This window comes from Amblyomma maculatum, chromosome 11 (assembly GCF_055883805.1).
Source record: "Amblyomma maculatum isolate TAMU_Amacu chromosome 11, ASM5588380v1, whole genome shotgun sequence".
In the NCBI taxonomy this organism is placed as follows: Eukaryota; Metazoa; Arthropoda; class Arachnida; order Ixodida; family Ixodidae; genus Amblyomma; species Amblyomma maculatum.
In genome coordinates this window covers 52,253,904-52,325,992 of record NC_139354.1, presented here as the reverse complement: position 1 = coordinate 52,325,992, position 72,089 = coordinate 52,253,904, and the positions used below count along the sequence as shown (strand labels likewise).

The following is a 72,089-nucleotide window of genomic DNA, read 5'->3' as shown; positions in this document are numbered from 1 at the left end:
GTAAAAGGCATGTGAGTTAGCAAAGAGTCGCGCTCCTTCTTGCTTAAAGAACATTCCGAACGCGGTCTTTGTCGGAACAAACGCACCACGTTCTTGCAAATGTGGCGTAAAGGCGGTTAGCCGTCGTTATAATTACATTTAGCAGTACTATTTTACATTCATCTTTTCAAATAAACATGATTGTTTCGGTGAATTTAAAACCTAATGCGTCGGATGCTAATGTTTCATTCAAATCAAAGCCGCTAAATCAAAATTTCAAAAGCTATCTCATTATAGAACCCTAAGTAATTTTTTCGTGCAGAACACAATTTTACGCGGCTAGTTTTGGTGCCCTAAGAGTTAGCTGGTTTTTGAAGAAATAAGAATAATACTGCATACGCCAATGCCCATGTGCTGCTAGAATTCTTTTAATCTGCTCAGTGCCTAGAAATGCAGTTTTAAGGCGCTGGCGAAATTTTGTAATTCTGAAGAAGATAGGCCGAATGTAAAATATTATCAAAAGCAAGCAACGCTTTAAAATACTAGAATGTTGGCTGTACGTGGTTATTGTAAAAATAAGAATTTGTTACAAAGCACAGCTGCTACAAAGGCCTGTTGATGAGCTTTTCTTTAGCACAATCTTTGCAGTATTGTTTCTCAAGAAGTTTCTAAAAGCAAAATTATTTATGGCAAAGAAAACTTTTGACTTGGCTTATTATAGTGCTTAATGTCGCAAATCGGTTCATGCTATAAGGAACGCTGTAGTGGAGGGTATTGTACATTTTCACTGCAGGGGCCTCTACCATGTACGTGCATCGCACAGTACACGGCCGCCTTGCGTTTAGCCTCCAACAAGACACACCCACCACGCGCTGGATTAGATGGGAGCATCCTCAGGTTCAGCAGCCAATCTCCATAACCACTAAGTCACCGTGACGGCCAGAAAAGAAATTGTGCACTGAAAATCACGCACATCGTGCATAACGGCTCCTACTTTTCTTGGGCTGCTATGGCCAAATTTATTTGATGAAGTTAAAAATTCGCTTTTCATAACAAGAGTGTGGGTGTGTCACTGAGGCAAATCCTACGTGTCTCTGCTTGAAATTAAACTTATGAATAGGCCCACCTTTTCGAAACCTTAATTTGCTTTCATTTATCTGGCCGCATTGTGGTTAAACGACAGACTCCACTTCTGCACGTGAATTTCAATTGGGGCTTAAATTCTCAATCCACAAGCCGAGGGTAAGGAAATCGACTGAGTGGTAATGCTATTATGATATTGTGAGGGCCGTCGAGCTGGCAAAAATACTTTTCAAAGCTAGAAGTAAGAGCCTTGTTGTGCTGAAAAGATAAAAAATTAACCTCGGAAGAAAAACAGAACACACGTCACAAAAAATAGTGATTGCTTTAGACTGCACTAACTTCAGAAGATCTTGAACTTTTCAGACAGCATTCATCATGCACGAAGAGAGGCCTAGATAATTGTAGAAAATTCGGTCTGAGCTACCATCGGTGTTGAAGGACCTCTCAGTTTACATAACAAAAAAGACAGTAGTGGTTACAACGGAACACAAGAAACCAGGACAAGCACAGGGCTACAGAGAAAGCTTAATTATTCTAGATTTGCACTCCTTTTCACGATTCACCTTGTCCACACTCTTGTCTTTATATTCTCTAAATATTTCTATCCTCATTTCTCCACTTCATCTGCCCGCAGTTGATATTTCTCCAGTTGAAAATGTAGGAATTTTTTACCCCAAAATAAAAAAAAAAGTTCTTATATTGAACTTGTCACAGGGCTTACCTGCATTGCACATAACGTCCGAGAACACGTCGACAGGCTATCAATAACTATTCATAGTTAACACTTTTTCTGCGGCCTGAGAGTTCGCTCTATGCTTTGCTGTAAGACACGAAGAAAACCGTTTTTATGGTCTGTGATACTTCGATACGCCTAGCCATATGATTTTTTTTGGCATGAAACGTTCGTATTTCAGCTTTAGCTTGGACATAAAAACAATGCCATTTTCAACCTACAATTACAATCACCATAACGCCATCCAGTACTAGCTGCACAGCAAGTATGCCATAATTACTGTCGGCATATAAACAGCACGCACTACAAAATGTTCACCTCCTTGAATCCTGCATTTTATGTCCCAAGTGTCTAGAAAACACGAGTACCACAGTCCAGAAGCAATGGACTGCGACTTAGATATTCTGCTTATGTCGAGGTATTTCGCCAGGACAGGTCTAAATAACGCTTGTCTAATTAAAGATCTGCGCGTTTCATCACCTTCCTTTATATTTTATTATACTATGATGCCAGTGTTCAGAAGCCTGCAAAACGGCCGCGACGTGTTTATTGATAGCTTAAACTCCTATGTGTACATATGCAGATCGTTTAGTTGATGTTCGGAAAGCTTATTGGCGTTTGGCAACTGCACTCTATCCGTAGCTAGATGTGAATCACGCATAGACCAAAAATAGAAACCTTCAAAGGTTGAGGTTTGCACTCCAAAGCAGCGTAAACAATCCCCATCATCACAGAGTGCGTCATTGCAAAGAAACATAAATAGTGTTTGCTCCAAAGTTCGCCTCACGACCATATAATTCTCAGCAGATGTGCCGGGGTATGTTGACCTGTCTTGTTTTTGTGTTAGCAAAGAACAGCAGTATTGGCTAAAATCAAAAAGAACATTCTCTGAAACCATCCGTTCCTCGCACAGGGATTAGAGACGCGATAAGGCGTCCAACGCAATGCATGAAATCTATTTCTAACAATGCACTTGATGTGCTACTGTCGGCTAATGCAATCTGTGAAACTGATGCGATTGTAATAAGCAAACCAGAGACTACGCTTACAGAGTGTAGCAGCACATGAAGGCGATAGCAGCCTCTTTTTGAAGACTAGTGCGCTCTGAAACTGCAGAAGCGGTCCCAGTGATCACAGGGGCCTGGAAGAGGCGCTTCGATGGCTTGCCACTTCGATGCAATGCGTGGTGGATTCGGATGCAATGACGGTTTGAAGACAGCGACTACGTTCATACTAAGAGTGAACCAGCATGTTTGTAAATTTTTGGAGACTGACACATCAATTTATAAGCCACTTCCTGTATGGTGTTTGCACAAAAGGCGCGGCGAATTTCATAAATGACCGACAATGTTTCCTCCTTCCCTGAACAATGGGTAAGATTTGGCGATTGCAGCAGAAGGTCCGATACATGGGTTTCATTATGATGCTTCCAAGCACATTATCCGCTCTTTGAAAATTCGACAAATACTGTGAGTGCCAAGCATGGCTCCATTGAGAAGACATTTAAACTTTAGTGAACGTCTCGTTCAAAACTTTGAAAACAGAACATGTCAAATAGCGCAGTAGAAAAAATATTTGATATCACTGCGGAACCTGCTCTGTAATGCAAACGCGCGGGAGGTATTGAGTTGCTGTTTCTACTCGGGACGTGTGATATTTTTTTTTCTTGTTTGTATTTTTGTTATTTATTCTCTCCTTTTATATGCTGATTTTATTTTATAATATTTTTATTTCTGTGTCTACATTTCGCTTCCTTCCAGCGTCCTACTTTAGACGAGAAGAATGATACACGTTCGTAGGAAGTCACATGGTGTAGGGGTTAGGGTGATTTGGTAGGACACAGACGGATGATGGCACGAGTATTGGCATGGGTACCATTTTTTGTGTGTATTAAGTGTTTGCTCATAAAAAAAAACAGTTTGGTAGGATACTTTGGGGGCATGTTCTGAGGACGTCTTTCATGAACCATGAAATGTTTCGCATTAAAAGCTATCTCCTATCGTAGCCGCGCTCCTTTGTGTTCGTGAGTTCTGGTGCTTTTGAATGAAAGATGTTTTATGGAACTCGTAGACAGTCTCAGAGCAATAATTCGTGCCGAAAGTGTGCAGGACGTTCATGTAATGGTGTATACAGGAAAGCAGAAACGTCAATAGAAAATATGGTCTTCCAAATAAGAATTTGGAGAATGCTACTCAGAAAAGAATCAGGTGGAATGCAACTTTAGCACGGTGTTCTGTGAAAAGAAACAATCTACGTAAAAGCAATATTAAGACCGATGCCGAAAGAATTATTGCTCTCTCGTTTAGCGGACATCAATCAAATTAAAATGTAATTTTTTAATTTGCTAACCTGACAAACAAAATTAAGATTGTTCATTTTAACGTTCTATTTTTGAAGTGTCTTTTTGCGTTGTTCATCTTTACATGTTTTGCTAAGGGTCACTGTATTACAACAGCTAAGCTCCTGTAGTATTGAAATCCTTTAACCATTAAATGCTTTCGGTTCTGTTGTCGGTGGCCGCGAGGTGATGTCGAAGCAAAACCGACGGCCAACATTCGGGCACCAATTTCTCGTTATTTGTGCAACGCTTTCCCCCTTATCTGCAACCTGAAGCGGCATCATTCGGCCACCAAACATGGCTTAGCGAGACGCTTTTCATCAGTTGGGTGTCAGGAACATTTATTACAATTCCACTCAAGAGTAAGAAGGGGGTCCCAGGGCGCTCCATGAGTATGGCTTTGGCGCCATGCCTCGGTGGCGGCAAGGTCCATAATAATCACGCAGGCCGCCGCGAGCAGGCAGCAGGGGCCGTAGAAATTTGAAGCCCGTTAGGTCATTGAAATCAAGCCAGTCACTGCGCAGCAGCTTCAGGTCACATCGTTGCCCCTTTTTGAAAGGCGAAAAATAATTGCCATGCTCCAAATAATGCCGGAGAAAGCTTAGAAGGTAGACCTGAATAAACTGCCCATGCATAAACTTAAGGAAATAAAATGCTTCCATAAGAGTTGGTGCGCAGTATAGTATAATGTGCTGTGCAATACACACTTTTTAAGATTTTTGCTAGAACCAGTTACAAGGAACTTACTGTGTTCGTAACGATTTCATCCCTGCCTCTCCTGCTCGTAACGAGGATGTAGTAATTAGTTGTTACTTATTACTATGCCGGGTAGCAGCGGTATCCAGATATAGCCGCGCACGAAGTGGAGTTCGTTAGAGTCGCCTAAATACTCAACTGAAGTTTATTGTCGACCAATGGAGAATAAAGCGCATATCTTTTAAAATGTCACGCGCCTTCTAAGAGGTCATTTCAGATAACCATCTGCGGCGAAATGACTGCTTCCAAATAACCAAAACACGCGGCTTCTTTTTCAACCGACGCATGCATGCATGACAGGGCGCAGAGGTTTCGTAATGTTTTCTCTGTCGTAGCGTTTGCATTTAGTTTACGCTGCTAACAAGAAGCCGAAGATAAATACGTAGCGCCCAAGTTGACTGCCGCTCGTGCACATGTAGCGAGCATGAAAGATTAATGTATGAATTTCAGCTAGATGCATTTCTTTTGAGAGGCCAGATAAAATACTTAGCAACAGCAAGAAACTAAGTTACGCCAAACACAGCCACAATCCAAGGTTCATGCACATCACAGTAGTACATCAAGGTTGGGGTGTATAAAAACACACAAGAATTATCAAGATGAAAGCCCTATTTCATAGCACATAGAGGCAAACGTAATAAAGCCATAGAGAGCATTTCATGCTGAAATCAAAGAGCATAGAGTATGCTACTAATGTTTTTCCGTTTCTTTCCAATGAAAAGCACTCACTGCAGACCAAGAGAACAATATTGCGCTATATTTCTAGAGGAAATAAATTGCAGAAAACGGAATGACCCTAATAAGGATATCAACAAAATAATAAGTCAGTCATTTTGAACTTGGCAATAAACGGATATAATTCTTCAGGCAAATCAACATTTAACTATATTCTGCTAAAGAGTTGAACACTGGAAAACCTAACATTTATTCCACTCAGATCTGATATAAAGTATCCTAAACGCCGCATGTCGGATATATCAAGGTAGATTACGTGAAAGCGTGTTGTGAATTGTATGTTTCTAAGTATGTATACAGAAGCCTTGCAAATAGGTGTGCTTAGTCCTAGCTGAGAAATGTTAAGGAATAGAAATTAAGGAATGGAATATAAGTTTTATGTGACATTATGCATATATATGCAATGTTACATGCGTTTTTCAACAGATTCTTGATTTCAACATTAAGATGCAATTGCAAAACAGGTAAAGAACTCGTGGGCTATAAGCCACTAACATAGGAACTGATATTCATTGCTTGTTTCACCGAACACTTCGAAGAGATGTCTCCATACCCTATTGAGACTTCGTATATGTTAGAAATTCTGTGGGAGACAGTTTACAAGAAATTTTCATTCATGGGCTTGGCTACCGGAAAGTATATTGGCAATTTGTACGAGCTTCTTGGCTGAATAGATCGGACAATTACATCAAAATGAAGATGACAGTCCCAGTGCACAATAAGAAATGAAAAACGGTTTAGCGCTTTGCTCCTAATCTTAAAGTGGTTATCACCATAAGAAAACACAATCATTGCGAGGACAGGCACTGGAGACTTGAGTTCAGCGCTTCGTCTCTGTATTACTCGTGTCCTGTTATCCTGCGTGCTTTTTTGCAAAGAATATAGGCTAACCAAACTGTTTTCAAACTGTAGACATATGCAATTAGGTTTGCGCAATGAACTGGTGAATGTTTAGATATTTATTTATACAACTGCTTAGCTCTAAACAATTTGTCTGCATGATTTTGAATGATACCGTTAACCGCATTTCCTACATCTATGTGGCTGGTTCTTAAAACTGACCATTGCATCGGTTTTTATTGCCTACTGTCATAATGAGCTCACAACATAGGTCAGCCAGGAAGCTTTCACTACAGGTAATCATAAAGTGCACTGACATCGCAGTGCGCAAGCCTGGCTTCCCTTTAGTAACTTTCGGAAAGCTTATACACCGGGCATGTTTGACACCACCTCGTTGAATTCCGCGATTGAGCGCCTCAAACACAAAGCCACCGCAGCGGCGAATAAGATTCTATTATTAGAAATATTACATCAATAAAATGATGCAATATCAGCATATTCCTAATGTAGATGAGGAATATACGAATTCTAAGATATATGCTTAGAGGAGACAATGTAAAACTGTTATTATGAATAATATCACTCAATTGACGGCTAAACTCTGGGAATGGATAAAAATTATGTATCTTTGAGATTGTCTGCCCAGAATCTTCTATTCCATGTGGCTATAGCGTATCCACAATTATGACATAATACTACAGATAATGTTTATTTTTCTTATCTTTTAAGAGCATCAAATGTTAAATAGGTTATTTTTATACTTACAAACGCTTTCTTTTACATCAATAAGTGCCTCTTCCGGGCGATCTGCTTCTTCAAAATAATGCCGATGCTTATTATGCAATTTTCGCATAAATAGCTTTCCAGTGTGAAATATATGATGTGTTCGAGCATCGTTGCAGACAGACGCCAGGCATAAAACAGCCTGTACTTAATACTACCAGTTTCTCTACCTCCCGTATGTAGAGAAGTGACCTAAGCAGTCGTTAGATATACTAGGTTGTTTACACTCTTTATCATATCCGTAAAATTTTCCGGACTATTAGCAGACGATTACAAGATTTGGTGGGCTGAATAATTCTTGGCGGTTGAGTAATCATCATATGTGAATTTCTAATTCAATATTGGAGCTTACAGACCACCTAATAAGGCAGATTTAGATAAGGAGAAGATCTATTGACGATTTTTGACCGTTGCTGCGTTGTGTTAGGTCTTTTCTACTGTTTTTCTCAAGTGCTTTTATAAGAAATTGCTGAAACCTTACATTTACGGCTTGAAAATGCCAACTAACCACTAAAGGGTACTGGATATGGCAAAATACAATGTGTTTGATCATATTTCGTTCACTTCGACTGCGAAATGTGTTTTTATATGTAACCTTTACAAACGCGATAAAAAAAAAAGCAGAAGACGCCAGTTTGTTTATTGGATACTCCTCCTGAACCTTTTTTTTAAACTACTGCTTATTTTTTCAGACTGTTCTCATTTAATGATATAGTAATATTTACCGACGACGAAACATACAATCTTTTGAGCATCCCTTATGAAAATGATGGCATGGATAAGGGAACCAGAAGAGTGGCATAAATAGGTGGACGCCTGGGGGCTTGAAACATAAATGGTAGATGAACAGTGACGCCAAATGTCTAAGTGACAACAAAAGCTACAATGCTGCTGAGAGTTTTTAGTCTGGTACATTGTTATTCCCATTTATATCTTGAACCTGTCAGCAACGAGGCACAGTTAAGCTTGCATGCGGACTTTATTATGATGGTGAAGTTTATGATTACTTTTTGCTTTGTAAAGTACGTTTCCCGACTACATGTATTGCCCGTAATGTAAACGGGGTAACCGCTTGAAAACTACGCCAAACATACATTCGTAACATAGATCGAAAAACAAAATGCTGGTAAACTATAACTTGTGTATTTAAAAGGCCTTACAACATTACATTTCCCGAGCGCTGAAATATTTGATCACTGTACGTTTAGCAGCAGACCTCTGAAATGTGTATTAATGAAGCCAATCTAGAGAGAAGTAAGGTAAACTAGCAATGCTTCTATCTGCCGATGCGCATTGGAAACTAAGATCTTAAGAGGTATTTATGTTTTATATAATTAACCAAACATTATATTTCAAGCTGGGATCCCCGAGATCGTTTATCCTTTCGTTTAATGGAAAAGAAGTAAATTAGCAGCCCACAATATTTCAGTGGTCGAAATTTACATAATCTTTAAGGTCTTCCATTATCGCCGCATAGAAAGTGCCACAAAGTTAATTGCAGATTCTAGCAGCCTACGTTTCACTCTACGTGCTTTATGCTTTCAACGGCATTAGGCTACAATATTTTATTAGGCGCTGATATACTTGCTGTTCATAGTGAAAATTAAAACATTGACCCTCTGAAACGACTAGATGTGCTATATAGTTTCTCTACGTCTTGTATTGTGTTATGATCTGCAATATATTTTATGCATGGATCGCCATGTGTTACCCGTTAAAAATTATTATTTTCGTTCTCTAATTCAGCATTGATCTCGGTATTAAAAGTTGAAAGCTACTTGAGCTTTTTAAGTGCGAAGCCAAGAGAGTGGACGAGCGGCGATTAGCGTTATAACTGCTGACTCTGGATTCTCAGTCATTTCGTGTCTTGAGGCAGACAGGCATATACTGTCTAAAGTTGTCGTGAGTGCGTGATTGAACTGATAATTAATAGAGCTGGCATGACGTCCTTTTCAAAGAAGGTGAGTAGTAAGGTCAGCGAAGTGTCAATGCAGCAAAAATACGCCAGTTATATTTTTTGCTTGACCTATCCTGAACATTGGCGTCATAGCACAACAGGAACCAAATCATCATCAAAAATTTGAGGTTATAATTTATACTGACCAGTCACACGCATTCGCGAAGGTAGTAATTCGCCCTTAGTAATGTCATGAGCGTTATGGCAAACAACAAAACAGCGAAGCTATATTCGGTGTATATATACCTGTTAAAATTACTAAAGACGTTGTATCTGCACTATTAAAGAAAGGAAAAGACAGAATGATTGGCTTTTGTCTCCTAGTACGTTTTTAGGCTATACGTCTCGAACAAGCAATTTCCTAGTTTCATAATCCCCGAAACAATAATTTGTACATTTCTTATCTCGCACATATTCATATGCATGCAGTCGCAGGCTATTCGCTAGCGCGAAACACGTATACCTTAAGCCCCGTCTTAGCTAAGCCGTACAGACCAGCCGGGACATAGTGTAGTGTGACTTACACCAAATAGGCCTGAACTTGAGACTCCCAAATAACCTGTTCATGAAAAATCAGAACCCTCGGTTGGCCGCGTTTGCCATCGCATGCGGGGCGAGTAAGTACACGGCCATGCAACAGCAAACTGCAAGGTACACCTGCCAGAGCCATGCCCGGGATTGTTCGCTTACTATGCGATAACGCAGAATTTTTTTAGCAGAAAGAGGCCTTTAATGCCGTCACGTTCAAATTCTTAATGTGAATTGCTTGCAGACCAAAACCTAAACCTTTCATACATTTCAAGTCATTACACAGGAGAGACGGAGTACTGACATGTCATAATTTATGATTTAATTTCAAGATCTCTGCACATATTCACAAACAAAATTAAAAATAAATAAATATGCGTTTGTCTTATTGCGTGGAAAAATTAGAAGCAGTGAGAGTTTCACCAGGTTGCTGATAGTTATGTGGGCTACAGAACCTCAAAGTGTCATGACTATTGGAATGAAAAAATATTTTCGTCTCTTCTGTGTTGCAGGATGCTAGCTCTGGGTGAACGAAAAGTATATAAAAAACGGGACTACTCTTGCATGCTGCTTTTTCTTCTTCGATCTCCTGTGCAATGAAAAAATTAGCTACAATATTTATCACAATCAATGTGATGCCAATCAAACAAGCACGACCGAAATATGTCATCCGAAGAAATTCAAAACAATTTAAAAAAATATTGGAGGGTTGTTTCTATTCAATTCAGGTATAATGTTTCCATTTCTTACGTAGGTCTGACGCTTGCAGACATACCTGTCCTCCTCCTAGAGATTTTACAGCTTGTTCTAGTGCGTAAAAAGTATTTTACGAACTATTTCATATAATCGTGATATTAAACTTTACAAATCAATGCGCAGAATAGCTCCGAATTAAAGTTAGCATTGTATGGAAGTAGAAGTAAGTATGGGTAATCTGTAGAGCGGTACGAATGGGATAAAATAGTATATAGCTATACACCTAATATTTTTTTTTATTACGTCTTTATTTTTGCTTACGGTAGGCGTTTACCTTGCGGCAGAACTAAGTTGCTTCATGGATGTAGGGGTGGGGGAGCGGTTAAGGGTGGGGGTGAGGATATGGGTGGAGTGGGTATGAAGGTTGGGATAGATATGAGGGACCGGTGTCCACTTCTTCCTCGAGGTAGGGTCGTCCCGAGGTCGGCTCCACGAAGTAATGGCCTGGTCCTTCTTATTCCTTGAAGTGAGAAAGGAAAGCTCGCCAGAGCCGGGTTGCGTCTGATGGCCCGATGTGCGATGGGGGATCGATCCATGCCTGCAGGGTTGCAGGTCGAAGCCCGCCCAGGGACTTGAGTGCTCTCTCCCGTACTGCGTCAAAAGCAGGGCAGCTCCATAGGAGATGTTCAGCCGTGCCTCTGGCCGGGCATGTCGGGCACTGAGGAGAAGGGTATACCTGCGGGTTTATGAGGTGCAGCTTCGCGGGTGACAGAAGCTGACCAGTCTGGGCTCGGCGAAGGAGTACTGCCTCCACTCTCTGGAATGAGCTATCTGGGCGGCGATATAGCTGCTCAGGGTTGGCCAAGTGCTGGAGTATGCTTCGACGATAGCGTCGTGCTCGATTCCATGTCTCCGCCCTATCCATATGAGGCGACGACGGATGCGTAACGTCCTCAGGGGGCCACGAAGCGGAAACGAATGTGGATCCAGGCAAAGGTGCGGAAAGAGCTGCTGCGCGCGCTGCCTGGTGTTCCTTTTCGTTTCCAGTGATTTCTTCGTGTGCAGGAATCCATTTGATAATGAAGGTGTAGCCCTCCTTTGTCAGGCGACGGGCTTGTGTTCGAATAGTGTTCAGAATGGCATAGTCTGCTCCCCCTGCGCGGCATGCAGTGTACGCTGCTTGTGAATCTGTGTAAACATGGTAGGTTCACGGAGCCCGATCGTGTCTTGCTACTATTCGAGTAATGGCAAGTCTATGGCAATGAGTTCGAGATTGGTAACAGTGTGTTTCTCGGAAAGCCGTTGAACTACTGAGGTATCTGACACAGAGTCGTGACAAGCTATAGCTGCGCAGTGTTGAAGTTGAGCGGCGTCTGTGTATAGTTGGATAGCTCCTTCCTGGGCTAGCTTGTGTGACATCTTCCTATGACGGTTGGCGGCAGCTTTGCGCCTTTGAGGATTAGCCGAACTCATATTCTTTGGTAATGGTATACCATCTACTAAGTCAATCAACTCCCATGGTGGGGCAGCGAACGAAAGTGGCTCTAAATTGTCAACGTTGTAGCCTAATGCCTGCAGGATCTGTCGGCCAGCCGCCGTTGTGGAGAGACGGACTCGCTGGGCTTGCAATTGCTGCTCTGCCAGATCCTGAAGGGCATTAATATTGCTGCATGCGTGTAGGTTCACTACTGGGCAGTACTGTGGCAGACCAGTAACTAGGCGCATCGCCTTGCGATTGATTCGCTCAAGCTGAAGGCGCTGGGTCGCGTTAAGTCGCATGTACGGATATGCGTACAGGATTTTCGATGTTATGAGTGCTAATGCCATCTGACGGAGCCCCACCTGCTTGATTCCCCATCCACGCGCAGAGACGCGGCGCATTAGGTGTAAAGCCTGATGACAGCTAAGCATCGTGTTATGAAGCCAGCTTTTGGCTCCTCCGTCCTCGTCAATAAGCATGCCTAGTATACGGATTGTTGGTTTCCCGCAAATAACCGAGTGCCCTAAATGAAGAGAGATCAGTTTGCGTTCTGCCTCGGCTCGTACCCGCGGGCCGTTAATGACAACACATACTCGTTTTTTTTTTCCGGAGAGGTTTTCATTCCCCACTTCTCGATGTATTCATGGACGGCATTGATGCCTGTCTGTAGGGCTTGTTCTTGCTCTGCAGGGGACCCTGAATTGGTCCACAGCGTTATATCGTCCGCATACACGGCGAAATTGAGACCGGGTATCAACGACAGGAGTGGCGGGAGACCTGACATAGCTATATTGAAGAGAGCCGGTGATAAGAAAGCGCCTTGGGGACACGTGTTTGGTTGCGTTGCCAACCACCCTGAGTATCTCCAACCATTACTGAAAAGGTTCTTTCTGCAAGAAAGGCGAAGCGGTAGAGGTTGCCGCCTATCCCCACTTCCTGGAGCCGGCGAAGTATGGTCGAGTGGGGCACGGAATCAAACGCCTTTTTGACGTCGACCCCAACAACCACTCAGAGCTGTGCGCTGCTAGGGTATGCGAGAACGTCGTTATGAAGCCTTCTGAGAATATCTTGGGCGCAGAGCCCTCGACGAAAACCTACTTGCATAGGAGACAGGACGTTGTACTTGTCTAAGTACCATTCAAGTCCTCTTAGAGCAATACGTTCCATGACCTTACAAAGGTTGGACGTCAGGGATATCGGCCAGAGGTCTTGTAGTGTTCGACTTGGCTTGCCAGGTTTTGGAATTGGTATTACCACTGACTTCTTCCAAGCAAGAGGAAGATCACCGTCGGCCCAGTATTTGTTCATCTCTTTTAGCAGGGCAAGTTTGTGTGACTTGGGAAGGTTCAGAAGTGTTGAGTAGCTTATACCATCCGGTCCTGGGGCGCTATTGTGATTGGAGTCATAAAGTGCTGCCTCCAGTTCATCTAATGTGAAGGGAACGTCGTATTTGTTTAATGTACCTGATAAGAGGTTCGCAGGCAAGGCATCCGTATTTTGAGGTCGGGGAAAAATACCTTCCCTGCTTGTATAGCTAACTCTGCCGGGGAGACGTTCAATTTTAGGGCCGTACTTTGGGCAGGGGAAATCGGCTTCTTGCGTCCAAGGATAGCTCGAAATATGTGCCAGGCCTTCGACAAGTTAACTGTTTCATTGAGTGAGTGGCTCAGCAGCTGCCAGTTTTGGAGAGCGAGGTGCAAAGTATACTTCTCAACTTCTTGGCTAATGCGAGCGAGAGCACGCCTCCGATGGGATGTCCGGCCTGATCGGCGATACGCCTTGAGAGCAAGAAGCCTACGATTCCACAGACGTAAAAGGTGAGAGTCCGGCTTTGGGGCGTCAAATTTGACTGAAAGCTTCGTTGTAGCTTTCTTCTTGGCACCAGTGATCTGAGTGATGAACTCGTCTAATCCTGTGGGAGCGTTCACCTCATCGAGCATCCTACGGAAATCGTCCCATGAGACGTGCTCCTCTAGTCGACGGCCTTGTTGTCGCTGTAATGACTTTCGCCTTCGAGGAGCCCATGAGACCACCACGGGATAATGATCACTGCCCAGGACATCATCAGCCCATGACCATAGGATCTCACTGGGATGAGACACTAGTGTCAAGTCTGGGGAAGTGTCTTGTTGACAGTTGTGCTGGCCAAGGCGAGTGGGTAGAGTGAGGTCGTTGGCTATGGTCAATTTCGCTCTGACAATTTGCTGCCAAAGGTGCCTTCCCCTAGCATCTGAGCGACTATATCCCCAGCTGGTGTGTATGGCGTTAAAATCACCCCCAACCACAACGCGATCCTGGGGATATATCCTTAAGAAGTGCTCTAAAAAAGACATATCCACTCAATATGTCGTAGTACCGAATGATCTCGCATAAACTGAAAAACCTAAGGCTTGTTGGTCGCTATCTAAGCTAAGGCGTACTCCCGCTACCTCCTGCGTCTGCGTGCACCACGCGCTATTATCTAGTTCAGTATGGGCAGTACGCGACAGAACAAGGACGCATGCCTGCCCATTGGCCATTGGAGCCGCTGTACGCGATCCTGGCCCGGGGCGTCGGTACTCTATGGAAGGGGTGCAGTAAGAATTGTACCCTATAAAATTGGGCTTATTAATGGCAGTCTCCTGAAGCAGGATAGCTATAGGAGGTGTTGACGTGATGGACAGTCTCCTCTGAAGTTCCGCTTGTTTGCGGTAGATTCCCCGACACTTCCATTGCAATAACCACGTAGGAGAGTCCGAAGCAAAAATGTCATGTGGTTTCGCGCTAATGCTTGCCATTTTTAAACTGAAAGGTACGCGGAACTGGAGATGATGTGTGCCCAATTTCGGACTTTGATTAGGAGAAACCTGCTACATTCCCAAGAGTGGCAGCATATGCTTGATCACCTCGGCGGTGACCAGTTCGATAATGCGCGTGAGTTGGTTTTCATCTAAGTGTAGCTTATGCGAACGTTCTTTCGCAAGATTCATTTGTGAGTCGCGTTGCGTATCACGGAGAGATTCAGCGTGAGCCCGATGTACGCGCACTTGCTTTGATGCCGTCGCGCTATGCTCAGAAACTATGGCTAGAGATGAGGTGGCGTTCCTTTGACTATTGCTATCAGATAGTGTAGACGATTTATGCGCGTCTTGCCGTTAAGTTTTACGTTCATTGTCTCGTGTCTTCGGCAACGGCTGACTTTGTAGGGGAGGGAAATCCTGATTATCAAGCACAGTTGCCTCCGAGGTTGATTGCTGTATGTTGACAGGGCTGTTGTGCGCCGTCGTCGCCGCCGTTTGGTTACCACGTAGAATCTCGGCTTGTTGTTTGCGCTCTTTTCGTCACGACACTCGTATACGGCGGAAGATGTCATTCCTCAAGGTTCTTGTGGCCTGCTGCCGAGCAGGAAACCTTGGATCCGTGGCTACATGCGACCCCTGCAATTGCGGCACAGTGGTTCTGTCGGACAAACCTCGAGGTTTCCATGCGCGAGGCGACCGCAATACGAGCATCGTCGTTGGTCGACTAATGGACACGAATTTGCCCTGTGTCCGATTTTGTGACAGGTCTCACATATGACAGACTTCGGGTGATAAGGTGTCACCGGAAGGAGTATGCTGTACAGATGAATTTTGCGGGGAAGTCTGGAGCCCTCAAACGTGATTAGAGCTGTTCCGTTCTTGCCCATAGGCCTGGCGTTTATTATCCTGCACGAGTAGCAGTTGAGGTTTGCCATGAGCTGTTCGCTTGTTAACCCGTTGGCGCGATAAATGACCCCGCGGATCTGGCCGGGACATATGGTTTCATAAGCTTGAATAGGTGTATCCTTTCCAGCAATGATGAGAGGCTGCAGTCCAATAAGGTGGTCTCTGGCATGTACATGCGATATGTCGACTGCAAACTGATTGTTTCGCTCAAGTGGCCATACTTGAAATCCAGAGTGAAAATGTATTTTTTGAAGCTCATTGGCAACAGCTTCGTGCAGCCAGTGTGCGGGGAGTGTGCCTAGTTGTCCAGGTGAGGTTAGCTTAATTATCACAGTGTATTTAACACTGATTGGATCGGCGGCTGTGGCTTTGTTCTTTCGTCTAACCAAATGCTAATCATCTTCAGCATGTTCATTATCAGCCAAGTGATAGTTTCCACCCATTGTGGTGACTATGTGCGCTGAGGCAATGCCTTGCGCTCGATAATGCGCGTCCGCGAAGCGAGCGTGTGTAGCTGTCTGCGAGTGGCCATGTTGTAAGCCGTGTCGTTTGTTCGCAAAGCGAGTGCTTTCTTGAGCTATCTGCGAGGTGCTTAACCCCATCCTAGGTTGCTTGGCAAATTTTGAAAACGGAAAAGTGCAAGATCCTTCCTGAGCAGGGGTGTTTCCCGGATTGTTCTCCATGGAAAGAACAGAGAAAGGGTTGGAGACAGGTATCGTCGCAACCACTGGGCTGGATTCGTGATCCGTCATGTTTTCGTCTGCGTCCAGCACGGCGTCAGGTTGGGCCGCTTTATCTGTGCCACTGCATAGCGATGTTGCCGCGGCGTCTTACCGGGGCTGCTGTGGAGCCATGTTGGCGTCTTCGGCGGTAGGCGTATCCGATGCATTCGGATGGTTTCCTGGCGTAGTCTTCGAGGCGGAAGCGCTGAAACCATCGTTCTCGGGTGGCGGGGAACACGATAGGGGTGGCCCATCCATTTTCGGGAGCCTAGCCCAAAAACGTCCCGGCCAAAAAGCTTCATAGAGTCGGAGCGATGCGAACGTGCGTCTGCTCGAGACGGCTGCTTGCAGCGCCCCCATACATAATAATAATGTTGCCGGAAAACAAACAAGTGCTGGGATTTGGAGGTTATGGACTGAGAGAACTAGCTGCCTTCGTTCTTGCAAGTCTGTTCACATACATTCAGGTTCCTGAAACACAGAGTTGATGACCAAACCACAAAATGACATTCTGACCACAAAGTGTCCGTCGTCCCAATTACCCGTGACCGCTTTGTGTTAGGCCGCAGATCCCCGCTTGCGAGTCCTTTGCTTCCAGCATCGTCCGCAGGTCGCCCACTTTATTCTACCAAAACACTTTGGGTACTGTACAGTGCCTCCAGTTCTGCTCAACATGAGAATAAGAAGGAGAGGGCAACATGGCTCAAGCGGTGGTGCTAACAGGATTCGTAGAGTTTATGTCTCCTGTTGATATATGATGCTGTGCTGATGGTCTAGCCATTTCAGCGCTCTGAACTGATTCACAGGGCTTAGCTTTGATATCAATAAAGGGGAATGTCGGAACCCCTTCAATCCACCACTCTCTCTCCCTCTGTGGTGAGGTAACGTTCGCTGTCGAATGTTTGATGCCAGCGCACTCCCGCCGCCAGAAAATGCGTCCTGTCGATGAATTGCTCACATGTGGCTTGGATACGTCAAATAAAGTTGTGGCCATTTACTTAACGCTGTCGGGTTGACTGCTTCACCTTGAAGCACAAATCTTGACGACGGGCTGTGGATACCCGCTTTAGTAATAACTTTTATTGGCGAGCGCAAAGCCGCGTGTCAAGCCATACCTTTCAAAAGCATGTAACGACCGAAGCCTACTGCTCCCGCATCAACAGCACAAATTCTGGTGTTTAAGGACTGCGTGCAGTAAAATAATTATGGTACCAGAATTTCTGGATATTAGGAGCGGCGCGGAAGCTATGCGAGGTTCATTTGAACGGACATGTTTAAAGCGCCATTATTTTATATGATTATCAAAGAACAAAACATACATCACTTTTTATATTTTTATTTCAATATATAATTGCAGCCAGCGTTTGTAATAAAGGCAGTAGTGGCAAAAGAATACATTGTTTAAAAAAAAATGTAACGAAACAATAACTTATACGAGCACTGAATGAGTAACCGCACACATTGTTACTAGCCGAAAAGGTAGTCCAAATACTTCAATGGACGCTGAAGATTAATTTTAGGTTACACAAGAGTTTTTTACATTGCCTTTCTATGCACATATGCGTTTATATATTTCTTTAATATCCTCAGGCAGTGCTAAAGAGAAGAAAAAGGTTGGGTGAGGAAGAAGAAGCTCGCCGTCGTTCCGTGAACGCACCAGGCTATTATCCTGTAAATAATCCTTAGCAACATAGGGGCAGGTGCTGGAATGATCACCACGAACACTTCTCTGGTCATATCGTGGCGTAGAGAGCGAGCCGTTTGTCCCACTTGGTATTTGGTATGTAAATGTAGCAATTGCTAGCCACCTGTTTAGAACAGAATTTACGATGATCTCTCGATCTACATACGACATTATTCTAGGCGTTGCCTTTTTACAACAGTATGACGCAGCTCTCGACTTTAACAGCGGCGAAATATCATTAAGCCCTAGCCTTCGAACGGCCCTCACTGAAGAATTACCGCGGGCTCAGCAAGCATTTTCTATCTTTGAAGATACTGTCGTACGGCGATGTCCGCCATCTTAGTCCTAGTTGTGTCCTCGAGAGCGGTTTTCAATGTATTCGATACTCTGGTGGAAACGGCCTCCCTTGCCGCGCAAAAAAAGGTGTGCTGGTGCCTCACAGTGTTGTTCGAGTGAACGAGGTCAATGCCACGCTTTGAACTATCAATAATTACAACGAACCTGCCATATTGTCCCGTGGTTTCAAACTTGCCGACTTTGAAGAACGCCCTTCTGTGTCAATTGCTGCGTTCAGTGAAGGCGTTTCTCATCCAACTGGATGTCCCGGCTTGATCGATTCCCGATTCCAGTCCATGATAAACAAATCGTTTCACACCAACGACCGTCCGGTATTGACGGAAGTGCTTTTGAGACATGTGGACGTGTTCGAGTTCGCTCGCGATCAGCCACCACCAATTTCGCCTTCCTTCATCCATCACATAATCAACAATCACATGAACCCTATTAGACAGACGCCGTACTGTGTCTCGCCTTCAGAACAATAACATAATTGACGACCAGGTACGCGATATGCTACAACAAGAAATTATTCAGGAATCATTGAGCCCGTGGGCAGCCCCTGTGATTCTCTTGAAAAAGTAGCATTAGCGATCTGTCGACTGTAACTACATCAACTCTGTCCAATATGAATGAATTGTCATGCCGTTGAGCGAAAGCAATGCTTTGGCTACCTGTGAAAGATTTATGGACACCCTTTTCGTTAAACTGAAGTGGCAAACTTGCATGTGTTACCTAGATGGCGTAGTGATTTCCGGGAGATTTCTGGGGGCCAAGCAAAACAGCCGTTTAGCTGTTCTCCTTAACTGCATGAAGAAAGAAGTCCTCGTGCTGAACTAAAAGAAGTGCTGCTTCGGAAAACGTCGAATACTTGTGCTTGGACATCTGGTTGACAGAGACGGTGTTATGACCAGCCCACAAAAAATTGAAGCTGCCAACTGAGTTAAGAGCTCAAGTTTTTGAATGAAAACGTAGCTTGTTGGTGCTTTGCTCTTGCTTTCTGCGCTTCATCCCCGAGTTTGCTGGCGTAGCCTACCCGCTCACATGCCTTTTGCAGAAAGATTATCATTTCAAATGCACTCCCCAATGCGATTCTGCGTTTTGTCTGCTCAAATGTTTTCTTTACTTGTGGCACATACTGCGTCATTTCAACCCGACAGCTGCTACTGAACTCCACACGGACGCCAGCAGCATCGGCGTGGGTTCTGGGTTCATAAAACGACATGGTTAGAATCAACACGTTGCTGCTCACGCAAGTCGCATCTTCAGCATGCCTGAACTCAACAATACCGTTACAGAGCAAGACTATCTTGCTGTTGTTTTCGGCGTACAGTGGTTTCGCTCCTACCTTAAAGAACATACCTTTACAGTCATCATGGATCATTATTTGCTTTGCTGGCTGGTGAATCTTTGCGACCTCTGCGGTCGGTTGGACGGCTGGGCATTACGCCTTCAGAAGTTCAGCTTTACTGTGTCGTACAAAAGTGGTCGCCAACACGCCGACGCTGACTGCCTCTAGCGGTTGCCCCTCAAGAATACTCTGCGGTGAAAACTTTGACGACTATCTTGGCGCCGTTTCCTAACGATGTCCGGATTTTGCCACTTTCCAGCGAGAACCGCGCAAAGGTCACGATTTGGTACCGCTTTTTAAAAAGCTCGTGATCCGACATCTGCTAACCCTTTCTGCATTCGCGACTGTTTGCTCTACCAGAAAGGTACTCGTCTGGCGGTTCGCGCTTCCTTCTCGTCGTTCAGACACGCCTCTACTCATCTCTTCTACATGCAATACACGATGGCGTCACAGCTGGGCACTTGGGGTTTCCAGGAAGCTTACCCGAATTAAGGAACGTTTTTACTGGACAAATATGCCTCGAATTACTCAGCGGTATTTGACGTGTGATATAGTGCCAGCGGTTCAAGCTTACTACGACTTCGCCGGGCCGCCTGCGCCCGGTGACACCGCCGACCACATAATATGAGAAAGTGGGTGCTGACATCGTAAGCATTTTTCCCCGCTCATCCAAAGGCAATGGCTGGGTCATCGTATGCGTTGATCATCTCACGTTTTACTGTGTAACTACCGCCATCCCTTCCGCTATTACGGCTAATGCATCTTTCTTTCTTCTTTATGCTGTTTTCCTTCATCATGGGCCTCGTGTCATTATTAGTAAACATGGCCGCCAGTTTACGTCATATGTTGTTGAACAGTTTCTGCGCTTTTGTTCTCGCCAATTTTGTCACTCTACAGTGTACCATGACCGCTCAATGGAAGTGCACTAGGTGCGGCTTGCTGCGTAGCGCCGCCGTCAATGGGCAAGCGTGTCCTTGGGGGAGTTTACAGCTGAGCCCGCTATTTCTGCTGAGGGCGCGACTGTTTGGGAAGACGTCGCTGCCGCGGTGTCCGGTTCTGAGCGCGCGGTTTGCTTTCTTTCTTGAAGCGTTCGCTTCGTATCTGCATAGTCAATGCAAACTTTATTTTGTGTGCGTGTGCAAGCATGTTACTGTCGAGAGGGGACGCGTTTGCTTTTGGAGGCGAAAGCATCTCTAAGCTCATGGAGCGAAATCTGCGCTAAGAAGGTATGCGTCGCATTTCTGGGTTGATGTGTCAATCGCAAAAGGCGGATATGTGACGAGAGAGATTAAAATGAAAATTATTGATGGTGATATTCAATGAATCAAAGGTATAAATAGTCATCAATAGAGGTAATGGCTAACGCTAATGACGCATAATAATGATTAATAATTACTAGAATGACTTGTAATAAAGAACATGTGGAACTACAACTTGGAATGACCGCAATCGATTGGAAATCAGTAAATTTGTTTTGCTGTCTATGGTAATGACTGCAATAACTAGCCATGATCATTATTAATGCTATTGACTACGAAATGACTGATTTATCAAACGACGACTTATAATGGCCACAACTGATTGAAAATGAGTAAAGCTGCTTAGCTAAGTGGTAGGGACTACAATGACTAGGTAGATAAGACTCATGACTGCAAAACAACCAATATATCAAACGACGACTCTAATTGACGAACTGAGACAAACGATAGGAGAACGGTAGACCTTCGCCGTTTTACACTTAATAGACCTCTAAGAGACCCTGTAATTTGTTGTGCTGAGCTCACTTCAGGCAACGGCAGCTGCGAAGAGTGGAAATGCACCCACTTCCTCTGAAAGTAAAACTTCGCTGAAGTTACTAAGCCCAAATGGTGAAATATAATGCGCTAATAGCTGTCATTGAATTTGCTACGAGGACATCAGATTGGCTTTTTGGTAGCTCATTATAGGTTAACAGCGCAAAGAAGTCAACAGAAATACAAGAGACGAAGACAATACAACAGTGCTAGTTGTGTTGTCCTCTTTCCCTGTGTTCCCGTCACGTTGCTTGCGCTGATAACCTATAGTTACCGGGAAGCTGGCCAGTGAACTAGCGTGTTTACCGATGGTTTATGATGCAGATGAATACGTTGAGGCTGCACGAGTACCTTTTTTTGCAGGTTATGTTGCCAGGTCATGTCAGGAAATGGTATGAAAGAATTTTTTCATTATAGCATGCAATTTATTTTAAATTTTGCTTGCAGTCTTAGTGGCCTTGTAAGCAAAGAAATCTGAGCATAAAATAGTTGTTTATACTGTTGAGGCTTTGTGAGCCGACGCGAGAAAGGGAAAAGCCCTTTTGCACAGAAAATCTGGCGCCCGCTTTGTCACCGGAAAAACACCTTTCTGGTGATGATATGGCCCGACACCTTTGGCGCAATGAGAAACGTCACATGTTCAAGGTGCCAGGAATTGCCAACTCAGAGAGAGTGAATAAATTATAAGCTTCAAATGGCAATTGAAAGTTGGGCCCTTAAACCCCAAGTCAGGTAAATTACTCCTATAGGGCATATATGCACGTCCGTACGGCTTCGGTAAAGAGGGGCTTTATATATGTGTCGGGTGCTATTTCATATAATGTGGTGGCTTACGACTGTATTATAATTACTATCAGACGGAGGTAGTAAATAAGATATGTGATCAATAAGCGAGTAGCAAATTTCGGGTACGCCAACGAGGATACGCAAGGGGAGTTAAGAACCTCCAGTTTTTTTAACACTACCAAGTTGTTGCTTTATGCGATACTTGGTAATAGTTTTCAGGCGACATGTCAGTCATGCAAGAGTCTGTTGCAAGAAACTTGAGCTAACTGGAGCAGTTACGGGTTAATGAAAAACGAGGACAATGGTGGCTTGATGTAGCTCGCAATGGAAGAAATTAAGCTTTGTCAGCTTGCACGCACATTCATTAAACGAATAATGAAGTCTCAACAGGTCTGGCGAAGCAGCAAGCTGTGTAAACTTTAGATTTCAGGATTTCTTCCTCACTGTACACAGTGCCTGGAGCTAGTCAGTAAAACAAGTGACCATGCTCTCGCTGAGGAGCTATGCGAGATATTTTTAAATAAGTTGCGGCACTCACTGATAACGAACTTGGCCGGAAATCTCAACTGAACAGTAAAGCGACGTATAAGGCTACGGCATATACCTCTCGCAAGGAGGGTTCTCCGTTTATAAATGTTAATTTTCTTCCTTCATCGTGCGACGATTCAATAAACGTACCTATCTCCTCGCTGTAGCTCGGCGGCAGTTGCGCTCGGACGAGTTTCATAACTTCGCAATACTAAATGTATTTTTCTGAACTATGACAGCTGACATCCTTGATGTTTTTTTTTAGTTTTATTCTACATACCCCTAAAGGCCCTCATACGAGGGTATTACATGGGGGGGGGGGGGGGTTATCACCTAGATTTTACCCAATAAACGCCTTTCTATTTTCACCGCAACAGCTGTCAGAGGTTGAGATTAGAAAGGTTGGGTCACGCTTTTAGAGAGTTTGCTCACAGTAGGTACCACATTTTTTATTGGATAGCGCTGGTACCTTAGAACAGGTCAACATCAATTTTGTGCATACTAGCTCTATGCAGGAAGGAGTAAATGATATGAAAATGAAACGAACGAAATTCGCGACAGGGTGATTTAAATAATTATGCATTAGGCTGCCGTGGCCACTGAACAGCTTCGAATTGTTCACAGCCTGGTGACATTTTTTTGTGACAAACAACTTGACACGAACGCACCATCACGGTGAATTTGAACTACCATAACGTTAAGTTTTTCGGTGTACAATCCAGTATACATCCTTGCCGAGCGGCGCTAAGTTCTGACATGATCACACTAGACATGACCGTATATACGAATTCGTGTTGCTAAATTGTGTGCAACGGTGCTCTTATATCCTTAAAATAACAGTCTCATACCCCGCCGAGGTCTCAGTTAAAGTGAACCCTGGCGCAGCTCTGCGCGCGCGGCTCTCCCCGAGTGGTGGCGCCGCAAGGGTGGCGACGGCAAGCAGGCGACTCCCACCTCCCGCCGGTTTCGGGCGACGCAACAGGCTGCAGCTAGTGCGCTTGCATAGAGTGGCCGTGACTGTACCATCCCCTGGCAAATGACCTCGTTGAGCATACAAACCGGACACAAACGAACATGCTTGCAACGTATGTCGACTCTCATCAGAACTCCTAGAGGCATGAAACAACTGCTTATAGCCCATTTTTTCTTCTTTATGCCACCTCTCCCCCTCCCCCCCCCCTCCCCACGTTCTCTCAAAACCGCTATTTCTGTGTTCAGCACCCTGTGTTCAGGCTCGGCGGCTCGCCTGGTTACGCACTCTGGCCTAGCATCGCCGCTCTAAGAAGCTCTACGATCATTGGCACCAGGATGTCTGATACTTTCCCGGGGACTTGGTATAGCTCTGGATGCCTATACGAAAGTGTGGTTTCTCCCAGAAGCTGCTGTCACACTACACAGGCCAATTCCTTGTGCTAACTTGGGACGATGGCTTGAATTACGGGGTGTCTCGCCAATCTTCCCAAGGCCGCCCCTCTCGGAAAACACAAGTCGTGCATGTCGCAAGGATGAAGCTCTGCCACTCTAGAGACTGTCTGGCAGCTAAGGGGGCTTCGTCTGTCAGAAAGTGCTAAAGAGAAGAAAAAGGTCGGGGGAGGAAGATCAAGCTCGCCGCCATTCCGCGAATGCACGAGACTAAGGTTGAGTCATATTCAGTAAATAAACCTTAACAATACGAATATTTGTTCCCAAGAAACGAAAGTCGCAATTCCTGACACACGTTTTTTTATGCAGCAGTAAAGAAGCAACTACAATAATGCCAAAAGCCTGTTTGCGCGATTTCACAAAGCGAACATGAATCAGAATCTCAGTGGAAAGGCACGCCTGTAAAAATGAACAGAAAACTGCCCTTAATTTCTGTATTGTAAGTAAGATTGGACCGGTTATAGAACTTGCTGGAAATCGTGCAGACAGACAAGTTTCTTCTGTACCTCAAGACCTAAAGAACCCGCAAAATAGGAACAAACAGGAGGTACTTGAACTTAAATATTAAAAATTCACTAGAGCACGAAGCTGGGTCCTGACTAAGTAAAACATAGATGAGATAAAAGGACCTCCTGCTTGAAATGAACAAAATAGATCAGCACTGTAAGCTCCGTGAACTGTGTAAGGATGACATTCAAGGTCTACACACACTCCCTTCAAGACACGGCAGCAATAGGTCATTATTGTTAGATTTATGTCGCGAACTGGTAAAACTAATTGTATATAAAGAACAAGGTATGTATTCTACACGACAATATCAGGCAACATATTCGTAGATAACCAAAGGGCAACCGGTAAACGGCTGCGCTGGTTTACAAGATATGAAACCGAAAGACTATCAATATGCCTGCACTGCGCGTAAAAAGGCGCACCATTTCGAGAAAGTGCCCTAGTTCAACTGCGAGAAGGGTAAAAAAAATGCCAAACAAATTGTACGGGCAATTAGGACCAGTGAAGTACGATGAAGTGAATGTGTCTGTGGCGCGGGGGTCCGAAACCTCCACTACACGGCACCTCTTTCTCTCGTTTTTCCCTTCCACCTTTGTGCTTTTTTTTAATGGCTAGGATAAGGTGCCCGCGAAGGATGTTGACAGATACGCTGCGTTTTACTTCATGTAACCCAATTTGAAACAATGCTGATGCCTGCTGTACGGCGTCTGCTTCTACATGCTCCGTGGTGCGCCGTCCGAGAAAGCGCTAAATGAAATCCACCGCGCGGACGCCTGGGTCTAACGCCCAGCAGTGTCAGCTTCTTATATGCCTGAATCACCTGATGACAAGTGGATGCAGCTAGCACAGGACCGGGCTAATTGGAGGAATATGCGAGAGGCCTTTGCCCTGCAGTGTGTATAGTTAGGCTTAGGAGGATGATGATGATGACCCGATGACGTCATCACCAGTCGTGACGCCATGACCGAATGTGACATTATAATTGCGTCACTTCGGGTTATTAGCCACGGGCGCATGTGACGTCATAATGACGTCAGCATGTGATCACGTCGTGGCGACAGTATCTCATGACTAATTAGTCCTGACTATTGACTAATTAGTAGTAGCTAAATGCGCCGCTGATTAGCCTGTCAACATCACAACTATCATCCTCATGCTTGGCGTGGCGCGATTAGTAAAGCGCTCTGCGAGGATTCGAAGGCTCTATGATTGAGTCCCGATGGAGACATTTTTTTTTTCATGTGGAGACCGACCCAGCGGTGTGACATAATGGCAGATGACGCTGCGAGCGGGCGGCGTCCTCCAGCTGCGGCTGTTGCTAGGCAGCTGCTCTGGTCATTATCACGCTAGATGGCGAGCAGGTGGTTTCTAGGCCCCGCGGTGCAACCACGGTGGAAATTAGAGCACGGCGAAATCGCTGCATCGCTGCCAATGTAGTTTTCGTTTCAAAACTTTCCTAAGTGGGACGTTTCCGTGTGGTACATCCTGATTATGAGCATGACGAGTCAAACTCTTCACACGTTTCTTAAGAGAGAGGACTCTGCTCTTAGAAAACACATCTCTCTTTTTGATATGAAAGCATGAAGCCTCCAAAAGAAACATGTTGAAATGGAAGCATGTAAAGTCCTTATAGTCTTCTACTGATATCTAAGTTTTCTCAGAAACCTGGCCTTTTTGTATCTTAGAACTCACCAGCTTTTGGGATTACAAGCATGTTTTGTAGCGACGGACAAAAAAAAAAAACATTTTTCAACAGTAGAAGTGTTTCTGTCGTCCCGTCCTTGTGGGACAACGCTGAAGCTGTGTGGACCAGACACATGTGCATATTTCCAATAATTACCCCCGTTGTATTCTCAGAAATAACAAAAACAAATGGTTATCATCTCACACTACGCAGTAACTGATTACGCATTTTGGGATTCGGGCTCGTCCGCTCAGAGAATATTGAGCGCACACTTCAGAACATGTGCCTTATATACTCACGTCCTCAAGAACGTCCATTCCACATCATATTGTTAGGTAAAAACGCCCGCTCTACGCAGGTTAGGTAAAAACGCCCGTTCTACGCAGAATATTCCATCAGCACTCCAAAGTTGAGGGCGCCTTCAGTGGAATGACGCTATCAAATAAGGTGCTTTGCGTTATAGGGCTTCATGCCCCAGAACAACTAGGATAAAAGTGATACCGAAGTGGAGGGACACCTTGAACATGAGGCAAATTCCAGTTATTAAGCATCCGCAGACTAAGCAGATTGGAGACGGCTAAGCACATATGAAAGGCGTTTAGAGAAATCGGCGCTCTCGACTTACAAAGGCAGAGAGCTTCAGGAGGTTATTTTCAATTATAATTATCGGCTGCAGTCACACAGAGGCTGTTATAAATCTTGCGAAATAAAACGATATTTTGCTTGATAGGTTAATGTTTTTTTTTAAAAGGCTTATTGCTTTCGCGCACTGTTAAAGTTCAGAGGTTGTGTATTCTCCTCACAAATATACTTGCGTTTCATTTAACATATGAAAGGGCAACCGGCCACTCGCGTCGAAAAACTTACAAAAAGGCGTGCATTCACACAAGCAGCAGTAGCAGTTTCCAGTTGAGAAATTAGCGTGTCAGACAGCTTCAGAAGCCAGGATGGAAGTTTTATCAGTTCTGAGCGCCTTTTTATATTTAGCTTCAATGACAACCGTTTGCACTACAGCACGGCAAGAACCGTCGCCAATCTGGATAAACGAGAAGAGGTTGAGACAATACCAGATGGCTTGGACGGTATGTGGCATCTTCCTATATCGCAAGAAATAAGCGGCAAACTTAAGTTTTAGCGCAATTCTTGTCTTGTAGTGTAGTACCGCTTAGTGTAGTATCTGCTTTCTCCTTGAGTACCGAATCGAGGTAGGTAGAGTTGCATTTCTTATCTTAAATGCGCCGAGGTACAAGCAGGTATGAGATGAACGCAGGAAAAATGACATGAAAACACCCAATCATGCTATGAGAAAGCTAGTATATTGTGCTTTTGTTGGCAACTGTAATTGGGTTGATCGCCAATAAAAATTGGATGTTATATCCAAATGTGAAGGAATTACGGAACGAAAAGTTATATATAAATATACAACTTATGAGTGCAGGGCAGGGCTAAAGAAGCAGAAGACTAATTGGAAGCATAGATCGAGGGTGGCTGCCTGCACAGCGTTCTTGCTATGGAAGTGGGACGTAAACATGACTAATGCGTGGTGAATCTGGAACAATTCTACCTTTCCCCCGGCATCTACGAAGACAATTTTACCGTCTCTGGTTGTTTTGCTTATTCATGAATGCGTATTCTGGTGGGTTTCACACAAGGACCACGCCTTTACTCAGCCGAAGCTTGTATTCTATTTGAACCTGAAACTCAGATGATATCGAAACGTTCGCTCAATGTAACTATCCATACTTGCAAGTTTCACCATATTGACACCATGCTGAGGAATATATAGCAGGCAAACAGACAGTTAGAAATGCCTGCACTCATCATTGCAAAAGATTCCCGCTATAAGTTGATGTTGGCACAGGCGTCTGATTATCAAACAAATCAGAGTATTGATAGGTGTCTGCTCGTGGCTCCACCATGAAAAAAAGCGTTTGCAGTCTGGTACGCATGTAATTAGAGCGTTTATTTTTGTTTATTTGAATAATGATGCCAATAATCGCGGCCATTGTACCTCGGGTCGCAATGCAAATGTAACACTAGAAAACTTGTACCTTGTTGGTACTAAAGTAAGATGGAGCTAAAAGGACGCATATCATTTATTGAAGGGTTCTTTGTATGGTTTCGCTTTGGGGTTAGGGTATTGTAAACAGCCGTGTTTCACGGTCCAAAAAGGAATTTTACATGGGACAATGAACAAGCAGTTTTGAAATGTAGGAGCAAAAAAAAGAAATAAAATTAGGAAAGAAGTAGCTTTACACCATATATCCAAACGCTAAGTTGCGCTTTACTGTTTTCACATTAGCGAATACCGTTAATGCAAGGAATAGAAGCGCACGGCAGCAACAATGTTAATATAAGGAACAGAAGCGCACGTCAGAACAGTCAAGCTGTTGCGCTCTCCAGTACGAGCTCTTCGACTTGGTGGTATCAAGCTTGACTCGCCACCTACCGTCGTTAATACGCTTGTCTCAAAACATTCAAGTTGTCCTTTGCAAACACGGCACTGCTTAAAATGAAAGAGAATGTCACAGAAAAAAATCAAGGCTAGAGCGCATTGCTCTTAAGCCAGCTGTTGGACTCTATGAATGTTGCATGCCATAGCACTGTAGCACTCGAAGCGAGTGTGTTAACCACTCTGCATACAATAGAATGTTGCTTGCTCAGTTGAAACCGGACACACGTAAATGACTGACTTTAACACTGTGAACAGGGCGGAAGATTTACGTAACCGCGGTGCAATAAAAGCAGCATTGTCTCTACGCTACAAATGGTGCTTTTCGTGCAACTTTCAATGCGCTGGTCACGTGACATCACCGGTCACGTGACCACCACGAGCGCGACGTGATTGAAACTGGCACGAGGTAGGCCAGCAGGATACTGCATAAATGAAAATTGGGTATGCAGACCTGCCAAAAAGAAATATAAGCCCTGGCCAATTCTTTTGCGGAAACGCACAGAAGCCTGTCTACGGTAGAATAGCAAATTGGGAAGAAGCTCGATTTTCAAAGCTTTCGGCATTGCCCATTTTTCCGCTAGTATCTTATCCCGTTGCATTTACTTAGAACTGATCACCCACAATAAATTCGATAACATATTTTATTCCTTCATTTACATAAACGACTTATTGCACGAAATTTAAACATGAAAGGGTTGATAATTATGGTCGTTCTTTATTGAACTGTGGTGCTCCTATAGTTGGCAAAAATCGCCAATAAAAGGAAGTGACTGTCAACGGAGTTTGGCGCTAACACAGTCTAACTCAGGTGGAGGCAAATAGCATAGAAATACCTATAGAGGCCAACCGGAAGTAAAAAGCACTACACTACAATTCACATAAAGAAGGGTCAAGGTGAAAGAGGAGAGGAAGCCAAAGTGTCAAAGTGTCTCGCTACCTGCGCATGTGATGCATGCACTAGAAATTAAAAAATGCCTGAGCTTTAGCGGGCCTTGACCACAGATATGTTACCGTGGCCAGCGAATGTCTAACTTTAGGCACGATAGCAGTTGGCTTAGTTATTCATATATGGCAAAACAGCGCGGAGGAACGGGACTAGAGACAAGCAATACCTAGTAATTTGAGGCGTGATGCAGATGTCATAAGTCGTGGTTCTTCTAAATATATACTAAGCATATCTTCCCTGTTATGTCATTGTTCTGCACTCTTTTGCCACACATGGCTAACTTAGAGGCCGCTTAAGCACACCTCAGAGCGACTTCCAGTAGACACTTTACAGAATACCTACGCAAACATTTTGTGCCACTGTCTCATTGCATTGCAAGCATCTCATGCATGTTTATATGTCTACGCGATCCCAAAGGATTTGTGATTTGTAAATGTGACGTGGAGCCATTGAGCTGCAGTAAAAAAATAATGTCACAGAAACAAGTCAAGACGCAGGGATTCTAGACGTGAATTAAACGCGCACTGGCGTTTTACACGTTCAGCATTATTTCCCGTGCAAGCGTTTGAAGTGACTAATTTCAAAAAGGTTATTCGGCAAACATTCAGTGTCGTCGTGCGGTGTTGGAAGAAAAGCCGAACGGGTATTGCCTGCGCTGCAGCTTTGACCTTTCAGTCTGAAAGGGCTTTGTCGACGAAATTCTTTTACTCTCGCACGCAGGCTACTAGCGCGCTCCTACTCCCGACACCAGACGCCTTTTGATGGGTGCGCGCACCCTGGGGACAGTGGGTCGCGCGGGCGCCTCGCCTATAATACGTGTTCGTGAGCGACCGTTCTTCAATTATGTCGTTAACACGTACTACCATCAATGCATGTAGGTGCATCCTGTGCATAGTTTTCCTCTTCTACAGAGTACTGTAGCAATTTGAAGCAGTATGTTCCCTCGTTTACGCAATATCCGAGGGTAGTCTACCATCAGGTTGCGAACTAGAAATGATCGTTTAATAGCTGTAATGCACTGGCGTCTTTTTTGTGGCTGTCCTTCACATATGATGTTTTTTTTTTTACTTTTTAATTTTGTGCATAAGGTAAACTATTTTTATCTTTGTTTATTGTAACTGGTTCAGTGAGCTTCGCGCTGAAGGTTGCTTAGGCAAAACGATTACGTTTTCGGTCATCAGTGGTTCGCCTTTGGCTTTCATTTATTTTCCTTTACAGAAATATAAGCACGACCACCAGCAGTACAAATTACTATTTCCGTATTTCAGAGAGAGGTTGGCGTGAAAAACGGCTGAGCGCAGTTAGTATCTGCATGCGACGCAACAAATAAACATGATTTCATTACAGACTATGACGATGGCCGAAAATGCTGCGCAGCGCTTTCACACATACTAATAGCTTAGAAATGAAATTTACTCGTCTTCTGGGTGCAGAAGTCGCGAGATTTCTCCAGTATGCTAGTATTTATTCAAGGTTTATTACGTATAGGGAAAGAGTGTAGTTCCCCACAGTGGTGTCTCAGTTGCCAGGACATTTGATTACTGAGTCCGAACACCTAGGTGTGACCACGGCAGCGACCGCCGTGCTTCAATTAAGGCTAAACGAAAGGCGGCCATGTAGTTTCTATTGTCAGCGCATTAAAGAGCCTCCGATGGTCGAAAATTCTGGAGCACAACACTACGGCGTGCATCATGGTCGATGTCATTTTGGAATGCTTAACCTTATATACCCTATGCAAACTGAGGTATGCTCCAGCTAACATTCCTTTGCTCCTTTTTTCTCTGGTATGTACGACTATGTACGTTCAGGGTTCAAAAACGCGTATCGTGCGTGACATGCAGGCGCAACAGTTTAACGGGCGCTATATAGATATTTCAACCATAAAAACGATTCTAATCTGGCGGTGTTTGTAAATAATGACCAACAAAACTTACCCGCCGTAAGTTGGGTACCACATATGAGCAAAAGGCGATAATCTTTAATATGACTGGCGAACCACAGACACAGCCTAATTGATGAAGTTTGCAATGACTGGCATGAAGCATGAAGAGCGGTTTGGAAATAGCCAGAATGATATATAAGCCCTGCACATAACAGTAAGGCTAGCAGCTGTTTAAAAGCATTTTTTTTTCGGCTATAGGGTACCGAAACTTCAGCATAAGAACTGCATACTGAGCAGCAACGCAATAAATGTGAACGTAAAACGAAGTCTCCAAAATAATTCACCGATTTTAACTCTAAGTCAACGCAAATAAGCTCGCTCCTGAACAACTGGGCGGTAAGAATACGTCTGGCAGCATTCTCTAGCGGCCGAAGACGAGCTAATCATGGCTACCGGGCAGCCGTGGCCGCGGAGCTCCCAGCCCAGCAGTCTCGAAGGAAACTCCCGAGCGGCGGCGCACAAGTCTGCAGAAAATGGCCGCACTCGAGAACGGCTAAAAATTCTGGTCTATACACATCCCGAAAAGATCTGTTATCATGCACAATGGGCAGCTACAATTTACTGCTCGCATATACAGCTCGTTCGGTGAATGAGAGCATTGTCGTGACGCTTGGACTAAGTCGACCCGGCCTTCACTTGGTAGAGTGCAGAGACTCCGGGTTGATGAAGGATTGAATCTTCGAAGTTGGTAAAATATATACAAGCCGGTTTATTGGCACTTTGAGAAAATCTATTTACATGAAAAAAGAGGGTATATCAGCAAAATGGCAAGCGTTAAGAGTTCATAGCGAGAAGCGTCTGGATGAGCCGTCTACCCAGAGCTCAGAGCGTCATTTCGTGCTCTGCAACGTCCTTGAATCCCCCCTATGTCAAGCCCCTCTCTGATGATGCTGACCAATCAGTTCCAGGGCACACCCCTCAGATATCGGCAACCAATCGAACACATCACTGCACTGATGGTCTGATGCACTGACTGGTCCAGTATTGTTTCGTCGGGCGTGGTCACTTGTGGTCGGGTAGAGCTTGGGAACGGCGAGGAGGTAAATTTCGATTCTTCTGCAAAGATCCACTACGTTGTTTCCGGCAAGTGGATTTCCTTCTCAGAAACCGAAGTGTACGTGCGCGCCACGAATACTGCTCCCAGCATTGTCCCTTACCGGCAATTGCAACTCTTTCCTGAATTTACGGGAAATACTGTAATGGCCGTAATCCACATGCTCCTTTCTTCTCCTGTACGTCAACGGACGTGTCAATCCGATCTTCTCCTTTGGACAATAGGCATTCCTCACTTGATAATAGCACCTCTCTACGGGAAGGGTGAACAGTTGAACAAAAGCACTTCCGGCTATTTCTCACAGGGCGACGTTTCTTTGTATTTTTCTTGATGTTTCCTTGACAGGGCCAACTTGGCAGTTGCAGGGTCACGACAATGCAAAGCATGCTCACACAAAAAGATTCACGTGAACAGGCTCACTTAGAGCCCTTGCACCAACAGCACATATCAATACCATGCCCACAGGCGCACAATAGTGCGCGCAAGCGCGCACCATGCACGGTCACAACAGCATCCATTGCCACCACCGTGCACTAATTTTGTTCCTTTCTGTATCACCGTAATCATCGCTTTCTGCTTCTAGTTCAAAAGGCGCCAAGTGAGCCGGAGGTATATGTTCGTAAAACATCGCTGCTAGTAAATTTAATTAAAGCCTGTGATAAGCATATGTTATTGGGGTCCGTACCTACCTCTATATTCCACACAACACTGATAAACATGCTAGTGAAAAAGCGGCAGGCTCAATTGCTTTGCTGGCGAATACCTCTTTCTTAAATCGGCCAAACAAGATTTTTTTTATCTTCCTTTAAAATGAAAATTGCTAAAAGTCACTTTGTTAGCAGGAATTTTTCACGGGAATACTCTGCACGCACGGGAAATGCGAATGACTTTGTGAATGTGTTTTAGCATATTGATATATTCAGAAATAAAGAATACGGCAAACTCTTTCAGATCATGAACAGATCGCAGCATGATGTATATTTTCAAGTCGCCACTACACGCCCTGTGAAGGAGATAATCTACCCTAAATATAATATGCCAGAACTCACTGAGTTCAAGTGCTGGAGCGTTAAATATTCAAATCAGGATCAGCAAAAGGAAACTGCTTTGCGCGAATTCAAGTACGCTCTAACGAGTGTACATCGACGGAATCAAGCGTGAGTAGAATTTTTGCAGTGTTAATTTTCTTTATGAAGCAGCTTTCTGGTGCAAATATCTGTACTTTTGAGAGGATACATTCGTTAGTACAAATGAAGGGTGGTGGAGGTGAAAATATAAGTGGAAATAAATTAGAAAGATAACAATTGTCAGTTATTGGAAGTGCGGCCTGCTCAGAAGTGAAGTCATGGCTGGTGTACCCCCTTTGTCGCGGCTTAACCACCATGCCTTTCCTGTGCTAGGTTTCTCAATGCGTTTCCTGTGCTAAGATCAGCCTACAAGTCATATACGAATAACACGCGACAAAGGTCGCGTTATTCGCTTGCAAAGTAACATCATATCAGATAGAAATAACGTACTTCCAAGGTGTGCATCACATGTTTACGTCAGTGCTAGGAAGCTTAGGCTACATAACGAAGGGAAACACAGCCGCCGAGTTCAGAAAGTCATGATTAAAAAAAAAAGCATATCTAAGCATTTGGAAACGTCTCTGTTTAGGGCGCAAAGCGAGTACTTAAAAAGGGTAAATGGAGGAAGCCTCAGTTGGCAAGTCAAGCCGATGTCTCGGCTAGTAGACTTGTCTTTTGGCAGGAGATCATCAGTGGCAGGGGTTGAAATACGCTTTTCCTTCAGAAGAAAAAGGCTCTGGAAGGGGAGAGTGGGTGTGAAAAACTAGGTCAAGGAGTGAAAATAAAAAACGTTTCTTCAGTGTGTATTTCTCAGCCTGTAACCAGTGATCCTGTGGCCTGAAAAGTAAATTAAAGGAGCAGTACCCGAAAAAGTTACAATGCGGTGTAGATAAGTCAGCACCTAAAACTGGTTTGGTGCAGACACATAGTTCTTGAAAAGGGACAAGCATTCCAAATGGTGCTGATTAAGAATATATCTGCAGGGTAACAATTCTCAAAAGCTTTCTGCAAAGGGGGGAGAAGGACAAAGGAACACAATAATAACACGGCAGTGAACCACACCTCCCATGACAAAACATTTCTTTTCAAGGGCCAACTAAAGTAGGAAGTGTAAGAGGAACACTTGCAGCTTATGCTATTGTGGAGGAGGGATAGTGTAAACGTGCTGTGAATAAACTGTACAAATAAACATATACCGGATTGTTTTCCCGGCAACGTATTGTGCAGAGGGAATATATTTCAGAAATTTTAACGTTCTCTTATAGATATTTATTTCTACTGGTTCCAATGTACTAAATAAATGGATTAGATATGCCTCTTGTCATGACGCTGGGACTTAGTCGACCCGGCCTTCACTTGGTAGCGTGCAGAGACTCCAGGTTGAAGAAGGATTGAATCTTCGAAGTTGGTAAAATATATACAAGCAGGTTTAATGGCACTTTGAGAAAACTTATTTACATAAAAAAGGCATATCAGCAAAATGGCAAGCGTTAGGAGTTCATAGCGAGAAGCGTCTGATTGAGCCGTTTACCCAGGGCTCAGAGCGTCATTTCGTGCTCTGCAACGTCCTTAAATCCCTCTATGTCCAGCCCCTCTCTAAAAATGCTGACCAATCAGTTCCAGGGCACACCCCTCAGATATCGGCAACCAATCGATCACATCGCTGCCCTGATGGTCTGATGCACTGACTGGTCCAGTATTGTTTCGTCGGGCATGGTCACTTGTTGGCGGGCAGAGCTTGGGAACGGCCAGGAGGTAAATTTCGATTCTTCTGCAAAGATTCGCTATGGTGGTTCCGGCAAGTGGATTTCCTTCTCAGAAACCAAAGTGTACGTGCGCGCTACGGATACTGCTCCCAGCATTGCCCTTTTCCGGCAATTGCAACACTTTCCTGCATTCACGGAAAATCCTCTAATGGCCGTAATCCTCATGCTCCTTTCTTCTCCTGTACGTCAGCGGACGTGTCACTCCGATCGTCTCCTTTGGACAATAGTCATTTCTCACTAGACAATAGCGCCTCTGGACGGGAAGGGTGAACAGTTGAACAAAAGCACTTCCGGCTCATTCTCACAGGGCGACGTTTCTTTGTATTTTTCTTGACGTTCCCTCGACAGGGCCAACTTGGCAGTTGCAGGATCTAGAAAAAGCAAAGCATGCACACACAAAAAGATTCATGGGAACAGGCTCACTTAGAACCCTTGCACCAACAGCACATATCAATACCATGCCCACAGGCGCACAATAGTGCACGCAAGCGCGGACCATGCACGGTCACAACACTGTCTATACATTTTGCCCCTTGCAGATTTAAAGCAGTACTGGCGAGTATAGAGTTTAATTTCTTAGAACATATGGCCTTTCTGATTGAAATGCTGGAAACTGCTCTGGGTAGGTTTTTGCTTGTGTCTGCCCGGTGACCATTAGGTCTTATGTTTATTAATTGCCCTGTCTCTCTGATGTACTTTTTTTGACAGAAAGAGCATTCTAGAAGGTAGATAACGTTTGATGATATGCAATTAAGCGTGATTTTATGTGATTAGTAAAATCGCTTGCAGGACCTTTAACCATGGCGTCTTTTTGTATATTATTGCAAGTATACATCTTTGTCGAGAGCAAGGAGGTGATTGTGTTGGATGCTTGAGGCCGAGTTCAGAATGTACTAGGACATCTCTCAGTTCTGTATTACGTTTGTATGTTACCCTTGGTGCCTCCGGGCGCATGGAGTAAATAGCATAAAGTGCTATTTCCGAAAAATATTTTTTATGTTTGAAAGGGCATTGGAATATTTGGTTACAAAAGAAGGCTTCCGTTCAGTGTTGGCCTTTGGCCTTTTTGTGAGCACATAGTTGTGGTTTAAGGTTTTTACATTTCCGAGGGCCATATTAAGGGAGTTAGCAGGATAGTTCCTCTCGAATAGTGTCGTTTTCAATGAATGTAGTTCGTTTAGGTAGTCATTATGTGTCACCTGAAAGGTGTCAGCAGTGCACCTGTCCTACAAATATTGCTTGCTTACAATGTCTCGGATGATGACTGGTAAAATCTGGGTATTGTTGCTTATCTGCGTTGGCTGTCTGTACAAGGAAGTTTTAAGTTTTCCAGTTTCCACTAAAGTCACGGTGTCGAGAAAGTCGACTTTGAATTGTGACGACTGACAAGCGAATTAAGATGCGAGACAAATGACTGGAGTGATTCTGATTCATACGCCCAAATCATGAAAATATCGTCAATATAAGGAAGGTATATATGTGTTTTTTCCGGAAATTACTTCAGTATATTGGATTCCAGAACTTCCATGAATATATTCGCGTAAGTCTGCGCGACCTCGAGCACCCATGCTGGTTCCAAATATCTCCAGATGATAGGATGAATCAAACACTAAATAATGTAAAGTTATGACTAATTTACGAAGCTGTAAATAAACGTCAGAGGCATGTGGGTGGAGGATATTGATTAATACTTGAGAGAAGGCGTCGATACCTTTATCGTCAAGATTATTAGTGTAGAGTGCCCTGACGTCAACTGGGACAAGTACACAGTCCTCTGCAAGATTGGTCGTGTTATTATTCCGCTCAATCATTCGGAAAAGTTGAGGTGCGTCCGCACAAACGAAGGAAGCTGAGTCGGGAGGTCGGCTAGATAGTGATTTAGGAACATGGAGAGGTTTTCTGTTAGAGTATTATTGTTAGAAAGAATTAGCCTTCGTGGAATATTTGAGGTAAACAATGCTTCAACGGAAACCTTGTGAATCTTGGGCAGTAGGTAAAATCAATCTGCTTGTTTGTTTGATAGCATAAAAAATTATAGTCAGTCCCGGCAATTAGTTCACTAGCGAATAGATCTCCTAATTTATTCTGGATGACTTCACTGAACTGTTCTATCGCATCAGTATTATCCTTTTATCATGGCATGATTGGTTAACCTGCGAACTGAGGTTTCCCCCCTATCTACCCTTGTACAGTGATTTTTGTGATACTGTGTACCCATTCTCTTCCTCTTGTTCTACCTGGATCCTTAACAACGGCAGAGGACGACGGAACAATGTAATGCTGTTCTGTCTTCACTGGCACACGTAGCTATTACCGTTGACAGTCAATATAAGTACAGTCACACTCACTTCCCTTCTGGAGAACATGTACCTTTCATATAGGTTTCACAGCGGCGCGAAGACTGATGACATAAGGAAGCTCATAGCCGCAGCACAACGGTACATCACCCAGGAAACTAAGAAGCGAATATTGGAGGCATGGAAAGATTTTAAGAAGCGAATATTGGACGCACGTCCGCCTGTTGAAGGACTGGCTACAACTTTTATGATTCAGTTGGAAGGAAAACGTACCTGCTGGATTCAGGCTACTGTTGGACTACAAGAGGCTGGCTGAGACTATCTTCGAATTCTTTTTTTAAACAAGACTAGGCTGAGCCTACTTACAGTGCCCAAAAACCAGGTTGGTGTGCTTTCTGTTGTTGCTCTTGGAGGGGCTGGGATTACACCCGAAGTTAAAAGGTTCTGAGTAGGGGTCCGAAGTTTTGCCTTGAAGTGCCGCAGACAAGATTGCTGCGGATGTACTGGGAGAAGAGAAATGACTCCTGTTTATTGGAAGGCATTCACTCTTTGCGGACTGGTTATGAAGAGAAAAAGATGGCACTTCCCTGTGAGAAGAATCACTGGCTGCCCTAATAACTCCGGACTTGCTTTAATGCTGGCCGATAAGGAAGGTGGCTTTGTGGTCTTGTTTGAGAACCTCTTCGGGGAGAAGACTTTTTAGCTTTAAGGAAAAAGCTTCGGCCTTCGACTCAAAAGCCAACCGAAGCCAATGGCAAGGCTGTAGCGCTTCTTGAGAACTTGAAACTTGAACACCTAAAGAATGAAGTTGACAAGAACAAGGTGCATGTTCTCACGGTATTCTTCAGTGCAAGAAGCCACATACTGGAGTGTCCTTTTCGAGCCATCGTGACGGAGATTTACTTGGGAGGTAATTTTCAGCCGGTACCTGCAACGACACCTAAAGAGCCTGGCACCTGAAAATCCGTACAAGGTAAGTAGCTCCGATAGCTTGATGGAAATTATAGTTAGAAACTGTCAAGTATCAACTCCGGTTTCTCGATAGATATTGAGGAGCTTTTACACTCTGTGCCCTACGACAAGTTGTTCCTGGCGATCCGCAACTGCATTGTACGTTCGAGAGTGCTGTCCTTCCAGAATACATGCGGCATTTATCCGACAGTCATCTTGAACTGCGAAAACTATAACTTTCTTCTACCATTTTAACTTTTAACGGCAAGTTTTATGCGCAACGGCGAGGTATCTGTATAAGTTCGAGCGTGGCGCCTATTTTGACAGATATATTTAGCTCAAATTGACACGACTCTTTCCCGCGCTCTTACAGATGACTGGATCATGCATGCGATCAGATACGTAGATGATTATCTAACCATTTAAATATTAGCCCTGATAATAGTCTACGACTGAATGAGAATGAATTTTTAGCGTTCTTCAATTCCGCAGCCAATAATCCTAATTTTACCTTTGAGTTCCAGGAAAGCTCTCTTTTCCAGTTTTAGACCTAAAATTGTTTTTTCATAAAGTGGACCGTCTATGCTCGGCCTGTTTTCTAAGATCTAAGAAGGCTGTTTTACTTATGAATCTTGCCATTCAAAGCTCGTAAAGCGGGGAATTGAAACTTCCTGTTTGAGATCTTCGCTAATCAAGTAATGTCCGTACATGGTTAAATGTAGTTTTACCCGTCAAGTAGATCGGCTTTACTCTGCAGGTTTTCCTCCTGCTCTTCTGAAAGTTGTTGCAGGATTTGTGCTGAAAACCTTACGGTCAAAACAAAACAAACAAGAATTTACTGAAAGGGGGATGGGGAAATTCAGGTCCTTTCTTATGTGCACAAGATCTCGCATGGTTTGCAGAAGGTTGTAAAAAATTTTGTGTCGGCGTGTACTTTTCCGCCCCATGTAATCTGTCTTTTTATGCCGATCAACAAAAAATTACCTCAAAAGAAAGTAGGGTGGGGAGTCAATCACCGACCCAAGTTTGTGGCCTGTAAAATGGGAGTTATCTACGAGATGTCATTCAGCTGTGGTTCTGTATATGTAGGGCAGACTTGAAAATAAAAACTGTATTAAAATTAAAGAGCACTTCACAATCTGCATTGAGTAATGCGAAAGCACGGATGCTGCTTTTGGTTGCTTCCAATTGCCTAATTCATTTCTTGTTTACCCATTTCAGTCTCTGGTAATATTAAATTGCGCGCAAATTACTTCCTATGCCCTTTTCCTGCTCTACTTTCGGTTTCGTAGCGTTACATTCTTCACATCACATTAACTCACTTCTTGTTTACCCATTTTAGTTTTTAGTACTTTCAAATTGCGCGGGAATCACTTCCTATGCCCTTTTTCTGCTCTACTTCCGGTTGAACTACGTCACATCCTTGACGTCTTCCTAATTGACTGCCTCAATTTCCTACTTTAGTTTTTGGTAGCTTCAAATTGCGCGCCAATCCCTTCCTATGCCCTTTTTTGGCTCGACTTCAGGTGGCGTGACGTCACAGCCTTGACGTCACCTTAATTGCCTAATTTATTTTCCTATTTTAGTATTTGATACATTCAATGTGGCGCCAAGCCATTGGCTACTGAAAACATTTTCGACTTTTTTAACATTTTTTTAATCTAATTTATTGCCTAACTAACTTATTGAGCTCATAATTTCTTTAGGCACAATATTATGTCCCCCTCTATCAATTGACATCACTCACTTACCTCTGCCACTTTTAATTACTCACAACTGCTGCGGACCATATATACATTTCCTACCTTTAATAATTTCCTAATTATATTTTTGGCATAATTATTTTTAGGACACAACATTACGTCCGCCTCTATCAATTGACACCACTAATTAACCTCTATCACTTCTCAATTACTGGCAACTGCTGCGGACACCATTTTGCAGACGCGGCCCCCTGCGGACGCGGCCTGCGGACAGAAATCTGTGAACATAGCGAAGTAATGCTTTCGCATTATTTCTTCAGGAGCACAGTAACTCTTTGAGCCAACACGGTGGGCAGCATTTAGCAAGACACTGTCAGTCTTGTAATATTAATGGCGAAAAGAAAAAAGTATTTTGCACGCAACTTTTCTAGCAAACGAAGATTATAGTTCAGTAGCGTGGTTTTTTGGGCTTGTTGGTACATGATTCCAATACACTATAGCGCAGCAAAAGACGAGGACACAAGAGCGAGAGACGAACACCACGAGCGCTAACTTCCAACAAATTTTATTCTCCTGAAGCATCATATATAAACGCCAGAAAAACATGAATCATATGTGCAAACAGTATCAATTCCTTAGAAAGACAAGCTCTTTATCTGAGAGGAGAATGGAAGGTGTGCTTACACACGCGCATCCTGAACTATTTATCTTTTAAATAAATAAGATAAATAGATAAATAAAAAGATAAATAAATAAATAAATATGCGCGTGTGTAAGCACACCTTCCATTCTCCTCTCAGATAAAGAGCTTGTCTTTCTAAGGAATTGATACTGTTTGCACATATGATTCATGTTTTTCTGGCGTTTATATATGATGCTTCAGGAGAATAAAATTTGTTGGAAGTTAGCGCTCGTGGTGTTCGTCTTTCGCTCTTGTGTCCTCGTCTTTTGCTGCGCTATAGTGTATTGGAAGATTATAGGCTGCGCGAGGGACAGGAAGGCAAGCGATATTATTGAAGCCTGGCAGATTGCTAGATACAGTTCGGAAAACTGTTAGCGAGGTATTATTTCACCGGTATCAGAAAGAACTCGACTTTTTGGGTTGATAAGATAGGGCACCTCTGCTTTAGGAGTTAAGTTTTTTTGAGCAAGGATTACGCTCTTGAAGGAAGGATGTTTCGTTTCAATAAATCACTTGTTAGTTTATGCTCGCCCTGGTCTGCCTGTTTTCTGTGTCTTTTCTCCTGAGTAGTCTTATGACATCAGTATAAAAGATAACCATTTTAATCTTTGCAGAAACGTTGCCCTTTCTCAGCTATGTATTGTTGATAATGGAAGTAGTACCGTAAAAAGTAGTTAGCGTAAGATGATGTGCAATTAAAGGCCGGCTTATGGAAACAGTAAAACTATTTGCCATGCATTTGATCGTCTTGCCATTTGTATATTAATTTACATCTTACATATTCGTAGAAAATAACTATGTGGGCTTGGACGCTTGCTTCCGGCTTTAGAACATGCAGGACTATCTGAGGCTTACTTTACGCTAGTATTTCCTCTTGGATTCTCAGAATCTATCCTTCAGGCGGTCGTTTTAAGGCAGCATGGTGTGGTATTTCAGCAAATTCTTGTTTATGTTCGAAATGCCATTGGAGTATTTAGTTATAAGAGAATATTGACATTTCTTGTTGGTTTTGAAGTATTTATTGAGCGCTTGCGCTTTACACTGGTTGGTTACTTGAGGGCCACATTGAGGGAGCGAAGTACTGGAAGTAGTAAGCGAATATGTCTACTTAGGACAGGTAGTAACCGCAGATCCGGACCATGAAAAGGAAATAACAAAAAGAATAAGATTGGGATGGAGCACATTTGGCAAACACTCGCAGATTATGACTAGCAGCTTACCGGTATCGCTCAAGAGGAAAGTATACAACAGGTGCATCATACCTTTACTCACCTATGGGGCTGAAACATGGAGGCTAACCAAGAGGGTTCTAATTAGCTTCAGGACAACTCAGAGGGCTATGGAACGAAAAATGGTAGGGGCAACATTAAGAGATAGGAAGCGTGCAGAGTGGGTCAGAGAAATAACTCAAGTTACAGACATTCTAGCGGAAATTAAGAAGGAGAAATGGACATCGGCAGCACATGTAGTGCGAAGAGAGGATAACCGATGGTCGCTTAGGGTGACAAACTGGATTCCAAGGAAAGGAAAGTGTAGCAGGGGGCGGCAGAAAGTTAGTTGAGCGGATCAGGTTAAGATGTTCGCAGGGGTCAAGTGGATTCAGCTAGCACAGAACCGGGTTAAGTGGAGAAATATGGGAGAGGCCTTCGCCCTGCTGTGGGTATAGTCAGGCTGATGATGATGATGACATTGAGGGAGTTACATGGCTCGTTTCTTTGTATTAGAGCTGTTTTTATGACTAGTTCGTTCAAAAAAATATTATCCCTGCTACATATCCATCTCAACTAAACTGTTGCTCCTGAAAATTATCCTTGCTTACAATGTCTTGGACGATTACATGTGAAATTTAGGTATTGTTTCCGATATGTTGATTTTATGAATGAATAAGTTTCAACTTTTCTATTTTACACGAACACAGTTGTCAACAAAATTCACTTTCAGTTGTAAAGACGCAGAATTAAATTTCGCGCTTCTGTGGTATTAATATCAGAGGCGAATGAGTGGAATCTTTTAATCGAAACTGTCGTATATTGAAGGTGTCATCAATAAAGCACGGATATCTAAGTGTTTTTTCAGGGAACAAATTTAGGATCTTGGATGTCATATCCCAGTCGCCGCGTTGGTGTCTAGCTCTGAGCACGCCTCGTTCGCTCAGCCTAATTAGCGTGCTGAAAAAAACATGACATTTCTTCGCGCTGCAGGACTTCGGAAAATCAGTTTTTAATTGTTTTCTGAAAGTGAAATGGCTCAGCCTTGTTCACTGTTACGAACTTAAAATTGGAACTAGCCAACAACTGGCAATAATAAAAATGTTAATTAGATAGGTATAGTTAATTAGTTCGAAAAGAAAGATTTTTGCAGGACATTGTGTCCTTCGTGATGGAGAGGTTCTTCATGGAAATATATTTCTAGTTAAAACTCAATATTTTGACACGTTCCAAGGAATGTTTGCTGTAACACGCTGTATGTGTTAGTCCTATTAGCTATCAAAAAATGGTGCCATTTATGTATGTTCTATATACAAAGTAGCCCTATCAGAAGGCCTACTTTAAGAATATCACTTTGACAATTTTTCGGCTTTAGCGATTAAAGATGAACTGGTATTGCTATGCTAATAAAAATTGGAAACTATTTTGCAGGTATTATTTATATGAGAAAGTCAAGGCAATACCAACGTTGGGGTACACTATAGATAATACAATCGAATACGAATACACTAGAGGTAAGCTCAGTATTGTCCACTTACATTCAAACTTAAATCCAAAATAAGGGTATTGTTCTGGAATTTTTCGATCTTTAGGGAATAAAGCTTTGGTAAGCCATTTCGAGTTGCATGACGCCGGCAATGCAGATTTCCTTGTCTATACCGGACTTGTCTGACAACCGCAGCAGAAAAGGCAAAAAAGTATTATATCACAAAGGAATAAGAAAAAAATAATATCTCCACTCACTTTATAGCAGTATGCATGCTGCCCATGCGAAACTGGCTCTGTAGGCCAGAGTGACTGCAGTCACGGGCACATCCAGAAAAACTGAAAGGCATGGCTAAAACTCTGCTCAACACCGGAGCACGGAGCTCTGCCCTGCGAAGGGCGTGGTAGGGGGTCTTCAGGACCCTCCGACGAGACCCTCGCCCCCACCACCGTTAGGCTCAAGCACCGGATCAGCAGGTCATCCACTGGTGCTTGTATAAACAAAGATGGAGAGTTGGCGGCATCGAAGGGCACGCCACAACGAAATACCAATGGACACATAGAAACGTGATTCAGTAGGCATACGTCACCGGCGCACTAGAGCCCTAGGCGCCTCCATGCAAGCAAGTGGGCGTGTCCGAATCAGACACGCTGAAAGGGAGAGCAATCTTCCTCCTCTGTGCAGATCGTGGTTGGGGGTCGGTAGAATACTTCGAGGAGTCCCTCATCCCCAGACTTAAGTATAGGATCTAACGGAAATCCACTGGTACCTGTCCGTTTCACCACTTTTATGATGATGATGCCGAGTTGTCACAGATTGGCTGCGCTGAGGAGTAGGTAAGGGGTAGAATACAGGTGCGGCTGGTAACGGATGCCTGCGGGCGATGGAGTGCGTCGCGTGCTTGGTAACTCCCGCGCCGACAAGACACCGCCACAACATGTGCCCACCATTTCCCCGGAACGCTCGAGTTTGGCAATTGTAGTGTCTGCTTTGAGCCAACGGTGAATATTTAGGCACAAGGCCCGGACCTCATCCACCTCGCGCACGGGTCCCTCGCATAGGGAGATGTTTATCGAGGTGGGAATGGTCTCGCCGGCTCGAATGTGTGCAGTTGCGAATTGGTGGGGGTGCACATGAGTCCGCAGGCTTCAGCATATGTCTTGACTACAAGGGCAAAAGCGTTGCTAAGCATTGACAGCCTCAAACTCAAAAACAAAACAAGCATACTTAAAAAGAATATTTAGCCGTGATGGAGCGCACTCTGTTAGGGAGGTAGCCATATAAAAACCGCCGAAATTTCTTATGACTTTCTGCTCTCTAAAAATATAATAATAGCTTTCCGAAATAGGCTCCCACCCGATTGTAAGTTGGTGATACAGGTGGCAGTTGTGCAAAAACAACGATGATTTGTAATCATATCTTCCTCATTCTAAACTTGTTACCTCTCCTAACGGCCAGTCATTCAATGACTTTGCTCATCAACAAAGATAAACCTTTTATACGCAGTACCACTTCTTTGTACAAGAGGCCCCAATTGAACAAAAGCCGTTAATCGCGGTCGCTTGCTTCCGTTGTTGCTGTAAGAAGCAAAATATCTATCCAGAGTGCTCCGCTCTTTCGCATAACGAAAGCATATTTTTTGAATTGTGCTGAAAACATGAGAGGAAAATCATGACAAAAGCGGGTACCTATGAGCTGTTGCTGAAGGAATATCGGAAACATGTTGTTTTACTTAGTAAAGTGTAACATATTTTATATAAGGATTGGGTGTTAAGACGCTGTTCTAAGGTCTTAGAGAGATTTATCATATAACGAGGACAGCAATCTTCTCTGACAACATAAGGGCACCCCGTGCAGACTGTTTTCTTGATTCACTTGTTGAGCATGTGATTGCGTTTTGCGCGGATATTTTTCTTTGCAGGCAATTTTATAGCGATTCCAAAGCGGCGTTATTCCGCATTTAACAATCGAATATTATCTCTAGTTGTGCCACCTGTGCGCAATCATTCTATAAGGTCGCCGGTAATTGCTATTTAGTTTTTGCGGAACCCAATCAGATTATAGTGATGGTTTAGACTAAAACGCCTCAATATACTTTAAAACGCAAGTTGTTTACTTGGTATCTGGTACTTGTGTTTTCTTAACGAATTCAAAAATCGCCGTATTTGCCGAATAAGAACATTTGATGACACTATTCCCTCCTTCACTTTTTCAAGGCCTCTCTTCGCTGTTGCCTGCGCCGCGCAGCCAAGCGCAACATATTCTGCTTAACCTCCATCACTTTTCTCTTTCCCATATCTGTGTTCCGAACACTTTGTGGAATGCGTGATTATTTCAGAAAGCATAATTATTATACGATCCGATCTTTCACTCTTGGGTAAACAAGCCAAGAGGTGAAAATGCCATTGCGCTTGACGCAGCCGCCTGACAGAGGACAGAATTGAAGGCATTGATAAAGGTGCTGCTTCGCATGGGCTGTCATATCGCATCAATGCGCAACCGGCTTGGACGCACTAGCGCTCCGAAAATCACGGCCATGCACTTATGTATTCGCCCTAAGAGTAAACAACATGTACAATGCAATTTCTTTAAATTTCTTAGTCTTTATAGTCTTTCTTGAAAGCAAAATCCGCATATTGTGTGAAAGAGATGTACATTTCACAAAAAATAGGGTAATGATTTCATTTTAATAAGCCAAAAAATATTCTCTCAAAAAAACGCAAACTACGAACACCGTCAAAATTTGCGTCGTGCATTTGCGCCAAAATATACGAGAAAATAATTTCTATTTTCTAAGTTCCACTTGTTCCTTTCATACCCCTTTCATATTATCTACACCATAGCTAGATACTCAAAGAGTAAGCCACCCGTACACATATTTGTGACAATATTCAGAGCTTCTCGAGTGCCAAGAAACCTTTTCGCTGAATCTGGGATTTGTGGAATTGTTTCTTTACCTTGCCGTTTATTTCTTCAAGAACGCAAAGAGACTGATCGTGTGATGTTTACCGATGGGAATGCCTGCGACCTCTATAACGTGCCCAGGACAAACAATGGAAAAGGTAAAATACTTTTAAAAATTGCCTCAACAATTTTGTAGATCTAAAAGCGCTGGTAACATGTATTCTTAAAACCAACAAAATACTTAAACAAATGAACACATTTTGAGCGTAAAATGTCCAGGCGTATCACACTATGTTCCTGGGTAAGTCTAGATCGTGGAAATAAAGAATAAAAACAAAGTGAATAGGAAAAGAAACGTACTTTTCCAAAATTTTGACATCTGTCGTTAGGGTGGCCCTCTCAATTGTGGTGCGAATTTTCTAACATTTCCAAGGTCTAACATTCTTTCCTATTTTCATCTTTTTTGATCACCTTACTATTTTAGTGTCCAAGCGATGCTTGCTGAAGTGTGCAACATACTTTTGATCAACACCACAATTTGTTTCCCGATTGCAATCCATGGCTTATGTGGAGCGAAGCATTATCTTTGTGCCGCACTAGTAGTCTCAAAAGCGTACGCTTGCGTAAAATTAACTTTCCTGATTCACGCAAACCAGATTATACTAATGTACCAAATACAAGCGATCATTCATATTTCAAGCAGTGGTAGGACGAGTTAACAAAGAAGCGCAGCTGTGCATCAAGGTAGTTTCTTTTGCATGAACATTCAGAATGAAATTTTAATTCAATAATTTACACTAATAATTCATGCAGTATATGAAGATTCGCTGCAGTTCTGTGGGAATAGTAGCCGCATTTCTACACTGCCCCGATATGTGTTAGAAATAATCAAATTTCTCTTTGGCCTTTATGATAACCAAAATATTAAAATGTAATGGAAGGTGCCTCTTGTACCGATAACGGCTGCCCTTTTTCCGCTGTCAGAATCGAAAAAGGCAATTTTGAAAACAAGATTCTTGCCCATTTCAATGGTCCCTTTCATATTGTGTTTTTGGCACTGCCTCTTCATGTACTACTGAAAAGTGGTGTTCTTTAGCAGCTGAAAGGCACCTTGCCCAGTTGGTTTTTATACGAACTCTAGGTTAACCTAACCTAACCTAACCTTTCACAATATCCCTACGAATAGGATACGAGAGATGTGTATATTGAGTTTCGTTTTTCTCTAAAATTACTCAATATATGCGAAACCCACTAAAAATAGCGCCGCATATCACTAGCGCCTTAATTACTTTTCAGTGTTACCTTCGAACATTGTAGCGCTTTGCGTCGAAGACAAAAATGACATGGCTGCATTTCTAATTTTACCATATATTCTTACGATTATTAGAGGTGGCTGTATTCGCCCGGCCCTGTAACCTTACCAGCTGAGGTCAACAATGGCACTTGGTTAAAAAAGGCTGGTGGACCATTATATACACTGTGTAGCAATTTAAGTGTGTAAAAGAAAAGGATCGAGTTTTTGTGAATACCTTAGATATTTCCTAAATTGGGTCGATATATCTCGGCAATACTTTGTACACTTTACAATTTATCTTCTGGTTGTCAATTGTAGGCATTTGTTATAAATAGGGTGGGATTTAAAATATTTCACAGTCTCTGTACACTAATCTGATATATGAGATGAAGGAGGCCTGGTTGTGTCTTATACCGATTTTTACTTACTTTCAGGTTGCGAACTATGGGTAAAAAGCAGCTTTAAAGAAAAAGTTCCCGCTTGCTGTTCATTTATTTTTGACATGTTATGCGGAGCCGCTGGGCGCTATGATGTTTATGACAAATCTCTCTGTGGAAAAGTGGTGAAGACATGGCAAGATGAAGATAAAGATGGCGGTGAAAATAAAACTTGAACTTACGAAACAAAAACTATTTCCGTTGTCGGGATTTCGGCTCACTTTGCACGCGAATAAATGCGCTTGAGGAAACAATAAGGCACATTTGGTCAGTAGCGCATTTCCCAGCACTATTATTGGTTCTACCCTACCTCGATATAATTTCCTGCTTCGCATACATGAATATTGATGCTAACACGTACAGAAACGTCATAATTTTACTTCGATTATATTACACATAATCATTAGCATAGAGTTGTAGATAGACAAATAAATGTGTTTTTTGCTTGCGAAGGTACATAAATGCCCCATAAATGTTATTATCTGGCCTGCTACTGACCTTTAAGTAACGATGCCAGGAAAAGAAAGAGTATCTTGTTTGGTGGTAATGTGGGAAAAATAGGTATACGTATATATTCTCGAGCGCTAACTCGATCACAAGTAAGACTCTAGCCTCACGTCGCAAAAGAAGAGGAAAAAGCCTGCTTTGTTATTGCCGCTTTCCTTTTCTCCGGCCAAGTGTGTAGTAGGAAAAGCAACTGAGATAGTCTTGTTGTCAGACCAAGTTATGAAAGCGTCTGGCGTTATCTTTTAGAGCGAATGCACAGGAAACCCCACTAATGCATGCTACGTGTAATGCAAAGCGGTACACTACACGGATGTCGTATTCCTGAAGCCTGAGAGCCCACCGGCTGAGACAGACAGACGGATCCTACAGAAACTCTGAGGCAGCAGAGAGCGTGTTGATCCATAATTACGTAATTAGGAGTGGCTGTACAGCTAAAGGCGGAACATTGTTAAAGCCCACACTATAGCTAAGCACACTATATTGGTAACAGAGTAATTGGACGCCGGTTGGGTAAGAGCAGCATGACTTGTTTAGGCGACAACGTATTAGAAGTGCCATGCTTGCTCTGAGCGAGGACGGCACCGAGACAGACACCACTAACATCGGTGTGGCGTTCCAAAGGGGCGTATGATCGTAATCGCAAAGGATTCGGTGTTTACGTCAGAAAATGACGCAGCTTCGCGAAAGCGCCCTCGCAGGCTGATGTCCAAAAGGAGAGGATATGGGTACCTTTCATGAGTTGCGTAAGAGGGGATATGATGGATGCGAAATTCTGGACGAAACAATAGAAGTATAGGCAGAGGCTCACGCAACGTCGCGTTATTACAGAAAGTTCTGCTTCGGGAAGTCAGCAGCGGTGCGCAGCTTGTCAGGATCAGGCAGATGTCCATCTTTGGACATATCTCCGAGTATTGTGAGCTGGCGGGCACCGAAGTGACACTTTGTAAGGTTCAGATTAACCCAGGCGCGAGTGAAACAGGGGAAGACCTGGCGAAGGCGAGTCTTATGGGACGGGAAATCGGTGGAAATGACGACAATATCATCCAGGTAGTACAAACAGATTTTTGTTTTGAGGCGGTGCAATACAGTGTCCATCGTTCATTCGAATGTGGCCGGGGTTTTATAAATCCCCGGTTGCATAATGTTAAATTACTATCGCGGTCTTCTCACGATCCATCATCGGCATGGCCACCTGCCAATATCCTGCGCGCAGCGCCAGAGAGGAAAAGAATTATGCGCCTTGCAAGCTTTCTAGGGCATCGTCGGTTCTTGCGAGGGAGAACACATCTGGTTGTGTTATTTTGTTGCAGCGGCAATAAGTAGCAGAGAAGCGTTTTGAGCAATCTTTATTCTTAACTAGGACCACAGCAGCCGACCATGAACTACTAGGTTCTCTCATTACACTGCATTGCAGCATGTCATTCAATTGTTCGGCAATAACACGGTGTGCAGAGGGGACACATGGTACGGCCATCCATGTAGAGGTGGGTGAGCGCCAGTGTCGATGAAGAGTGAAACGGTCATCGTCCGGCCCAATGAGGTTTGTGGGGAGTCGAACGAGAAGCGGAATTGGTATAAAAAGTGAAGAAGTTGCTTGTGACGGCGCGGCGCTAGAGTGCTGTAGCTGAATGTTCAAAACGGTCCCACTGCATCGGATCGGAAGCCACACAAGTTGGTGTCAAATCCTCAACTCAATTGGCACGCAGGGAATGAGATATTAACTGTTGTGAAAAGAAGGTCCACTGGTTCGATGTAGCCAAGGAACTTCCCTTGAACTAACATAGCAGAAAGAGTGATATGACTGGCCACCCGAAGTGTGCTTGCACTATTGCTTATGTCAAGGACGGTAAACGGCAAATGTAAGGGGCGACGGCGGCAGACAACGTCAGGGGTGCACAAAGAGCACAGCGGCGGCGGCGGCAACACAAGAGCCAGTAAGGGAAACAGAAACGCTCACGGGTTGGATGGTTGTATCATGAGCGACGAAGAGTTTGGGAGCAAACGCTGGGATGGCTCGTGGAGCAGGGCATCAGGCGATGCATAACTAGGTTCATTCGACTTGAAGACCAGCGGAGTCAATGATACCATGATGCTTAGACAGGAAATCCCATCTGAGAGTAAAGTAATCAGAATATGTTAGCTCCTTGCGCAGCTCGTCATTGCTTTAGCAGAGGTTGTAGACTGCCTTGACCGTAGTTGAAACCTTAGCGATTAGCATGATGAAGGTGCCTGCTTCATTCCCTTAATGACATGATGAATTTTATCAGCCTCTCTCATGGCCGGGTTGACGCGGCGACGCAAGTCTACAATGTCCTCAATGTAACTCGGGAATGTTTCATCAGCAAGATGCGCTTGCAACAGAATGTGCGGTTCCGTGCGGAGTTTAAGAACAGCGCGTCGTTCGAAGACCTTAGAAAATTTGGTATTTAAGTTCGTGCTGGTGGTGATGTCGAACTGGTGTTTTAATAACCACAGCTTATTTAGGTCTGTCAAGTAAAAGATCACGTAGTTTAGCTTACGATTGTCGTCCCAGTTGTGACGGCGCACCCAATCATAGGTGGACAGCCAATTGTTCACGTCGTCATCGCTACTTCCGCTGAAGATAGCGGGGTGCCGGTGACGCAGGCTACCAGTGCAGGTGACAGACGGAGCTCGGTGCAGTGGGGTCGGCTACGCCATTGGGGCGGTCAGCGTCCGGGTGCGAACTTTCAGGCCGAGAACGTCACTGGGAGCCTCGGATGTACATCTACGAAGTAAAAAGATTTAATGACTTGGTCCACCGGCTGACACTGACAGTACTTTATACACAGCAGGGTAGAATTACCAGCCGCAGTTCAGAGTTTCAGAGCGAGCGATGGACGCCTTACAAGCGATAGTAATAGAGATGTCGCGGAGCTGATTGTTGTTTTTCTTCCTTACATTGGTGTACATTGCCGGATACCTACACATAATCAGGTCAATGTAGCACCTCCTTTTTCAAGTTTAAGCTGGTGGACAGTTTGATCTTGGCTAATACACGATCTAGTATGACTATCACATCACGTCAGCCAGCTTCTTTCTGTCGAGCTGGTAATATGGAGTGATGAATTGAATCGATACATTGTGGACTCAGACAGAGGAAGATGGAAGGCGCTCAGTAAAGTTTAGTCCCGAAAATGGGAGACGTTATGACGAAGAAAAGTTCTAATATTTTGTAATGCACTTCTTGGCATCTGTGAATTGTCGCTAATTTTAAGTGTGTTTCATGAAAATATTATAAAACGACTCCTGAAGGACCATATTCCTACTACGTTTCGTGCAAAATGTTGCCCCAACTCCAACCAGAGTCGTATTCTGCAGATCTTTAGAAAAATTGGCGGTGGCTTAGCTCGGCTATGCCTGGATATACGTAGCGAGACACGCTATAGAACTGCTTGTCCCCCGTTGCCGATGGACCTTCAGAGGCTAGGCGAACCCCTCGAGCTGCATCTTCGCGCCTGTCGAGACGTTCGGCGCGTTTTTCCTCGGTTGCTTCGGCTCGTGGCGTTCGCCTGATTCCGTTTCGAGGGCTAAGCCTGGCTTGTTGTAGAGTACTTGTTCTCCATCTCTGGCCACAGCGGCTCTAAGACACATCGCCCTTTTATACAGAACCGCTACGCGCGCCTGCTGCTGTCTCCGGCTGTCTCCCTCCTTTGACGTTATGCCAGATGGCGCGGCACGCGAAATCTCTCCCTGATATCACACCAGTAAGGCATGCCACTCTCTTCTAACGTCATGACAGCTGTTGAGGTAGTGATTGCTAGATAATAGCGCAATGAGCTGTTCGACGATGGCGCGGCCACCCCCACAGTGAAAATACGACTTTGCAGCCAAAGTAACTCTCGCAACAAAAATGACACATCCAAGCAGCTGTTCTAGTACGTCTTGAGCAAAAGACGTATCCGTCGCTTATAGTTCCTAGATCCTGCGATGCGTAAGGAGAGTCACAATGTTTAAATGAACTATACGTTATAGCACTACCCGCTGAGGTTGGTGAGCATTAAAATCGCCCACAATGATAAAAGATGCTGGATGACTACATTGTGTCATATATGAATTGACAAAGAAGGTCTGCGAGTCTTTTGCGCAGCTGCCAAATTCCCTTTAGCCACAAGAGCGATCAAAAGGAATCCCAAACTTAACGGCCGTTGCTGTCCGCTTGTAATACCGAAATGCTGCGCTCGCTTTGAAGAAACAAGCTATTTAAACATTTCTTGGACACGAAAACTTTCGGGGCAGATATTACAATGAGATCTGGTAAAGAGGGATATGACGTGGTGATCGCCTGTCCTAGTATTGCAGGCCACTTAACTTCAGGCGAGGTGGGCATTGCAACATTATCTGACTGAATATTCGCGTGACCTTGATACATCGGGTTCTGCTTCTTGGCAAGGGGGTCGCATCAATTAAGCTGCTGTTGCATTTGGGCTGGAAGGCACGTCTGATTGCGCAGGTTCGACTTCCTGTGTGACGCCTGGTGTGGAAGGGCTCATGCGCCGACGAATGGGTGCCGCCATTTCTAAGTGAGTCAGATAACCTTGCACCTAATTTGTCAGGATGTCTCTCATATCTCCTCTACTGCTCTAAAATGAGCAGTATTTAACCGTCGCTTTATGGGCACGCAACCATTTCGCGCATTTCGCAGCCTCAATCTTGCACGTAATAGCTGGTATGCACCGCTGCTACAATTTAATGTTACTTCGTTACGACAAACGAAGGGAGATCGAGCTAGTTCATCACCAAGGGGTATGTGCAACCTTTCTGTGAGGAGCAGAAAATATTTGCATGGCTAAACTGACTGACACGAATAACAGAGTAATTCTTATAGACGTTGTGAAACTCGTTGAGGTGGACCCCAGCGTGTGATGGGTACCACAGTCGTAAGTTCACTGCTGATGTCGTCAAGTCGCTCCTGCATATGTGATCCACGAATTTCTGCCGCTCCACTATGTATATTATTATCAGTGCAACAGAGAAACCCACACTACAAAGACACAACGATACACAAGCGCTGAACTGCCACTTGATATTTATTGGGCGAAATAATATTTCTACAGTGCGGTCGAAGGAGCACTAACACACTTTTTATGCCGATCGACTATCTCGGCAGCCTCCACAATCTGCCGCTCTATCTGGTCTGAATGCCTGTTGATTAGAGAACAAATGACAAGGTCTAGGGCGCATTGTTTTTTCCTCCCCCAAGCTTGATCTTTCATCTTTAATCCGCGAAACATCCGGCAGCCGGAGGAAGCTTTTCGATGGAGAAGAAATGGTGTGGCATCCGTGCGCTGCGCGATATCAATGCACGTAAAAAAAAAAGAAAACAGGTGGTCGAAATTTCTGCAGTCCTCAACTACAGCGCTTCTCACAGCCTGAGTTCCTTTGGGACGTTAAACCATAAACACCACACCCAATATCAAACCACTACCTTAGTATTCTGCATATCGATATTTATGCGTACAATGTGGTTTTTCCTGCCTTGGTCATCAATGATTCTATGCCGTTCATGCCCTAAGTTACATCACAAACTAATGTCATCAGCGAGATGCATATTACTGAACTATGTATTATGCATCAACTCTTATTTCTAACTGCGCCCATTCAAAGTCTAAATACTTCCTATAAGCAATCCGTAAATAGAACTAGCAAGATCGTATCTTTTTGCCTTTCCTGATGGGAATTTTAGTTCTTTATTTATGCCGAACTGTTTTGCAGCACAGCCATAATTTAAGCCTCATCTATACCCTAATGCTACTGTTTCCGCGATGGATGCGTCGTGTTATTTAAAAACAATTGTAGCGGAGTGGCGCAGTTAGACAGGACCTGTTTTCTTAGAATCAGGTCAAAGAGGTATGCGTATTTTTTATTTTATTTTTTTTTTGGGGGGGGGGGGTCCGACAGCTGTCTACATCATTGTAGGAAGTTCTTTAGGCGCGTCATGAACTGTCAACACATTTCTTATTCTGGTGACTAGCAGACATAATTTTTTCTCCGAACCTCTCCTCTGTATGCCTGCTGGAGCTTGTTCTATTCCAAGCACTAGGACGCAGACATGCGAATAAAAACGCTGAGCGCTTCGCCACTTAAATACAGACTAAGGGCTGGGATCTAATGATGGCGAGGCCAACTCTGACTCTCAGCGACGTGCTCGAAAAGCATGACGTAAGCGTCAAGGTCGTCTCTGCCCTTAAAAACCGGCATCACCCAGTCGAAAAAAACTACAGAACTGTGTCAGAAATACGACAAAATATCCTGTAGTTCTGTCGTAACCATCAGATTTTTCTGTAGTTCTGTAGTACCTTTCTTTAGTTTTGTAGTTTTTCTGTCGTATATTTCTGTTGTCTGTATTTCTGTAGCACTTTTCTGTTGTAACTACAAAAATTTCTGATGTTACTACAGAATTTTTTGTTGTCACAGCAGGTTTGCCGTCAAAAAACGCACAGAAATTCTGTCCTAACACCAGAAAATTTTCTGCAGTTTTTTCTGACTGGGCAGATTGTGCGGGCTTACGTGTTTGGGCCGTGCAACTTGACCGTCCCCCGTTTCTGAGCTTGTCTCTCCGGTGCTATTAGCATTAGTTGCTGGACTCTTCGGTAGGTCTCATCGGAACATCAGTAACTCCTTTTATTTTCATAGATACTTCAGCTTGATAATAATGATGGTACTTCTCATGAAAATGGAAGCTACGTCTACATGGAGATTGCGCTGAAATAATATTTGTCGACAGGAATGAAAATATACACGCGTGAACATAAATGCTATATTGCAATGTTCGGCCTTCTGCGAAGTTTGTGCAGGAGATCCAGCCATTCTAGTGGTCAGGCTTTTAAAGACAGTAATGAGATGGTGCTGCTATAGAGCACACTAGATGATCTTGATATTTATTCTATTTTTATTGGCTTTTGTCGATTCGCTATCCATTACAGAGTTTATTGGACTAAATATACAAGGAGTACCGATGCTTTGAATAGATGACTGCGGTAAATTGAACTACTTTACCCGGTTAAATAGTCGAATGCCCTATTGAATGAATCATCGCATCAGGTTGAGTTTGCACTCCTTGAAAGCCTCAAATGTTTGGTATTGTTCTTTTTTAGAAGCTATAATTTATTGTCTGTAAGTCATTTAACATTCTTGCAACTTGTGAGGAGGATTTGGCACCGATACACAAACCCATTGGCCTTCAGTGAATGAAAAGCTTTATGTCCACAATTCGAGCTGCTAATCACGTGTGACATATCTATAGGACACATTTTAAAAACAAGAAAAATTACCGCTAGTTAACTTTTCGTAAGATCCAACCCGGTCTTTGAAGAAGTATTATATCGTTAATTAAGCTGTTCAGGTTGAATTCCACATTTAAAATGTCATGAAAATACAATAATTGGCAAAAAGATTTTGATCGGATAAATTTTTAAGCGGTGTTTAGAATAAACGCAACGGTATCCGTAAAGGAGATAGGAAAATAGAAAGTTGCTAGTGCGCATGCTGAAAGTGCTACGCTTAGGTGACGAAGCGAGTGGCTTAGTGCGGTGAACTTTCCCATATGAGATGCGTCCCGGTTACAAAATTTCTAAATATTTATTTATATAAGGAGCGAAACGATTACCTACAAACTTCCGGAACTAGAATGTGACCAGCCAAATGCAAAATTTGTTTTCATGCTGAGGTATCTGCTAATTACCTAAAAATAGGCTCCTAATAGCATGACCTAGCGAACTTTAGATGTGTAAACAACTTAAAGCTTCATATACACATCAGGATGCGTAGAAGCAAGAGGGAGTGTTGTTTTCATAGGAGAAAGTCACATTAACATCATTGCTGCGTAGTTGTTCTGGTGCTTCATCAATTTCTTGACAGCCTAGATATTGCTGCGCAAAATGTCCCAGGAAAACCTGCCAGCCAAACGAGAAACTATTCATACTTTGTAGCCTCATACAGTACGACCGATTAACGTGCTTTTTTGTGGAGCTTCGCTGCAGCTTTTGGGCAGCACGTCATTCTCTGGCTTTGTTATTATGGTTCCCCTGTTTCTTCTGGCGAATTTTTTTCTCTGTGCTTCATGCGCTGATATGTGGCGTTTTGAGCATGGAGAAGACTGGCTCTACACTGACAACCGGAAGTCGTGGCGGACGGGCCCTTTCGATATGTAAGCAACATTGTTTTCTGGTTATTGGTAATTCAGTGCTGCATTTGCAGATACGAAGCAACCCACGCTGCTATAATTTGTACATATAATAACACCGAAACAGGTAGTTTGTGCGTAAACCCGTAGAATACATGTATATACATAGTTGCTTTCGCTCAAAAATGTCGACCTCGTTGCAAACATGTGAAAAAAAACATCTCTTTCTCAAGAAGACATTACCCAAGCTATGTTAACGAATGTTTGTTTAGCTGAGAAGAATAAGTTAAGTTACCAAATTAGTCATGAATGTAGGCCATCTAGCGTACACAAAAGGAGGTATAATTTATTACAGTTATCGGTGCTTTTTTTTTGCGAATGTCGCTGTATTATCTGAATATAAAGTTGACGAAAATATCTTCATTCATCACAAGCGAGGCTGTCCATTCTTTCGAACACGTTTCCGGAATATGACGGAGTGACTCATGTATTGAACATAAATTGGCAATGTGTTTCGAGCCTAACATTCATTATAACAAATCTGCTTTTTTGAAAACTTAAATTAGGTGGCTGGAGGAATTAAAAACCTCCGTGAGAATAATGGCACTCATTCCACTTTATGGTGACTGCATTATACACGTATGGCGCAGGTTTTACACTGCTCCAGGAGTTAGCAACCTGCTGGCACGGCGACAACAGGCGAAGACGCAACATGTTAAAAGCAGGTATGTGGTAACAAAGAAATAAGTGGACACTCAGCTCGTCTATTTTGAAACAGGTTGCTTTTTACACAGCTGCTGTTTATGAATTAAGGTGCGTTGTTCAACAAACTATGTTTTTATAAAGCCAAATGGCAGCACAATAGCTCCTAGGGAAGCAGAGTAAAAGATCTGCAAAGAATCACTGTACTCGTTTGCCAGGCACTTCTGAATTAAATAACTTTCCCTTCTAAGATCGAATCCGAGAAAACCGTCTTTGCGCTGCGTAGCTTCCCCTCTCTCTCACATAACCAGTACGCATCAAATTACATGGAAGGCCCGGAGAGAACTTATAAACAATATGATGAACGAACTGCGTTGCTCTTATATATTCGTGGAATCGCTTCAGCCTAATATTCTTAAGGGAGACGATACTGACGCCAGCGTGTACGCATCCAGCGTCGCATAACACCAAATACCAGTCACTCATTTTAACTTGTATTTGTTTAATAACCGTCATCATACATTGCGATGTGCTAGCAGTCCACGCCAGCACTGAGAAAAAGAGTCTGTAATGGGTACCGGCAGTCCTTGTTACATACTTTGGACATAATTTTCAATGCAGCTGTTCATAAGAAATAGTTTCTTTTGTAGCCGTGTGGCGGCTCTTCGGTGGAAGGAACTATAACAGAATTGCAGAAGCTGCCTGTATTCCTTGAAATGTTCACATACCTAACACTGAAATAAATCCATAGACTAATGAAATGGAAAATGCCTTATTCGGCCATATCACATAACAGCATGCAATTAGTGCCTCTTGCTGTTGTGTGGTGGTAAGCGTCAAAGATGTTATCTTCGTATACTGAAATTCGAAAAATGCTTTTAAACTTCAACCTACGCTGTCTGAGAAGCACGGAAACATTTTCTGCATCAAAAATTAACCTATTTAGTAACCACTGCCGCATACATGGCCAATCCGATTAAGTGTCACAAGTTTGCGAAAAGGTAAATCAGTGACAGTAATGGAATTGCAAATACTAAAATTATTTTGCTCCTCACCCATTACTTGCTTGTTGCATACATGCCAAATTTTGCCTTGGATATAAAACAAATACCACTGACTCTGATTGTTTGCTGACTTTTCAGGATGAATGCAAGGTCAAACTCAATGCTTCGCGAATATGACTTTATAGACTCTGGGAAAAAATGCCAAATATTTGGTTTCAACGACACATCCTATGATGACTTGGGTAAGTAACGTACAGATAAGAGCGACATGACGTGCCAATTGCGATACTTAAAAAGATCGCTCTCGGTAGATATGTGCGAATCGCACTCTGCTTAACACCCAGTATCTGTAATCAGTTTTTTGGGTACGCATTTCCATGTTTTGTGAATGAAATTCAGAGCATCGTAAGCCGTGTGTGCAGTTCGAGTAGCATTTCGTGCTTATTACGCCATTGCAATAATAATAGACAGTCCAATCCAAGAGAGTGGTTAGGTTTGTTTTGCGGGGTTAAACCTCCCAAAGCGACCCAGGCTATTTGAAACGCAGTAATGGTGGGCTCCGGACATTTACAGAAACTGTGGCTCTTTACGTACCCGGCCGCGGTGGTGCAGGGGTTAAGATTCCCAAGTAATGTGCTGGAGTACCCGAGTTTGTTTCCAACCGCCAGCGGCTGCGCTTTGGATGTGAAATGGAGAGGCGTCCGTGTGCAGTACGATGCCAGTACACATGAAAGATTCCCATATGGTCAAAATTGCCTCCGAAGGCCTCCAATTCAGCATGTATTTCTCTCTTCCCGTTTTCACTTTCACCTTTCTTCCTTTGCGTACGGCGCGGGTCAGGTGTTTATAGAACAAGTGTGACCGATTCTGCACCTTTCTCTTCTTTTAACAAATCATTGTTACAATATTATTCTCTACTTGCACTGACATCGCACAGCACAAGGGCGTTATGCGATGTTCGAAAAGCGGCATCGCACTGGAAACGAACGAAGCGGCATCGAACGAAAAGCGGCATCGTCGACCGAGATTTGATCTCTCAGCACTGAGCACATGATTCGTATGCTCTAACCACTGCAGCAACGCGGCAGGGCAAAAAGAGTGATTAGAAATCGCCAAATTGCAAGGCTTTCAGGAGCACTGACATGTATTTTACCTGCCTAAACAGAGGCTGTTGAATGGCCTAAACATTGCATTTTTGCAGTTTCCAAATGTTGTATTTTGTAATGTATTGCATTTTTCAAACGATCCTCTTTTGGTTGTAAGATGTTTTTACATAGTGGTAGAAACGAACTCAGAAATGTTTTATCGGCAATCAGGTTTGAGGTGATAATCTGTCGTCTCCTGTGTCATACGATAAACACAGCATATATAAAGATAACTGAAGGATTGAGTGATATATTACGAAAAAAGGGGGCTGTAAGCTTCCCATAATCCCCCCCCCCCCTTGTGAACTATTATCGTAGTTTTACATCTCTCAGCACATGTGGTTTTGCGTTTGCCCTCCTTAGAATCAATGTTGTTGGGGCCAAAGTTTTTAGAATTTCCGACAGAATTGTGCGCGGGCAATAATCTTTACATCGAGCATGGTGGATCTATATTGTAACTCTTCATATTGTGCTTTTTTCTTGAGGCTGAATTGAGACTGGGCAACAATTTGGCATTAGTGCGATTGCAACGTAATCCGTGCTGTCAACATCAGGTGCAGCCGAAAAAAAGAGCGCACCACTAATGCACTCTTTCCGGAGATCATATAGTTAAATATTTATTTTGGTGCTGGACCTCTTTAAATGTAAAGTTGAATAATATCTTAGCTAATATTTTCACATCAACGATAATACGGAATATCGAGATGTAAAATATATTGGTCGTTTTCGCTATAGTACTGCTTTTGGAGGTCAAAAATTGGTATTATGTTTGCAAATGGTATTCTGATACATTAATACACATCTTCAACCGTTTCATTGGCGATCGAGTGCATCCAGCGTACAAAGACTGGTCAGTGCAACGTATACTCATTTTCGCACCGTCATATATGGCTTACTTCGTCAAGAAAGCAAGAAATGTTGCTTTCCGAAAAACGAGTTTAGCTGTTGAAACTGCTTTAATTCACTCGGCTAACTTGTAGACTGTGAGGAGCTATTGGCTTGCGTCGATGCCAACTACCTGTGACTTGCAGGTTGTGCAAATGACACCATGAGCATCGAAGCTGTGCTGCAGCTCTTGGTGATTTGCAGTGCTCAGTTTCGGGCAAAGACAGATCACTGCTTTAACATTCAGTCCACACTATATTTCCGATATATATGTAATCACCAATGACAGCTTTCAAAGTTGCAGAGAAATATGTTTTTTTAAAGGAAGTTCATGGCATATTATTCATTGCCTTTGAACGATCAAGCACTCTACGTTTTCCGTGTGCTGGGGAACAAGGCAGTGTCCAGTGAGGGGACACGGCTGACATCAGCATGAGCTGAAGAACAGAACCCTCTAAATTTATTGCATTATTAAAAAGCTTTGCTGCAGGTTACAGTATATTTGCTGCGCTCATCTTGAAACTTACTGTGGATTTCACACAAATTTTGACATTTTCTATGAACCTGAATCACAGTTCACTGTTCGAATTCACGAGCTATTCGTTTTGGGCAAAGCGTATGCTCGACCGCCTCATTCGCCACGTGTTTTCAATTTAACAATAGCTTTTGGTAATTCAGAGACAAGAACAGAATGTTTTGCGCGTTTTAATGACAAACATCAAGTGGCAGCAGGCATCTTACCGCTAAAAGAAGTACAGTTTGACTTGAAAACATTACGTATATCTAGCGAAAAAGACGAATCTTTTTTTTCACTTGTAGTGAAGGAGACCTAAAATCTAACTTCCTGATCCGCGTAAATATGGCGAATGACTAAACATTAACAATTATTAGGTTCACAAACCAAGAAGTTAGTCATTTAACAACATCAAAACTATTTACTTTTTCTTCTGTGCTTTTCCATCGCCTTTTGTTTCAGCTTCGCATGTATCCGTGAATTTTTGCATTCAATTCGATCTTAGAAATAAAGTCGACAACACACGCTGTTCGCTAGCTCAGCATGTCATTTCATTAGACGGTGTTTCTTTTGTTGCGAAAGCAACACTCTGACAGCTGAAGCCAGACCTCGGGTCCTCATAAAAAAAATTTGTCTCCACCGGGAATCAAAACACCACCCCTCGGATCCCCAGCTGAACGCTTTAACCAACTGAGCCGCGTCCTGGATCGTGAATCTCTTAATTCTTAATTCTTTTCTAACGCGAGAATCACAGAAGTGATGATGATAGGCTACTGAGTGGTGCATTTCGGCTGAGCGTGTACTCAGCAATAGATACGATTGGATTGAACCACATTAGATTGCATTGGACTGGATTGGATTGAATTGGGTTAGATTTAATTGAACACAATTGGATTGAATTAGACAAAATTTGATAGAACTTTTTTTGACTTGAATGAACTGTACTTGATTGTATTGGATAGAATTATACTGGATTGGTTTGGATTGCCTTATATTAGACTGAATTTGATCGAATTACACTGGATTGGATGAGATTAGATTGAATTGGAGGGGAGTAGGTAGCCCAGCACATGGCACACATGCTTTCGCTACCTATATCTTGGCCTAGCTCAGCTATGCCACCGCCAATTTCCAACGTAACCATAGCTCCCTAGCTTTCTCTAGCCTTCGGTTTAACCAGAAATAAACGACAACAAAATTTTTTCGTGATATATAGGCGCTTCAACTTTTATGGTCTTATATTTGGCAATACTGGCAGGCCCCTTTGTGTACCCTGCGCTTTTGTATCACCATGTATGATGGGCCAACTTGATGTATTTTGAGTGTGACTGCATGTTTTGTATGTTGACTTCCATATGTTTCTTTTTCCCGCGTTACAAAGAAGCAAAATCTGCTGACAATGTGCACAATATTCCCATTTTGCTTCAGAATGCCACCTGAAATAAAGGTTCTTCTGACTGTCGCATACCTTTACTTGAAGCATTGTACCTAAACTACCAAGGTAACCAGGACCCTGCTTCTCTTGAACCACGCACCATTGAGGGTGCTGCTATCTTATTTTGACTTTCAATCACAATTTCGCTTACCAGTGTTATTTTAACTATGTTGTGGTATTACATGGTCCTCCTGAATACATATGCATGAAACAATATGCATATAAATTACTTGCCTAATAAATTATTTTTGTGATGGTGTTTGTCATTTCTTATTTTGACACAGTACACAGGAAATAAAAGGCAAAAGCATCTTTGAAGCAGTCCCAGCATTGTACATCGTAAAATTTAAAAAGTAACACAACGCTAATACAAGGAGATATGACAACCTATCACTATATTACTCAGAAGTGCAATAAAACGTTAACTAAGTGACCAATGAGTTTCATACTCAAGCCCGGTATTCGAGGCCAGGTCTTAGCTGGATATGCATTGTCGTAATGGCGGTTGTCGGTGGGCCACCAATTTCCTGTTTTAGAATGTGCAATCTTTGCTTCTTTGCTTCTATTACGTGTGGTAAATATGTGCCACTTGACCTCTATGAAGTGCCTAGTGCATTCAGTATGTTGTGAGACGATTAACCGTTTTGCGCTGTACACATTCTTATCTAAATTTAGCTCGCACTGTTCATTTGGCTATACCAGACGAGTATACCGGATATTGTGAAAATAGGTTCACACATTGTGACCCGAATGCAAACAGAGTTAGTTATGTGAGATAGGTGCAGAATATAACCAATAGATGCCGCTGCTTGTATGTCAGATGGTTGCATTGCTGTCTGTCCATTCCGGGTGTACCAACACCAGTACCCCTCGCTTCCAGTTGCCGCATGTTGATGGAAGCAGAGCCAGGTAGGAGGCCGTGTGCGTCAGTGATGTATCGCCATTGCCGGGCAACCTCTCATGATCGAGACGAACAACTGCTTCACGATATTATGGAGTTCCATTATTGATTGCTGCCTCAGCGTTGGTTCATCATTTCATTCAACGATCTTTAAACTACAGCTGCATTACTTTTCAAGAATTTTGGGATATTCAAAAAACAAGATCTATAAAGGCTGTATGCAATACTTGCAAACTGTGTTTGCGCTATAATTAAAAACAATGACGTCATCGACGAGTAAAATTCCAGCCCTTCCCCACGGCACTAAAGGACTGCGGAGAAGCTCGGTGATGACGTCGCTGACGGAAATTCTTGTTTTCGTTGTTCTGCCACATCCTGCGTTGCCTTTTAAAATGCAGCAAAGCAATGTTTTAAGGCATTTGTTTTCGGTAGTCTTGTTTTTTCTTCGAACCAAACGGTTCTATGCGGGGAACTTACTGATATCGTTATTAACGCCATGTTGCGCCCTCTACGCGTCGCTGTGCAGTGCTGAGAAGTCTGAAGGCCGGCGTGGTTTTAATGCCGAGTTACTGCCAAGATATTTCGCATTTCATTACCTGGAAGCTGTATCATTCTATTTCTGAATACTCGTCGAAATCTGCGGTTGTTGCTGTTTCTCTTTCATTCAAAACCACCGTTTGTTTTCGTCTTCCAGTAAAAAATTAGGATGCCTGAGCATAAAAAGAGGATGGCGAGCCAGACCGTGGCACGCAATAAGAATACGTGTTCAGAAATAAAAGGCGGAGTCGAGTAATCAGAAAAAACAGACAGGCTTCGAGTTAGATGCACTTCCAACTTCAATATCAGTTGGGGCCACCTGACGTGCAAGGTTGAGGCTACGATGCCCAGGTTGGAGATGCCAAGGCCTCCCCTGTCCCTAGGCAGCTTCACCACAAGTCTTTTGACCTTGTCCGGAGCTGCACTCCGCGCCGACAGAGGTGTTACGCCGGCGACATAGGTCAGCACTGAGAACAGGACGGACCGCGTGATAATGGCCCGAGCCGTGAGTGGGAATAGTGTTTGTTTGTTTAGTTGGATCCTTGCATCTTGAGTAACAGCATGAAGAATACAGTAAGAATTATGGGAGGGACACAGTGACAAGCTGGCTTCGAAATGATTTTGTATTGAATATGCCATGCATCACTATAGAACGGAGTGTTAGCAATAAAAGAACACAGAAAAGCTGAGTAAGAAATCAATACAAATAGCATAGGATTCGCGCTAGGAACAAAGCCCTAATTAGAAATCATGTACGACCTTCAGCTTTCTCCGCATCAGTGCAAATGATGCATGCTGACACATCTTCCTCCTGCAATAATAATAATAATAATAACATCTTTTATGTTTCAGAAACAATAATCTTTATAAAGCCACAACCATGCCTTCATTGAACCCAGGGATACATAGCTTGGTTCGACGAAGCATAGATTTTCAGTATCGAATGTACAAAAATGCTCCTGAAATATCACTGGCTACATTACTTTGAATCCTTATGTCTGCTCTTCAATCTGCCTGTCTTTCAATGTAGGCGCGTCCTCCAGAGAGCGCCACGCTGTGTACGAACTTCTCATTGTGACATAACATTTCTGGTGACAAATCTTGTAAGGTTCTTGTACTTGCTTTGCAGGTTTGTTTTGTTGCAACTTGATAGCTTTAGCAAAGCCAGAAACATGGCATAGACACGCATGACACGCCTTTCTGATTGTGCGGTGCCTCGTGAATGTATGCGATGAGAGCAAATTTCATGTGCACATTTACATTAATCTGGGACGAAACTGGCAGCTTAACCTGAAGGAGACGCACCGGAACCGTCGCACTGGGAGGTGAAAACAGCTGTATTCTCTACACTCTAAACACTGTAACCTTTGGGTAACCTGTGTAAAGGTGCACATTTTCCCTTTGAAGTATATTTATAATTTATAGGTTAAAAGACGTAGCCTTTCCACATTTACCTTTTATGAAAGTTACAAATGGTAAAGGTTACTTCTTTTTATGAATAGCTTACGCACATTTTTAGCGCTGGAACCTTAAGTTACATTGAGTTAGGCATAGGTTACATGCTCCAAAATGTGCAACATTTGCACGTCACAATGACTGGCCTAAAAATGGCCAAAAATATTCTTGCAACTTGCTGAAGGTGATGAAATACAGAGGTCTGCTGGATTTCTATTTGAATAGAACAATAATTGGTCAAACAAGAAAACGGTTTAGAAAGAAGTAAAATTTAAAACATCGGTATGATATTAAAATTGTTTATAGCCTCCATATCTTCAAAACTATACAGGAAATACAAAAGAACAAAACTTCTGAAATACTGTGCACATTAAAGGAAAACTAAGGAATGTAACAGATGCAGGTATTTTCAAGGCACCATTTTTTGAAACCGTTCTGAAAAAATAAGTATATCACAAAAAATTGGCATGCAAGGCACTGAATTATGGGCCCATATTACCGTATTACTATCGGCATACCAGACAGAAAAACGTTTAACAAGTAACTCAATAAAGCAAGCTCCGATGAAGTCTTGCTTCGAAACGAGCTTGTGGATACAGCATATCACTCCTAGTGCAAAGTAAATAAAAATAGGCACTGTAATTTTAGTACTAAAATGAATAAAATAAAAGTGCAATTATTCTAGACCAATTGCCAAATCATCTTGACATTGTGTAAGGGATACAACGTACACAAAATATAAAAGGTAAAAATATCAGAGAAGGCTATATTGTGATCACATATCTGATGCTTTTTAAAAGAAAGATTAAAATGACTACAATCAGAAATCAAGAAATTGGATAGACGCGGTGCAGATAACATGAGTTCTTTTAAATCTTTCGACCACATACAAGCCTAAACATCCATCAATCGATTTAAACATCTTGGCTAAACAGCACACAGACATAAATGTATCTAAGAACTTTCAGAGGTGCGCAAAATCAACTAATTTAGCACAACTTACCTAGGTTATGTAAACAAAAGCCCTTCATGACTATTCCAGTCACTTTATTAACAAAGATGCGCCATAAGATGAGCAATTACTCTAACATTAACAGTGCTATAAGCTCAGCAACACTCGCATAAATATATGAACTTGTGAACGGCCGTTAAAAAAAAAAATTCTCGAATAATTTAGCTGCAGAAAATATACTTCAACATATTAGAAAGTGAAGAATTGAAAAACATTTATTTCTAGAAAATTAGAACACATTATTCTTCCCGAAGAGTCGGTACGCCTGTACACGTGGCTCTACAGTGTCTGGCAGGGCAACCTTCTGCAGCAGGATGAGTATGGAGGAAAATGCCGGCGGTTATTCGAGGTTTTTTATGTAGAACGTCAACAAGCAAAAGATGAGGACACGCTCCAGGTTGCCGTAACTGGTCGAGATTCCTTCTTTACCACTTCCAGCGTAAAAGTAACTGTGTTCACCACAGTTGAATACATAAGCTGCAATCACTTGCAACTCTTCAGGCTGTGAGTTCTGTGGAGTGTTAAATTAAAGCCAGTGAACAACAATTCATACTTAAAGCATGGCTGATATTCTCACACAGTAAGACATAGTACACAGAGAAAGCGCGATTTTTCAAGAGGATTTAGTCAATTAAAAATGGGTTTTTCATTATGAAAAGCCGAGATGCAAAGCCGCTTTGCTTTAACTGCCGGCGAGTGCTCGTTGACAACTGATATCACTTGGTTCGGCCCAAGCTTTCCATGGTGTAGACGCGACTTAGTTATGGACTGGCGGGTACTTCCAAAGGCCTAAGCTTTCGTTTTTGTTTCATTCCAACCTGAACACTAGCGAGAATGCAACAGTTAAGCAAGCAAAGGTCGGACATGAGTTAGTCGCACAGCTTGAGAAGCTCGTGTATGGCTATTCTAGCTACTGAGGTGTCAGATGTGAAATGAGAACCTGGTACAAACTGTCTGTTTTGAAGCATTCAAATGCTAGCCACATCTCCTGTGGTTTTCACGAGACTTCAAGTTTTCAGCGGAGGCCGGTTTCATGCATTCGAGCACTTTCGTAGCAAAGTGAACCTGCAAAATGTGCTCGCTGATATTTTATGCCAGATGACGCGGCCCAATCTTCCGACAACGTATAAGCATGTGCATCACCCAACAAAGACAACGATCAGTGATGTTTTTTTCTGCTTTTTGCTTTTAGCTGTTCTGTATTTGAACGGTTGCTTTAGAAAACGAATCAGCGTTCAATTAAAATAATGGAGTGTCCGAGGGCTTCAACAAGGCTTCAAATGTCCAGGGACGGCCGATACCGCAAAATCAAACTGCAGAGCAACTTCGTTAGAAATAGTAGTAGTTGTTGAGAAAAGCACTTTGACATCATATCTGTTGCACACCTTCTTATTATGGGACATATCACGCAGATAAAGATTTATTTCACACTGTCTCCAGACTGCAAGACTGAGATCTGGTTGCTTTCTTGTTTTGTTTGGAGAAGACATGCTGCAACACTGCAGATGACGTTTGAGCCTAACCTGCTTTCTCAAGAAGTTCAATCTGGCCTTTAAAGTTGTTATTTAGGGAATGTGAACAAAAAAGCCATCTCAATGACAGCTTCCATTCAAAGCTGATAAAACGAGGACCGTTGCTTATTTTCTTTAAACTATCCTGACCAAAATCTTTCCAGAGTTTATAAATGACAATTTCAAAACTAGAATAAATGTCTGCAGAAAGGAAGTTCATCCTCGTTTTGGAGAAAACCGTTTTCTGCAATGTGAGTATGTCTACAGCAGAATGTATAGGAAACCAACAAGGATGGCCCACACAATGCCTCTATAAGGCAATGCATTAAATTAGTTCCTTATCTCCATTGCATTTTCCAGAACATACAAATGTGGCCCAGATGGTTGCTGTTTTTCACTCTAATCAACTGTTTAGAATGTGTACTTTCGTACACAAAAAGTGAGAGATATGTGAAAAGAAATTAGGAAACTGTACATTGAATGGACCGCTAAGGTTGTCCACATTACCTGTGGTAGCATACACATTCCACAAATGGGAAAGTGATTTTGACAGCAGACTGCATGAACGTGAAATTATACAAAAACAATGTAAGACGGCACCTTCTATACGGAGGCTACAATTACGGTACATGACAAAAACACTTTAGCACGAACTAATTGAAATCGTATAACTAAATGTGGTAAGAATATCAGTAGTGCTTCAGCTTTACATCTCAGGAAAGACTTATGGCAGGAACATTTGACCTTTCTGATGTCGCTGCAAAGAAACAATGTTGTGTTTTAATGCTCGATACCAACTCCCCGTTTCAATAGTTCAGTGACTGAGGGCTCGCAAAATCATTAACTAAATAAATATTATTTTGCCCTGACATTTTTAGTGTATGTTTTGATTGACGCAGCCTTAGCGGCAGTTACCTCTCAATCTACCTAATTAGGACACTTGTTACCCAGCTGACAAGGCGAGTTGTTGTTGACAATTTTGAATGTCTTTTTTTTTTATTTTGCATTTCCCGATGACAATACTGCTACGATGGGCATTCCATATTTTACTGTCATCTGCTGTCTTTGGTAGTTCATGAATTTTTAAATGAAGCTGGAGCTGTTTATTATAGGGTATCTGATTGCCATTACATTGCATATATACGCTTTGTGTGCCCAGCAACAGGCTGCCAATTTGTATCAAGCAGGCATTCCTCTTTTGCCATATCTGTGACGTATGTGCTGCCGTAATGTGGGTGCTTCATAAGAAAACTATAAATGGAAGGTATGCTTTGCGTGTGCCGCATGTGTTTTTTTTTGGGTTGTCCTTTTCTTTCTTGCAGTAGTATTGACCTTGAAGAAAGAATAGATTGGCTGACAGCCAACCATAGTTTCACGTTTATGCAAGATATATTAGGAAGAGTTAAGTTAGAACGGCTTTCTGTATGAATCGTAGCTGCAAGAAAGCTTTTTAGATGGACTTAAGGGACAGACGTCAGATGTTTTTCGAGCCCATAGTTCCAGTCACTTGTCTCATGACAGGTTATCCGAGAGGCATACGGCATGTGCAGCAAGTCAATAAAGGAATGATAGTCCTGGAAATCTGTGGTAGCAGTCAGAAAGGCCAAGGAAACAAGACATTATAATCACAAATCGGAGTACTAATCTGGACACAACTGGAGCAGGGTATGTAACAAACCTATGTTAAAGAAGTTTATTGCACGGCCACATACATTGTAGGTGCATACCCCATTAACCTGAAAATATCTGGCTTGTGTAGGTGGGGCAGGCTATAAGTAGTGAATATGGATGCAGAGAATGCGTTGCACCTTCAGATGCTGTGTAGATGGCCACTGAGAGCAGCAAAGCAGCCATACCCAGATGATAAGTGTTGGTGGGGCCAGGGTACAATGCAGCTGCAGCTATGTAAAACTTCAAAGAAGAGCCTGCCTCAAAAAGGTGACTTCAATATCTTGCCTCAAAGTAGAATACATTTATAAAGAAGCTCCTATTTAGTGACATTTTAAAGCATGAGCTATACATTCATCCTTATAGCACAGTACTAGATATTATGAATAGTGGATAGCAGATGGTCACGCCCATACTAACAATTAGCCATTCTGAGTATAATGGGATAGCATTTCACACACAGATGTTTTCTTGCTTTTAACTTTTTTGTTAAATTTTTATTTTATAATTTTTATATTTCTACAGCAATATTTAGCATAACCTAACATTTACGTTCCATTCTGAGAAGTTTGATGCCTCTGAAAGCATTTGTCATGTTTTCAATTATTTCATATCTCTCTTACTAGATTTTCCTATATAGCACCATCATGGATTGGCTTTTAATTCTATGAATTTTGACACCTCTGAACTCCCTTACTTTTTCACTTAATTCAACGATTATTTACAATGATTTCATTAACTTGTCATCAACTAAAAAACACATTAATCAAATTACTAGAACCACAAATTGTCCTGATATGGCTTTTTATGTAGCCCCCGATTATTGCTGACACACTGCACCGACCACTACTGCCAAGATGACGGATTTTCAATCAAACGAGCATTTTAGGCAGTCGCTTAAACAACATCTGCTCAAGTTGTCTCAAAAGAAGTAGAACACTGCAGAATCTGCATTGGAGTAATGCGAATGCACTGATGTTGCTGTTGGTTGCTTCTAGTGGCTTAATTCACTTCTTGTTTACCCATTTTAGTCATTGGTACTTTCAGATTGCTTGGAAGCCCCTTCATATTCCCTTTTCCGGCTCTACTTCCGGTTGCGGGACGTCACATCCTCTAGGTCAAATTAATTCACTTCTTGTTTGCCCATTGTAGTCATTGGTACAATCAAACTGCGCGCCACCCTTCCTATGTCCTTTCTCGGCTCTACTTGCGGCTCCGTGACGTCGTATCCCTGCCGTCACCCTAATTGACTACCTTAATTATGTACTTAAGTCTAAAATTATGTTCTTTAATATTGCGCGCCAATCCCTACCTGCGTCCTTTTTTGGCTTGACTTCAGGTTTCGTGACGTCACATCTTTGACGTCACTTTAATTTATGGATTTAAATAACGGTTTTATGATTTTATACATTAAAATGTGACGCCAAGTCATTGGCATATGTGACCCTTTCTTCCTTTACTTTGCTCTCAACTGCTTCGAGCAACTTTTACATTTTTTGCCTGTTTTTAATTACCTAACGGCTTATTGACCTAAATATTTTCCGAGACACAACGTTAGGTAAACCTCTATGGATTGACATTACTCATTAACCTCTACCGATTCTCAATTACAACTGCTGCGGACACGATTTTGCTGACGCGGTCTGCGGACATAAATCTATGATTATAGTAATGTAATGCATTCGCATTGATATGGACTAGTGAAAAAAATTCTAAAAATGGCTTTGAGCCAACCTCGTTCCTCTAATCGTTTAGCCGCAGACGCTTGAAACCATCATGAGCAATATTAAAGGAAGAGGCATTTCCATAATCCTGAAACTTGTAGGCCTTTGGGTACTCGCAGAAGAGATAATTGCTAAAATTTTGTTGAAAACTTTCAAGACAGTGGTTGTCATAAAACACGTCATAAATCAAAGAATGCATGGTGTGCAGTTAGGCATCCACTGACACAAAAAATAAAAAGGGCAGCAAGAAAATGCTAACTGAATATGAATCTGGTTCGAAGTCCCAGTTCCAGTACCAGGATATTTATGTGGTCAGGTACAGTAGGCATACTGCTCTAATTGTC

At 43.0% G+C, this 72,089-nt stretch overlaps 1 protein-coding gene across 1 annotated transcript; it reads left to right on the top strand.

Annotated features, from left to right (window-relative positions):
* Positions 1–27,276: 27,276 nt before the first annotated feature.
* LOC146173800 (male-specific histamine-binding salivary protein-like) lies at positions 27,277–48,797 on the top strand. The gene is made up of 5 exons (XM_084584294.1): positions 27,277–27,492; positions 33,759–33,964; positions 43,913–43,995; positions 46,946–47,029; positions 48,600–48,797. The coding sequence occupies exons 1-5, from the start codon at positions 27,358–27,360 to the stop codon at positions 48,776–48,778; spliced, it is 687 nt and encodes a 228-aa protein (XP_084440420.1). The 5' UTR covers positions 27,277–27,357; the 3' UTR covers positions 48,779–48,797.
* Positions 48,798–72,089: the final 23,292 nt, after the last annotated feature.

Bases quoted from the DNA above. Each gene is read 5' to 3' on its own strand.
- LOC146173800 (XM_084584294.1), top strand. From the start codon at position 27,358: ATGGAAGTTTTATCAGTTCTGAGCGCCTTTTTATATTTAGCTTCAATG. The intron at 33,965-43,912 runs GTGAGTAGAATT...ACTATTTTGCAG, and splicing joins GTACATCGACGGAATCAAGC to GTATTATTTATATGAGAAAG. The intron at 47,030-48,599 runs GTAAAATACTTT...ACTTACTTTCAG, and splicing joins CAGGACAAACAATGGAAAAG to GTTGCGAACTATGGGTAAAA.